The following is a 72,089-nucleotide window of genomic DNA, read 5'->3' as shown; positions in this document are numbered from 1 at the left end:
ATCTAATGTGTTTCCGAGTGATATTATTTCAGGCAAAGATGATTTGCTCAAATTTCACATACCCTGACATGAAAGCTTACAAGGATCAAAAAACAAGGAAAGTCACACATGAATACCAGAGATCCATAATGAAAGCTCATAGAAGTCTGAAAGATTAAAGAGCAGCATTAAAAGGACTCAAAGCAAAGAAGTGTCAAATGTGTTTATAGAACAAGCTTTGTAAGTACTTCAAAGTTGATTCAAATATGAATTTTCATTTTGAAGCTCATTAGGCAAAGACATACTTAGAAATCTGAAGTTTTAAAATCTTGGAACATGTTTTTCAAAGCTAAACAAGTTTATGCTCCAAGAATATCTAAGCAAAAATGAGAAAGATAAAAATGCTTTTCAAAAGAAAGAAAGTCTGTTGGACCGACAACTGTCTGTGTAGTGACAGACGACTGGCATATTTAAAGTATTTTAACATAAGTTAAAATCCTGATAGACGACTGTCAAGGTTCTGACAAACGACTATCAATGTCAAGTGAGATGCTTGTATGTGTTCTGCCAGTCGACTGTCATCATTCTGTGTTTTGAAAAAATGATTTGTTTAGTAATAGACGACTGCCACCATGAGGACAGTCGACTGCCACCTTTCTGTTTGAAAAAAATATGTATGATATACATAGACAAACGACTGCCAATGACTACATAGTCGTCTAGCTCGCAGTTGATTTTAAAATTTCCAACGGGCATATTTTTGAAATTTATATTATTTTAAGCCCAAACTAATTTACAACTTGGACCCTACTCCAAGTAAACTTGGGGAACAAGCAAGAAGTCTTTCTACATCTATAAATACCCACAAGGTTCATTAATTTAGACACCAAGAAATCAATTCAGCTATCATACTCTCTCAAGGCTTACTGAAATTCTGAAAGCTTTCTATTGCTCTCATCACTCACAAAAATCTCTAAAGCCTTGCTAAGTTTCTCATTGTGATTGTGCATCAATTGTTGATTCCTTCATCTATTGAAAGATACTTACGGTGATAAATATTTAGAGCTTCATATTGAATTTTCATTTTTTGAATTTACTGAAGTACATAGTTTTTCAGTTTGTACTAATCAGCTCTTTGAGGAGCAAGTTCTTGTACGCCTTGTTTTATATCTTTGTAACAAATTGATTGACGGTTCGAGTGCTGAATCATTGGACTAAATAAGGGGATATTGTTTAGAGAAGGCGGGTTCTAGCCTTACCTAAGGAGTGTTGTAACTGGTATTGTTCCGTTTGGTAAAGGAACGGTAATAGTGAATCCTTTGGTGATTTTACCAAGGGTGAGGACGTAGGTTGTGTTGAAGCCAAATCTCGTAAAACCCTATGTTCTTCTTTCTCTTCCCTACTCTTTATTTTTCAGAAAAAGTTACAATCTGTGTGGTTGCTTTAAAATTAATAAATTTTAAGTGTTCGGTTGTTAAATAGACCGGAAGGTAATTCGTTTTTGTTTAATCAGCATTGATTATGGAAACGAAAGGGACTACGTTGGTTGATCTTCCTTAACTTATTATACTGAAAGTTTATTTAAAAGTTGAACATTGGGAAGAAGTGTAATTGTGATACAGGGCTTATACAAGTTTAGCAAATTTTCATATTGATACAGGGCTATTATTAGAAGAATTGAGTGATTGATAATTTTACTTTGGTTATGATTACTCTAAATTAATTTTGATTGTATTTGAGCATTGGTTATTGTTATAACACAAAAGGAATTAAAAAGGAGAAATAAAATTTTTAAATTTCAATTCACCCCGCCCTTGGGAAAGCTATTCCAATGTCAGGAGTTACAATTTAAACTCAAAGGAAACACTCCCCTAGTGGTGGCCTCTAATTTGGTTATAGTTGTCAGAAGCACTCAATATATATTAGTCATTTATGGTCAATAGTGCTTTAAGCCTAGAGTGATGACTTGATTTTGATTTAGGCTTTTCATATTCAAAAGTGAGTATAGGGTATAGTGATATATGATATAAGATGGAACCCTAACACTCAAATTTGTGCAATGGACAACAGTGGCTTAACTTAAAGTATTATATTTAAGCATGAGTTAAGCATTTGGAAATATTTACCTAACAAAGATGCCTAGTCCATTTGGAAGTGGAATTTATCCAATTTTTGAATTAGCTTGCTAATCTTATGATTCTTAGTATGGCAAAAATACATAGTGAATACATATACTAAGAATTTTCATTTTAAGCACAAACCACTTCCTAAGCCTATAGTGATCACAACCCCTAAACCTAGAAACTAAGGAAAAATTTACCTAGAAGACAATTTCAATTTGAATCCGTTTTTCCTTAAGTCCTATGGGGTTTGCTTTGCTGATTATCCATTTCATTTCCTTTTCTAAGCCTTTGGCACTTCTAAGTAAGCAATTAAACCATACGTTCCACATAGTTTTATAAAATAAGCAGGTACTGAATATACATAAAAGATTGTGCTTATTTATTTTGATTTTACTCATTGAGATATGGCAATAAGATTTGTAAGATAAACCCTTCTTGAAAATGTTTTTCTTTTTTACTCTTAAGGATCTGTTATACTTCCCATCTTTGGATTTGAAAATCATTTCAGAATTATCTTCAATCTTCTTTTTTAAACAGATGATTTTCAATACCTTCATAATCTTTTTCTTTTCTAAGGTGGCATGATATTATTTTATAGTTTCCAATTGCATAGCCAACCTTTTATTTTCCTTTTTCAATATCATTTTCTGTTTAGACACTCTAACTAGAAATTTATGTATGTTAAATAAAGCACTATCTTGTTCTTTGTTCAAGGGCATGCTTTCATCATAAACTGCAACATATGATTCATCATGAGATTTTTCACAATAAACATCACATGAATCATTTACAGTATTATCACAAGGTTTGACAGATGATTCAACATATAATATTTTGCAATATTTTCCATGAGAATCATCTCATGCATTATTAATAGTATTATCAACAAATGATTCAGTATATGACACATCACAACATTCATCACAAGAAACATCAAATGAGCTAGAGTGAGAATCATATACCTCCTCGTTGATTTCTAGCTCATGATTTACCTCCTCCTGATCATTTAAGCATGGAGCATTCAAAGGAGTTACGATCTCCTTCTCCTGAGATTCTCCATATTTCTTTTCTAGTTCAACCCAAATTTCCTGTGCACTATGACATACCACAAACTCAAGTAGAATATTAGAATCTAAAACACGGTATAATAATTCCATGGCATACGAATTTGCATGCATCAAAGTAATATCATTTTCATTCACAAGCATACAAATTCATTTGACAATCATCTGCCAGGCCCTCCAACTTATAGATTTTATAAATACACTCATTCTAATTTTCTAGGTGGTGTAATCGACACCACAAAATAACCGAGGGCTAGTAGGTGACTGTCCCTCTCCAAATGGGGATACACCAAATTGAGCCATTGCGATCTTTTTGCAAAAACTGTTAAGCCTAGTGCAACGAGACTCTGATACCAATTGTTAGCTTTGGTGTATTCCCAAGAGAGGGGACAAATTGGAATTTAAAAATTTTTCCTAGGTTTAACCTAAATAGCAGCAATATATTCACAACCTAGGGTATGTCTATGCAGTTCCAAATGCGCAGATAAATGTAATGTGCGGAAATTAAAATCAAGCGCAACATTCACCAACTATAACATACATGTGCAGGATTGTAAATTGTAGAAAGATAAACAACGCACACAAGATATGTTATCGGGGTTCGGCCAACTATGCCTATGTCCCCGCCTCTATCTCGCAAACCCGAGGATTCCACTAATGCTCACTTAACGGGTGAAGCGGCACCTAATACAACCAGGTCAATTAGCACAAGGCTAACCTCAACCTTTACAAAATCTCCTTGTGGGGCGAAGAAGGCCCTAGGTCAAATTCATAATGCTGACCCGAACCTGATCCTTCCGGGCTAGATCAAGCCTCCTCAGACCATGCCTAGAATACAAAAGTATCACAATCAATTGGTACAGTGATTATGCTTTCATGTAAAGCAGATATGTACCCTATATGTGCAATTACATACACATCAACAATGTAGGTAAATGTAAGCTCAGTGATGTGTATTTTTGTGCAAGCCACACTCAACAAAATATGATCGCTAATATGCTCAAGAGTGTTCTAAACAAGTTGTATCTTCGAAACAAGCTGAATGAAATCTCGATAGCAGATCAGGGTTTCAAAGATGTTACTCAAATATTCAAACTTAACTCAAAAGATTTTCCTTCAATGTAATAAGCACAAGAGTAGTTTCAAAATATTTTAGCTTGTAGAAAAATATTTTGCACACTAAAATCAAGCTATAGGAATCTTTGCAATGACAATGCAAAGATCCTTAAGCTACTAGGTTTTTCCCAACATAAGATTTATTAAATAAAATTGGTGGGAAAAACTTGCTTGACTCCCCAAAATCAATACCAATCAATCAAGCAAAGTAATGGGAGTATGAGCAATAATACTAAGCAATTACCCAAGCAAGAACTCTCACAAAGCTAAGACTAATTGATGGAATGAAGATATGAGAGTGTTTGGAAGTATTATAAGCAAAATGGGATTTTGGGTTTTAGAGAATTTTGGCTAATGATTTTTCTTAATCTATATATAATCCTCACAAATGAACACATATTTATAGTCCAAGGCAAAAATATAACTGTTTAGGACCTATTGGGTATTCTTAGAAAAGCCTAAAATGCTTAGAAAATATTAACCCAAATTAAACTATGTTTACCTCAGTTAAAATAGTTTTAACCCGACAAGGTTCGGGTGGCTGAACCGAGGTTCGGTCGCCCAAATAGACACAATAAATAAAGGTCTTTAAATGGGTTCGACAGCCCGAGTTTAAGTTTGGTGGCCTGAAATAAAGTCAGAAACATTTCTTCGTAAATTTGGGTGCCCGATCATAGGTTCAGTAGCCCGAACTCGTGTGTTCGGTCGCCCGAGACTCTTTTTGAACTAAACCACCCAGTAGCCCGAGTTGGTGAAATGTCCCTTTCGAGGGGTTCGGGCGCCCGTCGACAGTACGCACAAAATGGTTCGATCACCCGAAAGCCCAAGTCAATTGTTAACTCTTCAACAGTTCAAGCGCCTGAGGAGTTTTGAACTCCTAGGGTTCGGTTGCCCGAGCTCTCTCAAATTCTTTAGAAATATTCAATTTAAGCACATTTTTAACACTCTTGTATTTTGTATGATATATGTGTGAGTGTTGGAACCTAGAGTCATACTAGGGTTTTACTAAGGCCGTTTTGAGATAGTCTCAAATATCCAACATCGGTCGACCGAACCTAAGGTCATTCGGTCCCTATAGTCAAACTATGGTCTTGTTGAGCTTACACTTACCTATATGCATGACATGCAGAGATTATTACAAACCGATATCCTAATTACTATTACAGATCCGTATAATATAACTTACAACAAAAGAAGTCTTCGGGGTCTTTCGACTTTGAGTCTTCATGTGCCATTAGTTGATCTGCTAATTATATACCTGCACACAAAATCGAAAGTCATCAAATACCAAGAGTATTTGTCATTATCAAAACCAAGTATGACCTATCAGGTTAACATTGTTATTTTCCATTGAAGTTGTTAAGGTACTAAGTTTATTTGTTTTGATTGGGTTATATTTATTTGTTTTTTTTTTTTTATTCAAAGTCATTGCTGGAATTTGGTTGAGTTATTTTGAATTATTGAGTTTGGATTGTTTTTTTTTTTTTTTAATTCTCCTTTTGAATCTTAAATATTCGTTTGGGTTGTTATTTATTATAAAAAAAAAGATCATTTTGTTTCTCTTATTTGGAGTCTTTCTTAGAATTTAACTCATTCTTAGGTGTTTTTATTATTAAAGTTAGTGGTTCTACGTTGTTAGGATTTAATTTTGTTTGGGCTTGTGTTTAAAGTTACAATTTTTATTGAGTTGAATAATTGCAAGGTTTTTTTTTTTTTTTTCGTTATTTTGGTATTGAATCTGGCATTTATTTAGTTATTTTATGCGTGTTTAATTTTTAGTTACAGTTTAAGTTTCATTGCAAAATCTTAAAAATCCCAGGAATCCGAATTTGAACTGTGTTTAATAAACTTTTTATTTTTTATTTTTTTAATTTTTTTCGGAATTACACAAAATTTGGAACTAAACTACATTCCCTAAGGAAACAATCTGGCCCTTGGGCTAAGTATTACACGACTGGACTCCTATACTTAGGATAGCTTTCGAATTGCTCATTTTTCGAGTGAGTCAAGCTTTTGCGTCGTTGCTAGGGAATGTCGGTCTTAGTCTCAAATTAGTGTTTTTCCCATCCTTTTAATTATTCTCATGAAAAAAAAAAAAGAAAAAAAATTGAGTTTTTAAAATAATTAAATAAATAAATAAATATGGCTACACCTACACCACGGACGCTTATGAATTTTTTGCAGCTTACATACACCACCGCACCATCTTACACTGTTTTACCTAATGACGAACTTGACTTTATGATGTAGTGCGAGAGGACATCATTGATACCTTAGTTCTACGGGACAGAATCTGAGTGTTCTTATCAGCACCTGATGAAGTTCGAGTTGACTTGCAATATTTTTTTTCTCTCGTGTTAGAACTGATGAATTTACTAGATTTCATTTATTTCTTGCCTCTTTGAAGGATAGGGCAAAGATGTGGTTTAAATCTTTGAGACCTCACTCTATCTCTAATTAGGCTGATATGGAGCGTAAATTTCTGCATAGGTTTTGTCCCTCACATAGAACTCTATATTTACAGGAACAGATCATTTAGTTTATGTAGAAGGGTGACGAGACTTTTCGGGCTTGTTGGGAGAGGTTCAAGGATCTACTAAGTACTTGTCCACATCACGAGTTTGAATCATGGAGGTTAGTTAATTGTTTCTATACAGCTCTTACTTCTGATTACAAGTACTTTGTCCATACCATGTGCAATGGAGAACTCTTCAGCAAGGAACTAGATCAGGCACTATCATTCTTTAATTACCTAACTAAAAGTATCCAACAATGGAATATACGATACAATTAGTCACCCATGACATTACAACCTATCAGCGCAATCAGTTTTGGAGATAAATATGCGCCAACATATTACCCAAACACTCTTCCGCCTCAATATCAGCCACAACAGACCCTTTAGAGCTGTGCGCCGTCAAGATTTCAATCTAATGCAGCACCTGCTCCACCAGGGATGTCTCTTGAGGATGCCTTCCAGTAATTTATGCAAATTCAAATCAATCAGTATACTCAGCCCATAAATGAATTGCGGGACACCGCTAATGCGATGAGCACGCAGTTGGATATCTTAAAAAAAAAGAAATTTTCGGTGGAATCTCAGCCTAGTCCTCAAGAATACCAGTAACAACAACAATAATTACATAATATTTTTCTTAAGACAGTGGAGGTCGTCATTACTTCGAGAAGTGGGAAAGATGTTTCCCAACCTGAGATGCTCATTGACAGACAACCAGTTGTCTTGGCACCTGAAGTTACGGTTGAGACAGATGAAGTCAAAGAAAAACCAAAGAAAGTGGGCCTAGAAGTGAAGCAGTCAGTTAATGAGGAGTCTGATACTAATAAGGAGTACCACCTTGTGGTACCTTATCCTCAGAGCTTGGCAACCATGGAACCGTCACTCTCGACTGGAATAAATGTCAAGGAGTCCAATGCTGAAGTAAATCCCCGCAGTGGTAAGATGATTGGTACACCCGATAAAGAGGGTGAGAAGAATGGTGAATGTTTAACTTTCAAGGAACCAGGTAAAAATTTTAATTCTAATGCTTCTGAAAACTAAAGGTAACTATTCCAACAACTTCTCCTCAAAAACCAGTTCATAAAGAAGTAAATTTCCTAGAAAATAGACTGAATAAAAATCATTTCTTGTTAAAACAAGAAAGTCAATCTGCACATGTATTGTCTGGTATTTTGAAAGGCATTAATTCATTTGAGGCTGACTTTTGTGCAGGTGTGCAAACTGATTCATTGTGGTAGCTAAACTTTAGAGATCCGCTAGTTCAATTTATAAACCTACACCCACTAGACGAAATTCCTCCAGAGCCTCCTCCAGACAACTGTGATGTTTTTCTTTCCCTTCTTTTCATTTTGTTTTACCTTATTTTATTTTTAGTTAATTTTTAGGTACATTTTTCTGTAATTTCAGTTTTTCTTTTCCATTACTTCTCCACTCAGGTACGCTCTACTTCTCCCATGCACATCTTTTCTATCTCCCATATGCTTTCACATTGAGGACAATGTTCCCCTTTAGTTAGGGAGTGATAATTTGCATATGACACTGTGCACGTCTACTTGCTGGGTTTTATATTAATTAAAACAAAAAAAGAGTATTGAGGATAAACGATTATGTTAGGATTAACACTAACATATACCTTTCACATACTTGCATATAACCTAAGAGTTATACACTCAAGTCATTTATGCGTAATTTCTCTTTATATGATTTTATAACTCCATGAAGAATTGATTGGTAGTATACTCGTGTTAATATGGTTATATAAACTCTTGTATTTACAAGGTATCTCATGAGGCTGAAAATACACATTCACATGACTTGTAATACTTAGGGTTCCTTATGAGCACTAAGAGAGCGCCCGTGGCGACTATGACACCTTATGAGGTATTGTTGAGTCATTTATCGTTCTTTTGAGTTTTCGACGTCAACTCAGAGTTCATGAAACTCAACTTTCCTTTTTGTGTGGATATTCTTTGTACACTAGTCTCGATTTTTAACTTGCTAGCCTAGAAGTGACATCTAGTGGGGAGACAGAAATCTAGGTTTTGTAGTCTACTCAAGATGTGAAGGCTAACCAACCCCTATAGATAGACTTAGTTCATGGACTACTGTTCGAGTTTAATTCTCATTGGTGGTATGAAAATAATAAAAGATGTGTAATGATTGTCCTAATTGACAACGAAAAGATAGAAATTGAAGAATGAGCAGAAGAAAGAATAAGAAAATTATAAATTCACATGAAATGAAAGATTAATACCTGCTCCATAGAAACACATGTTCTCCACATATGAAGACTCTTTAACCACTTAATGCCTCAAATGTATTCACGCCTGGTTTGTGAATAAGTTGATCTAGGGTGGACTTAGTTGGACATGGCGAGTAAGTGAGAAGATACTAGGGTGAAGGACCCCGACACCTCACAGATAGGCTAGATCCTTTTCAGACTAGTCCACTCCATACATTTAACGTTTGTTCCTTGTAATATGTGGGATGTTTGATCGCGACACTCCTCTGCACGTATGATGAGTAAACCCATCCTTTTTGAGTTTTTTTAGGGTATACCGGTTAAACTGAGTCAAAACGACCGTTCTATAGGTGTTCACTGGCATCCTAGGTGTAACGAGTCATACACATTACATATACCTCAAGATTTCATCTGTTTATACTCGAATTTATATGACTACATTAACTTTGAATTATAATTGCTGGTTAACTCTATGTGAGTATATTGTTCTTAATGGTTATCTAATGATGAAACTTTCATGAATGACTTGTTTTAGAATTGCGTGAACTGTATATGAGCTTGTGTGTAATCTGGTAATATTCATGTATGTGAAATGGTATATTTGGGTTGCATGTGCATTCATTTAATACTCACTGGAATTGGTGTTTGTGGGTGTCGCCCTGGAAACCCTCACAAGACTATAACTCGTCCACTAGGATCGACATAGGGGTTTAAAGCCTTGTTGCATTCAGTAAATGCAACCGTGTTTCCTGCGAAAGAGGAGGTAGATAGGATTTTGTAGTTTTCTTAACTTTTTTTTTATTTTACTAGGGACTAGCAAAACTTTAGTTGGAGAGTGTGATTACGCGCTTAAGTTACGTAATTAGGTGATTTAATTCATGCATTATGAATTATATTTTTAATTAAATACCTAATTAATCTCAATATATTAACATTGTGTCCCATTTATAATATTTAGGTTTTATTAAGTAATTTATGAATTTTTGGTATTTTTTATTATAGGGCAACTATTGGAAGCTAAAAACCGATGGTACTTTGTAATCTGTGTGTAACTCTCTCATTTGACCTCCGATTCCAATGATTCAAGATGATGTAGAAAGATAAGAAAAGCTCTACAATTTTCATGTTTTGCGTTTTGAGAAATACTAGCTGCATCAAGGTCGAAATCAGACGTGAAGTTACCATACGTTGTTTTTGTGGACTATTTCGGCATTACTCCATAATCTGAGTGTAACCTTCTCGTCCAAGCTCTAATCGAGACAATTCAAAATTCTAGGGAAAACTAGGAAAGAGCTCTACAACTTTTGTGTTTTGAGTTTTGAGAGATACAGACTTCAGTATGGTTGAAATCGGACTTGAAAGTGGAGTGCAGACCGGGTGCTTTTGAAAAAGGAAAAGAAAAAAATAAAAATAAATATATAAAAGGTGATGTGACCTGTCCATGTAGCCGGGTCTGGGTGTGGGTGATACGCTGGGGAGGCAAAGAAAGGAAAGAAAGAAGAGAAAATAAAGGAAAGAAAGAGAGGGGTGGAAAAGTCAAGGGAAAAAGAAGGGTATTAGCTAGGTTTTGGGAGGCTATTCTAGGTTTTGTTGAGTCTTTTTTTTTTAGTTCTTTTGGCAGCAGCTTTAGCCCATGAGGAGGCTTTTCACAGCTTAGTTTTTTCTTTCATCTCTCTCTCTCTCTCTCTCTCTCCCTTGTTATTTTTTAATACTTGTTCAAGTTATTTTTAATGATAATTTTAGTTTTGTTTATTTAAAGTATTTCTTTGGAATTTAAATATTTGTTTGGATTGTATTTAATTTTAATTCCATTTTATTCAAAATCTTAGTTATTATTTGTTTTAGTTTGTTATTTTCCATTGAAATTGTTAAGGTACTAAGTTTATTTGTTTTGATTGGGTTATATTTATTTGTTTTTTTTTTATTCAAAGTCATTGTTGAAATTTCAATTTGGTTGAGTTATTTTGAATTATTGAGTTTAAATTATTATTATTATTTTTTTTTTAAGTTTCCTTTTGAATCTTAAATATTCGTTTGGGTTGTTATTTATTATAAAAAAAAATCAGTTTGTTTCTCTTATTTGGTGTCTTTATTAGAATTTAAATCGTTCTTTGGTGTTTTTATTATTAAAGTTAGTCGTTCTATCTTGTTAGGATTTAATCTTGTTTGGACTTGTGTTTAAAGTTACAATTTTTATTTAGTTGAATAATTGCAAGGTTTTTTTTTTCGTTATTCGGGTATTGAATCTGGCGTTTATTTTAGCTATTTTATGCGTGTTTAATTTTTAGTTTAAGTTTAAGTATCATTGTAAAATCTCAAAAATCCCAAGAATTCGAATCTGAACTGTGTTCAGTAAAATTTTTATTTTTATTTTTATTTTTTTTGGAATTACACAAAATTTGGAACTAAACTGCATTCTTTGAGGAGACGATCTGGCCCTTCAATTAAGTATTACACGACTGAACTCCTATACTTGGAATAACTTCCGAGTTGCTTATTTTCTGAGTGAGTCAGTGCCGACCCAAGAAGTGTTGCGGAGTGTAAGATGGGCGGACTAGGTTGATAATAGCCAACAGTGCAACCACACTATTCAGAAAGTGTTGGGTTAAAGGTCGATTAGCCCGAAGTGTTGTAAAGAGTAGGATACTCACTGTGTGCCGACTCGAGAAGTGTTGTAGAGAGTAGGATGGGCAGACCAGGTTGGGTGAGCAATCATGCATAGTTATGTCATCTTTGACTTAACATGGTAGGTCAGGCAGAGTTTAGTCCAGCCTACAGGCTGCACAACCTGAATCATGCGGGGTTAATCCATGATATATAGTTATCCATCGAGGGGAAAATATCAGTAATATACAGATATAATAAATGATTTACATGTAACGGAAATTTATTATGATATAGTATGCTTATATTTAAAAGCACAGATTTCCATGAGATATCAGTTACAGCTTAATATATTATAATTATATTACTTGCAGTATATGTTTATAATACGATAATACTCATGTTGTCACACACTGATATTAGTCTATCTTCCTTACTGAGAAGTATCTCACCCCAGCATTACAAAAATTTTTGGAAACCCTGACAGACGAGTGGAGCGAGCTCCAAGATAAAGGAGTTCATTGGTACTACCCTAGTTGCAGGGTAAGTAGTTGAGTCTGGATCAGGATGGCTTTTTGGGTATGACTCTAGGATTTATGGTCTTTTTTGGGATGTATATGTATATATATATATATATATATATAGAAACAGTAAAATTCTGGTATTGTGTATAAGTTTAAGTATTTTATGGCATTTTCTACTTAGTTGGCATGTATGTATAAATAGGTGGATCCCAGGTACCTATGGGTCCGGGTTGACTTTGACTACGTTTTATGGTATTAGAGTATTATTAATATTATGTAAAATAAATAAATAAATAAATAAAATATAATAGAAATTTGGGGTCGTTACAGTATTTTTTCAATTTTTACATATAAATTAAAAAAAATTAAAAGTAAGGTGTCATTTTTTTGTAATTATTTAAAAAATTAAAAATTATTTTCATAAGCAAATTGTATCAAAACGATTTATTATTATTTTTCTATTTCCTATAAATATTATAAAAGTAAAAAAATTAATTAATATTTTGTAATTTCGTTTCAGCCCTTTTTACGTTATTTTTTAATTTTTTTAATTTCTTAATAAATTTTTAAAAAATAAAGATATAGGAAAAAAATAAAAACAAAAATTTGAAAGCAAATATTTCTAACAACTAAATTAGAATACGTGGCATGTATGCATGCAAAGCATAACCGACTTTGGGAAAGTTAGTTTCGTTGTAAAAATCGACCTTCCAAAAATTTGTTACGCCTACCATGATGAGACGTGGCACTGACTTCTTTGCAGTGAATAAAGTCAAACTGAAACTGACTTTACTATAGTTGATTTTATAGAAAAAGACTTTCCAAAAGTCAGTTATACCTACCATGACAAGACACGGAACTGGCTTATTTGCAACGAATAAATTCAAATTGAAACCAACTTTACAATAGTCGATTTTGTGGTGAAACCAACTATTGGAAAGTCAGTTGAGTACATTTGATATTTATTTTACCAACTATCCTACAATTGTGTTTATCTTATTTAATTTAATTATTTTCATTAAAAAAACTTTAATATTTGATACATCTTATTTCGGGTTTTGTTAGCTAGTCTTCTACTTGTGTTCTAGTTGCCCAATCATAATTATTGTTGCTAAATTTTTAGTGGGGAATCTACCACATCTCTATCACGCTGAATTGATGGAAATAAAGATAGAGAGATCTTTGGGTGTATTTAGTACACTAAGTCATTGTGAATTCAAGTCGTTACAATTGAAAGTTAAAGTTGAAAAAGTTATACTGACTTTTTGAGTCTGATCCCTATTTTGAAGCTGACAAAGTACAAGTATCTCATGTGTATATTTAGTGTTTTTGAACAGGTTAATGATTCAGCATACACACGAGGTAAAGGACATGGAAGCCTGAAAGAACATAAAGATCATATTATCCGGTGTATTCCATGTAAAGATCGAAGAGCAAAAGAAAAAGACACTTATTATTTCAATTTGTAAGTGCATTTTAGTTTTTCATATTTGGTCTGTAATAATGCATACATCTTGCATGATATGATTTGAATGCCTAGACAGCACCATAGACTAACCGTAAGGAATCAACGGCTGTAGACTGTCTAGGGACTAACACTTTTCACAAAAAAACTTTTTTTCTTAATAACTAATTGGTTAGGGCCAAAAATTAGGGCTAAAATGAATTTGACAAAGACTTCAGTCGACCAACGTTGGATTTTTAAGTTAATTAAATAGCCCCTTTCAACCAACCCATTGACGTTTAAATCACCACGGTCAACCAACCACTTTGTAGGCCAGAAGTCAAATAGTTGACTAAAACCTCGGCCAATCGACCTTAATTTGAACATAGCTTCCACGATCGACCAACCAATGAAGTTTGACCTTTCTACTTGCCCCGGTCGACCGTCATCTAAGCTCAAAAAAGTCTCGAGCGACCGACCCTAAAGAACCAGCAAACCGGCCTTACGACCGGACAACTGAACCTATGAAGGTTTGGAAAATCGCCTTGCTTAGCCGATTAGTCATTCCCACAACCAATCGAACCCATTTCAAAACTCAAAATGGTTGTGTGTTCGGTCAACCGACCCTAAAGGTCAGCCAACCAAACCTCTCGGGTTTCGAATTTGTTAAGGGCTTAAACATAATTAATTTTTAATTAAACAAATTCTAAAATTCTCTCTATGTCCCTCAATGGTCAAAATTTCAGAAATTCAATAAATACCACCTCCATAACTCAAATTAGCAACTTTGATTAATGTTAAAATCCTCTCAAAATATTTTGTTAATCAAAGTTCTCCCAAACTATTTTTATTGCAAAAATCAGTTCTTTGGGACAAAATATTTTAATCTCTCCAACTCTCTTTGTTACTTTCTTTGAAATATTTTTAAGAGAGTATTTTTTTTTGGGCATCTATTTTTTAAATGTGTTTATTGCAAAAACCTTTTCTGAGCACAAATCCTAACTTCTCCAAACATATATTATTACAAATCTTTGTTGGAGAAATTTTTCATGGCACTTAGATCTTTAAGGTTCTTATTGCATATTTCACCTCACATCAAAGATCATTTTCATAAAACCCACTTGAAAGCAAAAACCCTAGGCTCTCCTTACTATTGAAGATATTTTTGGAGAAATATTTTAGAGGGTTTCAATCTTTGAGTATTAATCATATATATTATTTTTAAAGATTGCGTATTTTATTTTAAGCAAAACACCCTTACTCTCTGAGCATATTATTACATATCATCATAAAGTGCATTGTAAAGCCTTAATGTGTACATCTCTGCTTGTATTTTCAGAAGCATATTTTATATATAAAAATGTTTTAATGTATCGATTGGTTTCAGCCCATTAATTGAATTGGGGAGTCTCTGCCCCATAAGGGAGATCCGTTGGGTTCATGTTGACCTTATAGGTCACACCCGGTTTTGATAATGACAAATACCTCTTGTATTTGACAACTGGCTAAGGATATATGCAGGTATATAATTGGCAAATCAAAATGATGGCACAAGAAGTAGAGGCTGAAGACCCTAAAGACCATATTTGTGTTGTACTTTAATTTCATCTTATGTATTGCGGGTCTGTAATAGTATATAGGAGAAAATTGGTTTGTAATAATCAAATGCATTACATGCATGATATGATAGGTAAGCTCAAAAAGACCTAGAATGACCTTACGATCCACATGCATGCATAAACATATATGCTTATATGAATAGGGTGAATGTATAAGGGAGTTTGAACCGAAATGCATTAAAAATGCAAGTTCGTCGACCGAACTTGAATGTATAAAAACATTCGGTCAACCGAACCCATCAATGCTCAACAGTTTGACCATATCTCGGTCGACCGAACACCCACCGAGTTAACATTTGACTAGGACTGTACACGGTTCAGTGCGGTTCGATTTTTTCCAGAACCGAAAATCGAATCGAAATTTTTGGTTTTGGGATTTTCGAACCAAAACAGAAACCGAATCGAAATTATGCTTTAATTGAATACCAAAAAAGTGATGGTTTGCTTGCGGTTTTTTCAGTTTTAAACCGATTTTTTTTACAAAAAAATTAACCTTTATTTTTCATAAAGTTGTTAAAAATTTATTGAGCATTTTAATTTTTTATAGACACATAATTTTAACAAAATAAAATATGTTGCACACTTTTAACAAAAATAACCTTTATTTTTCATAAAGTTCTTAAAAATTTATTGAAGATTTTTATTTTTTATAGTGGCTATATGGCTATATTGTATGATATATTTTTATTAGTCATATTATATATATATATATATATATATTTATCTTATATAAATCGATTTTTCAGTTTTTTCGGTTCTGTTTCAACATAAAACCGAAACCGAAACCGAACTTTTTTATTTTTGAAAATCGCAACCGAAATCGAAAATCGAAAAACCGAACCGTTTATGTTTTCGGTTCGGTTTCGGTCCGATTTTCAATTTTTCGGTAATTTTTGTACACCCCTACGTTTGACTCCCCGATCGACCGACCAGAAATATACAGGCAACGCCCTGGTCGACCGAACCCCCACGTGGGAGAATCCAATTGCCCGGTCGATCAAACTTCATAGTTCAAAATCACCTAGTCGACCAAACCACGCGGAAATGGAAAAATCGCCTTTGGGACCCTTAGTCTGGTCGACTAAACTCTCAGTTCAAATTTCTCCCGATCGACCGAACTTCGTCACCTAGTCAACCGAACCTCAAGTTCGATCGTTCGGTGCTCTTAGGTTAGAAAATTTTTTTACCATAGTTAAATTTTTTAAATAGGGTTAATTGTGCTAAAATGTTTTAAAACAATCCTAATAATACTCTATGTGTCCTGGACGGTTATAATTATGGTGGAGTCTATATATGTCCCCTCATTTGAAAAGATTAGTCTAAGATTAGCAATCTTAATTAGAAAAAATCCTCTGAAATTCAAAAAATCCTACTTCCATTTTTAAGCCCCCTACACTCATTCTTACTAGATTTTATTACTTAAATCTCTTTATAAGTGTGCTTGAGTGTTCATCTCAAAGGCTTAAGCTCTCTCTTGTTATTGATTGATTGAGGTTATTTTATTAGAGAGCAAAGCTTCAAGTTTCCTTAGGAGACTTTGTTAATAAGTCTTCCTTAGGAATACTTCATTGAGTCTTTAAGTTTTACATTGTCATTGCAATACTCAAGGAGTTCATAATAGATTTTGATTGCTAAAAATATTTTATACACCATTTTCAAAAATATCTCTTGTGCTTATCTTTGAAAATTTTATTTTGAAATATTTGCTTGAGTGCTAAAAGATCTTTGTTGTTATACCTTTTGATTGAGATTATCATTTTATTACAAAGATCTAATAAATATTTTACAAACCATTGTTTGAATATCTCTTGTGGTTTATATTGAGAAAAACTTTTGTTGACATATTTTACTTGTGATCTTTGCTAGTGCATTGTGATTGAGAATATTATTTTAACACAAAGATCCTATCACTCACACTCTCACATACTGATTAGATTATTGGCATTAATCTTGAGAGTAGACACTAAGAATACATTGAGCTTATCGTATCTTATCATTTGGTAGTGTGCATTGATTTGTGATATTGTGCGTAGTGGTACATATCTACTTGTGTAAAAAGCATTTCCTTGTACGCAAAATTTTCATATTCGTTGTATTCCAAGCGTGGGCCTGAAGTGGGAGACTAACCCTGGTAAATAGTCCTGGATTGGCTTAGACCCGGTTAGGAAAGTTAGGTGCACCATCCTATTAAGGTGTTTTTTGGTTGAGGTCAGCCCCGCTAATTGACCTGGTTGTAACTGGTGTCCACTCGTTAAGTGAGCATTAGTGAAATCCTCGAGCTTATGAGCTAGAGGTGGGGACGTAGGCACAGTTGGCCAAACCCTGATAACATATCGTATGTACACTTTATTTTACCGCAATTTATTTTCTACACTTGTATGTTATTCTTCAATTTTCGACAAATGTTGATTTAAATTTCCACATATTATTTTTATCTATGCATTTGGAATTGCATAGAAAGACCCTAGGTTGTGAAAAACTACTAACATCTTGTTTAATGTAGGAATAAGTTTTAAAATTCCAATTCACCCCCCCCCCCCCCTCTTGGGAATACACCAAACCTAACAATTGGTATCAGAGTCGCGTAGCATAGACTCAATAGTTATTTTGCAAAAGATCTAAGATGGCTCATAGCACCATGACCCCTTTCCCTAAGGGACCATCTTCCACACGACCTCCAGTTTTCAGTGGTGTTAATTACACCTTCTGGAAACAGAGGATGTGCATCTACCTTCAAAATATAGATTGGAATGTGTGGAGGATCATCTCTAAGTGAAATTATGTTCTTATGAAAATAGAGGGTGAGACTAGAGTCCCTAAAATTGAGGAAGAATAAAATGATGATGATATGAAAGTTGTTAATTTGAATGCCACTGCTATGAATAATTTGTATTGTGGTCTTGATGTGAGTGAGTTTAATAAAGTAATGGCATGTGCTACTACAAAAGAAATCTGGGTTAAATTAGAAGTCACATATGAAGGTACTAGGGATGTGAAAGATGGTAGGATAGATATGCTGACTAGTGAATATGAGGCCTTTAAGATGAATGTAGGTGAGTCCATTCAAAGCATGTACACTAGATTCAAACACATTATAAACTAACCGCATGCATTAGGTAAGACCTACTTACATATGAGATGATTAGGAAGATCCTTAGAAGCTTGCCTCCTATTTAGGAAGTTGAGGCTACGGCCATTTTTGAAGGTAGAGACCTTAAGGTCATGACTCTAGATGAATTGATAGATTCCTTGATTACCTATGAATTAGATATAAATGAGAGACTCAATGAACATAATAGGGCGAAAAATGTGACTGTATTGAAAACCTCCACTAATACATCTAGTAAATGCAACGAACCTGACTATGAGAATGATATGGTCATGCTAACTAGAAAATTCAGCAAATTCTTCAAGAAGAATAGAAAGTCATACAAAAGATATAGAGAGTCTGCATCTGAGAAGGGAGAGTCTAGTAAACGCAAAGAAAAATCAAATGCTCCCACGTGTTACAATTGCAACAAAGTTGGCACATCAAGCCGGATTGCCCACTACTGAAAAAAGGATGCTAGGAAAAAGAAGAAAACCATGAAAGTAGGCACTTCATGGGATAAATTAAGTAGTAGTGACTCAGACTCAAATCACAGTGACTCAGAGGTTGCTAATATGTGCTTGATGGCACATGATAATGAGGTATCGTCTTCTTACTCTTTATCTTCATATTATTCGTCTAATGATTGTGATTCTGATTGCATGCCTACGTTTAGAGAATTACAATTTGAATATATTTTTGTATCTAAACTATTGAATAAAATGACTAAAGAAAATGATGATTTGAAAAAGAAATGCAAAAATTGGTCAAAATTGTTTGGAATTGCAAAAACCTCTCATGCTACGATTTGGAAAGAAAAAGATGTGATTATAGCTGTGCTTGAGAAGAAATTGGAGGATAGCTCCAAAATTGTTTTTAAATTCACTAGAAAAACTACTGGGTGCCCAAAGAAATTCTCTAAGTAAAGAGGGTTTAGGTTTTAATAGCATTGAAATTGTTAGACGATCTAATCTTTACTTGAGACATTTCACACCCGAATCAAAATCTCAAGTCCCACCTAAAGATCCTAAGTGTAGAATGAAATGTTTTAAATGCAAACAAATTGGTCATATTCAATTTGATTGTCCACTTAGGAATAAGCATGCGAAAATTAGAAAAGTGTGGGTAGTTAAGGGTGATCCAGTTACTAACTCGCGTGGACCCAACAAAATTTGGGGACCATCGTCAGTCACTTAGTCTATCTTGCAGGTATGCTTGAGGTCTTCCTTCTCCAAGGACAGGTGGTACTTGGATAGCAGGTGCTTACGGCACATGACCGGCAACAAGGCAAAATTTGCGTCTATCATTCCCAAGGATGGAGGATATGTGAAATTTGGCGACAATGCAAAAGGACACATCATTGGCATAGGTAAGGTCGGTAAGGATCCTTCCCTGTTTATTGATAATGTTCTATTAGTTGATGGGTTGAAGCATAATTTATTAAGCATAAGCCAATTGTGTGATAAAGGATATAAGGTTTCATTTGAAAATGATAAATGTATAATTGAAAATAAATCAAATCATAAAATTCTTTTCACTGCAGACCGGCAAGAAAATGTATATACTACTAATTTTGACAATTTAGCTTCACAACAAGTAACTTATTTTTCTACAATAAATGAAGCTAGTTGGTTATGGCATAGGCGCTTAGGACACGCTAGCATGGACTTATTTTCAAAATTAGTAAGAAAAGATTTAGTAAAATACTTGTCTAAAACATCATTTGTGAAAGATAAAATATGTGATGCATGTCAAATAGGTAAGCAAACAAAATAAAGTTTTAAGAAAAAGAAATTCATATCTACCACTAGACCACTTGAAATGCTTCACTTAGATTTATTTGGTCCTAATTCAGTGCAAAGTATAGGTGGAAAATCATATGCCTTTGTGATTGTTGATGATTATTTTAGGTTCACATGGGTGCTATTTCTCTCACATAAAAATGAATCATGTGAACAGTTTACTGAACTTTATAAAAGAATTCAAAATGAAAAAGGCTATAAGATAACTCACATAAAAAGTAATAGAAGCACTAAATTTAAAAATGATGGGATACAAAATTATTGTGACTTAGAGGGCATATCACATAACTTTTCTACACCTATAGGTGAAAAGTATAGGTGAAAAATCATATGCTTTTGTGATTGTTGATGATTATTCTAGGCTCACATAAGTGCTATTTCTCTCACATAAAAATGAATCATGTGAACAGTTTATTGAACTTTATAAAAGAATTCAAAATGAAATTTGGTGACAATACTGCATGTTATGTCATGAACAAGGTATTAATTAGATGTTCACTTAATAAAACCCTTTATGAATTGTGGAACAATCATAGACCTAATATTTCTTATTTTCATATTTTTGGTTTAAATGCTTTGTGCTTAGAGATAATGAATATCTAGGGAAATTTGATTCAAAATCTGATGAAGGCATTTTCCTAGACTATGCTATTAATAGTAAAGCACATAGAGTTTTCAATCAAAGAACATTGACAATCATTGAATATATTTATGTCGTATTTGATGAATATAATCCATTTTCTGAGAAAGATTGTTAGAATTGGTGTATTCCCAAGAAGGAAGAATTTTAAACTTTTCTCCTAGGTTAAATCAAAAATCAATATGATTTAACTACCTAGGGTCTTTCTATACAATCCCAAATGCGCAGGTAAATATAATGTATGGAAATTTAAATTATGCACATCATTCACACCATAACATACACGTGTGGTAATTATAGAGTGCGGAAATGTAAACAAACACACGATATGTTATCAGGGTTCGGCCAACTGTGCCTACGTCCCCGCCTCTAGCTCGTAAGCCCAAAGATTCCATAAAAGGCTCACTTAAGGGTGTAGCGGCACCGATTACAAATTAGGTCAATTAGCACAGGGCTAACCTCAACCTTAATCAGGTCAATTAGCGGGGTTGACCTCAACCTACACGCCTTAACAGGATGGCGCACCTAACTCTCCTAACCGAGTCTAAGCAAATCCGGGACTATTCTAGGGTTGGTCTCCCTCTTCAGGCCCGTGCCTGGAATACAACAATTTTACTCAATAAATGAAATGGTACAGTGATTATGCTTTCAAGCAAAGCAGAAGTGTACCCAGATACGCTTAGTCACAAACGTCACAAGATGATTTAATATGTAAGCTCAGTGTAGTCTAGTATTTCAACTCTCATATATATATATATATATATATATATATTTACTATCAGTGTAATGAGTGCATGAAAGTATCAACCAGTATGATCTTTGTATCACAATATGTGCTCAATCTAACAGCTCACACAAAGATACTAGTCAGACAATATATATGTATATTTCAATCAGTAGATTTTCTCAGTTGTATGATGCTCAAGTAATATATATGTTTTGTTTGCAAAAAGAGTTTAATCTTTGTATTCAACGAATAATGTAAATCAATGAATATTGCAACAAAGATTTTTGTCACACAAACAAAAATCTCTTCAAAGATTTATCAAGATGAAGCACACTAGATATTTAAGAGTGATTTGAAAAGAATTTTTGCAATCAAAATCAAATATAAACTTCTCAAGATATTGCAATGACGATGCAATACTCAGAAGCTCCAATGAAGTCTTCTTAGGAAAGACTTATTAATAAAGTCACCTAAAAACACTTGAGGATGTGCTCTCAAATAAAATAATTTCACACAAGCACAATCTTGAGAGAGCAATCCTTAAGGAACAACAACACTTAAATCACACTTACAAAAGTATTTGAGAAGTAAGATATAGTAAGAATAAGTGTTGGAGGCTCAAAGATGAATATTATAGGTTTTTGGATTTTCAAAAAATTCTCCCTAATCAAATCTGCTAATCTCTTTCTAATCTTAGCAAATGATGAGCTATATATAGACATTGGAAGAATTATAGTTGTTAGGACATATAGGGTATTATTAATATTGTTTAAGATCATTTTAACCCTAATTAACCATGTTTAAAAATATTTAACCGCGATAAAAATCAGGGCAATCCGAGAGGTCCAGTCGACCAGAACCATTTCGGTTGGCCGAAGTTCATATGATTCGGTCGATCAGGACACTTATGAACTGGAGACTCGGTCGACCAAAAGTGCATGTCTGAATGGCGATTTTCCATTTTATCGAGGTTTGGTCGACCAGGCCATTTTGAACTAAATGGTTCGGTCGACCAGACAGTTGGGATGTCTCCCGAGGACCCTCGGTCAACCAAGTAGTTGCAATACAAATTTGGCTCAGTCGACTAGATGGTCAATTTGTTGACCTCTGAAGGTTTCAATAGACCTGAGGGTTCGAACTACACTGGTTCGGTCGACCGGGACCTTGGTCAACTGTTGACACAGACCAGTTTCGGTCGACCGAGGCAGAATGAACTGCCAAGGTCGGTCGACCGAAAGTGCACAATGTGTGCATTTTGGTCCTGTTTTGAATCACACAAACCCTATTCAAGTGTCTAACATTCATAGGTGCAATGGTGTGTGTCCTAGGATCATTTATGTCCAATTAAAGACACCGAAAAAGTCCGGTGTCGATCGACCGAAGGGTAAACCCTAAGGTCTTTCTAAGATCACTTTTAGTTTACGATTTGTTTAAGTTTACGTAATAAATCATGCATGTGAAGTGTGTTCTTATTACAAACAAAGACCCTAATTACTATTACAGACCTTTGAATAAATATGAAATACAATACAAATAGAAATTAAGTCTTCAACTTCACTTTCTCTTTGTGCTCATCTCGATCTTGGCAATTTTAAGGTTCCTGCACGAAGACTCAAACACTCATTAGATATAATGAGTATTTGTTATAATCAAAATTAGACGTGACCTATAAGGTCAACAAAGATGATAAAGATGATATTGACACTAGAAAATGTTTAGACAAGTTATCTATTGAAAACAATGCAAGTGAAAATTCAGAAATAAATGATAAATCATCTGAAGATAATGACAATGAAAATAAAGTTCAAAAGTTGCCTAGAGATCGGAAATTCATTAGGAATCATCCTATAGATCAAATCATAGGTGAACCATCTCATGGTGTAGCCACAAGATCTTCCTTGAAGAACCTAGTGAGTCATTATGTTTTCTTGTCCCAAGAAGAACCTAAAAATATTAAAGAAGTAATAGAGGATGAGTCTTGGGTAATGTCCATGCAAGAAGAACTTAATCAATTTGAAAGAAGCAAAGTATGGACCCTAGTTCCTAGGCCAAGTGATCATATAATTATTAGGACCAAATGGGTATATAGAAATAAGAAAGATGCGAATGGGGTAGTAACTAGGAATAAGGCTAGACTAGTTGCCCAGGGTTATAATCAAGAAGAGGGAATTGATTTTGATGAAACCTGTGCTCCCATTGCTAGGATGGAAGTCATTCGTATGCTACTTGCTTATGCCGCTTTTAAAAATTTTAATTTTTTTCAAATAGATGTTAAAAGAGCTTTTCTAAATTGCTATATTAATGAAGAAGTACATGTAGAACAACCGCCCAGTTTTGAAAATCATAAATATCCAGATCATGTATACAGGTTGTTTAAGGCATTGTAAGAATTGAAACAAGCTCCTAGAGCTTGGTATAAGAGGCTTAGTGGGTTTCTACTAGAAAATGAGTTCACTCGTGGCAAGATTGACACTACACTTTTCATCAAATCCAAAAATGACAATATGCTTATTGTTCAAATTTATGTTGATGATATCATTTTTGAAGCAACCAATGATAAGTTGTGCAATGAGTTTGCAAAATGCATGCAAAGTGAATTTGAAATGAGCATGACGGGTGAGCTTAGTTTCTTTTTAGGGTTGCAAATTAAACAAGCTAAATATGGAACTTTTATATGTCAATCTAAATATGTTAGGACTTGCTAAAAAAATTTAATATGGAAGATAATAAAATTCTTGGTACTCCTATGAGTTCTTCCATCAAACTTGACAAAGATGAGCAAGGAATCCCACTTGATGTGAAATTGTATTGTGACATGATTGGAAGTCTTCTATATCTCATTGTTAGTCGACCCTACATTATGTTTAGTGTGTGCATGTGTGCTAGGTTTCAAGCCGCTCCTAAGGAATCTTATCTATTAGCAGTTAAACAAATACTTAAGGTATCTAGTTGGAACCATAGAGTTAGGCTTATGGTACCCCTAAGCATACTACCTTTGAGATTGTGAGTCATACTGATGCTGACTTTGCTGGTAGTAAGGTTGATAGGAAAAGTACTAGCGGCACTTGTCACTATTTAGGACAATCTCTCATTTATTGGTTCTCCAAGAAAAGAAACTCAGTTGTTTTATCTTCAACAGAAGCAGAATATATCGTGACTGGAATTTGTTGTGCTCAAACTCTTTATATGAAACAACAGCTTATGGATTTTAGGTTGCATTACGATACAATACCGATTAAATGTGATAATACTAGTGCAATCAACATTTCAAAGAATCCTATCTCACATTCACGAACTAAACACACTGAGATTAGACATCATTTCCTTCGTGATTATGTGCAGAAAGGAGATGTGGCTCTTGAGTTTGTATGCACTAGCGAGCAGTGGGCAGATATTTTCACTAAACCACTTCCGGAAGATAGGTTCATACAAATTAGACGTGAACTAGGTTTCATGCATAGTAGAGATGCTTCCTAGATATTTCATAGTTTACATAAACTTAGGGGGAGCTGTCTAATAATTTTAAAGTCTAACAATTAATATAACAATTAGAATCTTTCATTGGCTTGGACTTTATGAAGTTGGTTATGTCTTGCAATGCACAATTCTCATATCTACTGCATGATGATGATTATATTTATGTTTTATGTATTGAGCATACTAGAACTGTTTGAGTTGAGTAGTTGTAGATAAACTGTTAGATCTTAAAAACTCAAAACAGGTCATTTTTATACAGGATTTTTTTTATTTTTTTTTTTGGAAATGTCCTATTTTCAAATGGCATGTTGCCGAAATATTTTAAATTTTCCAAACTTATCGTGTATACTAATGATTTATACTCATTGCCTACGTCTATTACTTTCATTACCTTTTTAACTATTGCCAAAAGGGGAAGATGGATAAGAGAGGCAAAAATTGGGTTGCACTTACGAAAAATTATTTGCATTGACAAACTTTTACATAATGCATACTGCTAGGAGGAGCCTTCTAAGGCTATACCCATTTTTTGCATGGTGTATTTGTCATCATCAAAAAGGGAGAGAATGTTGACCTTATAGATTACACCCAATTTTGATAATGACAAATACCTGTTGTATTTGACGACTATTTAAGGATATGTACAGGTATATAATTGGCAAATCAAAATGATGGCACAAGAAGTAGAGGTTGAAGGCCCCAAAGACCATATTTATGTTGTACTTTAATTTCATCTTATGTATTGCGGGTCTGTAATAGTAAATATAAGAAAATTGGTTTATAATAATCAAATGCATTACATGCATGATATGAGAGATAAGCTCAAAAAGTCCTAGAATGACCCTAGGATCCACATGCATGCATAAACATATATGCTTATATGAATAGGGTGATTGTATAAGGAAGTTGGAACCAAAATGCATTAAAAATGCATGTTCGGTCGACCAAACCCATCAGCAGTCAACAGTTTGACCATAACTCGGTCGACCATACCTTGCCAACTTCATATAACTTGGTCGATGGAACTCCCACTGAGTCAACGTTTGACTCCCTGGTCGACCAACCAGAAATATACGAGCAACACATTGGTCTACCGAACCCCCACTTGGGAGAATCCAACTGCCCAGTTCAAAATCACCTAGTCGACCAAGCCACGCGGAAATGGAAAAATCACCCTTAGGACCCTTACTCTGGTCGACCGAAATCTCAGTTCAAATTTCTCCCGGTCGACCAAACTTTGTCACTTGGTCAACCGAACCTCAAGTTTGGTCGACCGGTGCTCTCGGGTTGGAAAATTTTTTTATTGCAATTAAATTTTTTAAATAGGGTTAATTGTGTTAAAATGTTTTAAAAAAAATCCTAATAATATCCTATGTGTCCTGGACGGTTAGTCCAAGATTAGCAATCTTGATTAGCAAAAATCCTCTGAAATTCAAAAAATTTTATTTCCATTTTTAAGCCTCCTACACTCATTCTTATTGGATTTTATTGCTTAAATCTTTTTGTAAGTGTGTTTGAGTGTTCATTTCAAAGGCTTAAGCTGTCTCTTGTTATTGATTGATTAAGGTTATTTTATTAGAGGGCAAAGCTTCAAGTTTCTTTAGGAGACTTTGTTAATAAGTCTTCCTTAGAAATATTTCATTGAGTTTTTGAGTTTTGCATTGTCATTGCAATACTCAAGGAGTTCATATTAGATTTTGATTGCTAAAAATATTTTATACATCATTTTCAAAAATATCTCCTGTGCTTGTCTTTGAAAATTTTATTTTGAGATATTTGCTTGAGTGGTAAAAGATCTTTGTTGCTATACCTTTTGATTGAGATTATCATTTTATTACAAAGATCTAATAAATATTTTACAAACCATTGTTTGAATATCTCTAGTGGTTTATATTGAGAAAAACTTTTGTTGAAATATTTTACTTATGATCTTTGCTAGTGCATTGTGATTGAGGATATTATTTTGACACAAAGATCCTATCACTTACACTCTCATGTACTGATTGGATTATTGGCATTAATCTTAAAAGTAGACACTAAGACTATATTAAGCTTATCATATCTTATCATTTGGTAGTGTGCATTGATTTGTGATATTGTGCGTAGTGGTACATATCTACTTGTGTAAGAAGCATTTCCTTGTACGCAAAATTTTCATATTCATTGTATTCCAAGCATGGGCCTAAAGTGGGAGACTAGCCCTGATAAATAGTTCTATATTGGCTTAGACCCAGTTAGGAAAGTTAGGTGCACCACCCTATTAAGGTGTGTTTAGATTGAGGTCAGCCCCACTAATTGACCTAATTGTAACCGATATCGCTCCACCCGTTAAGTGAGCATTAATGGAACCCTCGGGCTTACAAACTAGAGGTGGGGACGTAGGTACAGTTGGTCGAACCCCGATAACATATCGTGTGTGCACTTTATTTTACCGCAATTTATTTACTACATGTGTATATTATTCTTCAATTGTCAGTGAATGCTGCGCATGATTTAAATTTTCACATATTATTTTTATCTGCACATTTGGAATTTTATAGAAAGACCCTAGGTTGTGAAAAACTGCTAACCTCTGATTTAACCTAAGAATAAGTTTTAAAATTCCAATTCACCCCCCCCCCCCTCTCTTGGGAATACACCAAAGCTAACAATTCAGCTTATAATTGAATTGGGAAGTCTCCACCCCGTAAGGGAGACCAGTTCGGCTCAGCCTGGTAATTGAGCTGGAGTATTCCTCGCCCCGTAAGAAGAGGTCTGTAGGTTGGAGTCAACCCTGTAATGTGACCCGGGGTATTCCTCGCCTAATAAGGGGAGAAAGTTGTAAACGGTTTCTGCTCCACCCGTTAAATAAGCAGGAATAGTTGTATTCTTGGAGGTATGCCCAAAGCGAGAATGTAGGCTAGTTTGGCCGAACCTTGATAACAAATTTCTCTCTCTCTCTCTCTCTCTCTCTCTCTCTCTCTCTCTCTCTCTCTCTCTATCTTATTTAAATTCCTGCACTTTATGCACGTGTATGCATATTTATATTCATTGTTATAATCATCTGTATACACATTTAATTTAAATAAGATTTACTGCATACGTGTATATTTGTGTTCACTACTAAAGTTATTCTACAAATACGCATGTACTTTGAATGGGATATAATCTGTGGTGAATCGGCGAAATGGTTAAATTAGTCAAAAAGCTTTTAAAACCCAATTCACCTCCCTCTTGAGACTACATTAATTCCAAAAAAGTTACCATGGGGAGCTATTATTAATACCTAATTTTTGAGATTTTATTAGCTCTTGGCAACCACCAACTACAAAAAATTATACCACTAAAAAAAGTAATAATAAAAGTACAATTTAGTGTTTATCAACCACAAACAAATACCAAATGCTTAAACTACTAAAAATACTAATTAAAAACCATTTGAAGCATTTCGACTCACTAAATCAAGCATACGAGTAATTTAATATGTGTATATGTATCTTCATCAAGCCCAACATCTGCTAAATCTCTATTAGAACACAATTATTTTTAGGCCTTATTTTAAGTCATACGTCTAATTAAAACAAACACATAATTAGAGAGAGAGAGAGAGACAGAGGAACTCACAACTTCATGAGATAGAAAATTGTGACGACAGAGAATAATAAGAATGCAAAAATTACAACGGCGGATCCATATTAAACATGACTGATAATTAGAAATGGATTAAGGCGAACATGAAAAATCTTGTGAAGACTACCGCAGACTTATCCAATTATGAAGTAAGCTTGATTGATAAAATTAGAATACATGCATGAAGAAAGAGAAAGGAAGAGTGAAGGGAGGAAAAAAATAAAAAAGGGACTTGGAGAGGATTAACGAGGCTCAAAAATTGAGCCAGGCACCATATATGCTTTTTTTTTATGTTTATTAGTTGTTCATCAAAGAAAGGGGTACCAATACAATATTTATTGACTCCATTTCAAAAATTGAAATTTAATGACCAGCTTGAAAGTAGATGACAAAGTCAGTAGCTAACAGTGTAATTAATATCACAGAATCATTCAAAATTTGTGTTCAGCAGAGGAGGTTCCTCCTATTAGACAAAGTGAAAGGTTTATGCATAAAAAATTATTTCTCAAACACGCACTTGGAAAATTCGAGGGATTGAAATTCAGCATCTAAGCAAAACTCAAGGGACTGAAACTTGAGTTTTGTCAAAAAAATTTGAATATATATATATATATTCAGACAAAATTGGAAGGACCATCACTCAAGTTTAGGTAAAATTTTTAAGAAAAAAAAAATTAAGATCAAAACTTGATGGACTGTCCCAAGCTTAAATATGCATCTAATGCTCTCAAAAAATCAAAAAGCGAGATGGTAAATTGCATTCTATTATTTTGATCAAGTTACAATACAGGCAAAGAAAGAAAATGCATATAGGAGGTAAAACTCAAGGGTAAACCCCTTCTACAAATTTCCTCTTTTGGGCTTGAACTCACTCAATCTACACATATGGCAATTAAACCTCACCTTTTATATAGAAACCATACATGCATGCAATGTCCGACTGTCCAATGAAAAACCATGCTAACTAAATTCAAGACAAGATTTAGGAAAATATACTCTAGCTCACTTGGCAAATAAAATCACACACATCATACAAGGTATCTTTAAGGAAGAAAGCATCAAAACCTAAAGTCAACCTCCAATACCAAAGACTAATTTATTAGCCTTCAAATTAGACATGATAACTAAGCATTTAAACCCCATACTAGGATCAACTTCCAAATACCTTCAATTGCGACTTCCAACCATGTCATTAATCCTCCCCCATTGCAGCTACTTTTATCAGTGGAAAATCGCGTATATCCATGGGGACAAGTGTCCCTATTGAAATTTTGAAAGTATTCGGACGATGACATTACTGAAAATATTTGTCCAATTCTTAAAAGCAGCAAATATAAAAAGAATAAAGTTTTGTGGTAAATATTATTATTTGAAACAACTATTACAAGTGTTAAATAAGAATGTATGTATTTTTTTTATTATAAATTTTGAAAAATATGAACAAATATTTTACATTTTATTATTTGTGTATTTTTCTGCCTCCACTAAAAAGAATTTCTGGATATGCCACTGACTCTCGCCACCATCACACCCTTCTCCAATGGGCAAAAACTGGGTCTTCAGCTCCCTGTCCCATGATCACCTGTGAAGAGCATTGTACCCCACAACAAGGGCTCGACTATCCCTTCGATTTTTAAAAAAAATCGAACTTCAGGGGCGGTCCCTCAATCTTTTTAAAATTTTGAAATCAGCTTAAGTGTCAGTCCCCTTAAGTTTTGTTTAAAAGTCAAGTGTCAGTCCTTTAATCTCTCGAAGTGCATTAGTTTGGAAATATTTTCCAAACGCGTCATTTTAAAAAGTATTTAAATAAAAAAATATTATTTTCAAAATTTCCAGAAATAAATCCATTGGGTTTGTTTTTTTAAGGTATTTTAATGAAATTTGGGAGATGGATGAACAAAGGAGCAGGAGTGTTCCTCAGCGAAGACTTGGAAATTACAAGCCACTACAAATGACTTGGACTTGTTAGACATAGGATTCAATGGGACTCGTTTCATATAGCCTAACAAGAGACGAGGCCATGCACCTATCGAGGAAATTAGACACAGTATTCTTTAATGGTGAATGGAAGTCAAAATATGAAGGGGGAAAAAAAAGTGAATGCTGTGATCTATACATGCAAGGCCCAATATCTAATGACAATGTATATCAACCGTGCTGATAAGTATGTTCAGAGCTAATGGAGCCAATGTCAATACTTACTTGAGGCCCAATAGGTACCCTTGGAAACAGACTGCATGTAACTGATGGCAACACTCGAGCATCCATTAAATTGGCATAGAAATATAATTGGTCTGACATCTTATAGTTGTTTGGCTTGTTTCATACTGTTGAGTCTCACAGCATTTCAGGAAAAACCTCTTGGTTGATAGTCTAAACAGTTCTGCAAAAAATTGTTCGCATTTTATTTGAAATAAAACATTGCAGCAGTATTTTGCAACTAAAGAGAGAAAAATAAAAAACCCACCTCCAGTTGCTGTCTACATAGTTAGCAGCAAGCATTTTTGTCTTTCCGTCACTTGGCTTCTTGTGAAAACCAAGTCAAATTTTCTCTGAATATCGTGGCTTAGAACAACTAAAAAAATGAAATCTACAAGTCTCCTGCAGCAAGCAATATTTCTCTACATCAAATTAATGCAGTTGGTGCGCCAGCGCCTGATAGATAAAAATGCAATAATGAATTAGCTCCATAGGCAGACTATAGAATTCCGTAGTAGGAAAGTCCAGAAGGCTTTAGTAAACTGGATAACTGAGCAAGAGTTAATGAACACAATTATATAAAGAATAAGAACTAACCTTGAGGCTCTTTTAGCTAAGATTGGAATTGGAATTGATAATCTTTATCATAATCCATACAAGAATAGAAAATATATAGATCTTAACATAGGCTCCAAAGAAATTACAATTTCAACCTCACCATTACCATATAAATTGCAAGAAATCAAAAAAAAAAATGTAAAAAGCAAAAGATGAAGCAGCCTATTGGTCGTTTACCTTTTATTGGAATTGAACACCTTTGTGACACACACATATAGTGTTATAATTTTATAAACCTAATATGCAGTTACTAATTTTATAAACCTTATTTTAAATATGAAAAATTATGCTTTATCGAAAGCAGAAAATCAAGAACTTAGAACGAATAAAGGAAACTTAACACAGTTGACTTGTAAGTGAAAAAATTACAAAGTTCAGAACTGTAGAAGCTGATTTGATTTCAAGTGTTCAACCTTGAAAACTGATCTCTATGAGGAAAAATTGAAGTTTAGGATTAAAAGAAGAAGAAGAACGAAAAAAAAAACACGCACACACAACACAGAGCACAAACATGCTATATGAAACCTTTTCCACCAATTTATGCGATTATGGACCATTTCTTTTAACAAATTCAGGGCTATTAAATCCTTACTATCTCATTTTAAATTATTTTAGGTCTACCCCTACCCTTTCAATTGTCCCCTATAGTAACTAACTCTTCCTCACTAGCACACTATATGGTCTATGTTGCAAATACCCAAACCATCTGAGTCGTCTCTCCCTTATCTTATCTTTTATAGGAGTTACACCTAACTTACCGCAAATATGTTCATTCCTTAATTTATCTTTCAATGTTATACCGCTCATCCATCTAAACATTCTCATCTCAACAACTTTTACTTTTTGGATATTTTGTTTCTTCGCCACCCAACATTCCAATCCATATAGCATAGTTGGTCTTATAGCATTGTCTTATAAAACCTCCCTCTTAATTTTAAGGGTATTCTACAATCACAAAGCACAGTCAAAGCACTTTTCTATTTTACCCAACTTGCTTTAACTCTATGTTTTACATCATCTTCAATTTCACCTTCAACTTGCATAATAGATCCAAGGTATCAAAATCTACAAGTGCTATTTATTTCATCATCAAGTTTAACTTTGTCTCCAACATTTCTCCTACCATTACTGAAATTACATTTCATATATTCTGTCTTATTTCTACCTAAAACCTCTAGATTCGAAAGTTTCTCTCCATAATTCTAACTTAGTCTCTAGTCCACCCTTAAATTCATCAATCAATAAAATATCATCTACAAACAACATACACTATGAAACCTCATTTTGAATGCTCTTAGTTAGTTGGTCCATCAATAAACTAAAAAGATAAGAGCTTGGAGCGGATCCTTGATGTGCACCTATGGTGATTGAAAATTCTCCAGTTTCTCCATTTATAGTCCTTACACTAATCATTACTTCGTCGTACGTATCCTAACATCAATATACCCACTACAGACACTTTTTTTTTTCTCTAAAACCCACCATAGAACTTCCCTAGGTACCTCCTATCATATACTTTCTCTAAGTCAATAAATTCCATATGCAAGTTCATCTTCTTTTCCCTAAACTTTTCCATCAATCTTCTTAAAAAAATATATAGCTTCTGTGGCCAATCTCCCAAGCATAAAACCAAATTGATTTTCTAAGACCTTCGTTTCTAGTCTTAATCTTTGTTCAACTACCTTTTGATGTGAATGGTGTATTCCCAATAAGATAAGTGAATTGGATATTTAAACAATTTTATGTCACTTTTTTCCTAATTTCAAAATTCACAATCAGTATAACGCAACCTAGCGTCTATCTAAGCAATTACCAATTCCCTAGATATTGAGATATATGAATATTTAAAACATACACAACAGTTTAAATATAGACATGCAAGTGCTGGAAAGTAAAGAGTATAGGGAAGAGAATAACACAGTTATTTTTATCGAGATTCGGCCAATCCAGCTTACGTCCACATCTCAAGCTAACAAGCAAGAGGATTCCACTATTTGCTCACTTAATAGAGCAGAGCGACGCCATTTACAATACTCCTTACGAGGTGAAGTCTCCTCGGCTCACTTACGAGTAAAGCCAAAATAGTTCTCCTTATGAGGCGGAGTCTCCTCAGCTCAAATCACCAGGCTGAGTCAAACTAATTTCTCCTTACGAGGCAAAGTTTCGTCAACTCAATTACGGGACCGAGCCACAACCAGTTCTCCTTACGAGGCGGAATCTCCTCAGCTCACCTAACCAAGTTAGAGCCAAACTGGTACACCTTACAGGATGGTGTATTCCTCTTCAGGCCACGCTTGGAATACAAAGATTATAAATTTTTTGTACAAAGATATGCTTTTGCAAAAGCAAATATGTACAATATGAAGCTCTAAAATGCACTTTCAAATTATATGAGTTTAAGTTCAATGGAGTATGGGTATTTTTCTCAATATGATTTTTGCAATCTTTGAATAAAAATGTATATGATAAAAACTTCAAAGATTTAAACCCAAATAAATATTTTTCCAAATTATTTTTCAATGAAAAGTGTAAGAGAACCTAAAGTTTTACTTTCCAATAATTTTTACCCAAAGAGATGTATGCGATCTTTTGATAAAAAGATAAATGTAGAATAAAAGTGCTTTCAAAGATCTTAAAATTCCAAATGCTTTCTTCAAAAATAATATTCAAAAATGTTGTTCAAGAAAGTTAGGGTTTTTGGCTCAAAAATATTTTTGCAAACAAACACAAATGAGCCTTTGGATCTTACAATAGATGTGCACAAATATCCACAAGCTATATGAAGTTTCCCCCAAAATATTTATCAAAAAAACATATGTGAGAGAAACTATATACTTACTCTCAAAGAATGATTTTCAAAATAAAGCTTAAAAGAAAGTAAGTGCTTTCAAATGCTATGAAATATGCCCACCAGAATGATTCTTCAACAATCTTCTAGAGCAATGAATTTACTAAAGAAGAAAGTAATAAATAATATATGCTCCCTTTCAAAAAGATTCTTCAAAGAGAAAAAGAGAAAGAAAGTAAAAAATTTAAGCACAAAACTTTGGGAGGATTTACAATAACAGTTATCGGTGCAAAACTACAAGTGTACAGTATCGTAGTTTTATAATATAGTGATGTGAGGAGTATCATACTCAGAGATTGATGTCTTAATTTTACCAAGTATCACAATTATACTAATCTTGATTTTATTTAGAAAGATTAATAATTGTAGAATGCAAAATTAAAATAAGGCTACTTTAAATAAACTATTCAAGGAAAAATAAAAATGGTTGCCACGTATCAAATTAATGAGGGTGAAAACTTCTAAGAAACCGATTTCACCTAGTTTCTCACTATACTTCACTCATCTAGCTAATTCAATTTTGTTTTCTCTGTTTGTTAGCAAATCTCTAATTTTTCCAAAAGCCTCTTTCGATGGTCAATCAGAACCTATTCTTGTTTATTATTTAACATAAGAATATGCAAATTAATAACACAAGAACACAATAAGACCCTCGATTTTTTTATGCTACATAAGTTCATATAAGTCTTTCGATCTCTATATTCACCTACATTGAATTATCCAAGATCTATCCTATTATTCCCCCTTTCGATAGCAAATCACAAAACCAACATCATCTAATTAATGGTCAGTTAATTAAAAGCATTAAGCGCAGAATAACTCAGACAAACATTAAAGAAAACTACTTCAGATTAGTATCGAAAGGCAAGCATAGTTTAAAACTAGGTTACATCGTTTTCCTAGAATACAAAAATTAGTTCATGTTGAAAATTAAATCAAACATAAACGATTTCACCATGTTTTCTTTTATTTAGAAAGTAGAAGACAAAACAACACCCACAACACCGCCGTCGCGCACCATGAACACCCCAAGCACCGCCATTGTTTGTCTTTCCGGTTCCCGAAAAGATATTAATTTTTCAGTGTATCACCAACCACACTTACTGTTCGTGTGTTGTATCTGCACAGCACCCCTAAAGAAAACCAAAAGACAGCTTTCCTCTATTCATCCTCCTTTGTATGTCTCCCACTAAAAATCCCAAAAAGATAGCTCCTTTCTCTTCCTATGTGTGTGCCTCCCCAAGTTCGGCCTCCGCTATATCTCACAAAAAATTATTATTCATAACCCCCCCTGTGTGTGGTGCGGCCTCCCCTATCTACAAAGTGAAACCCTATTCCTTTCCTTTAAAAGCCCCAGTGCACCTATCCGTCTCCAATTGAACCCAACGTATGCCCCCTTGGAACCCTACCTCCAGCGCATCCCTTGTGCACTTAGAGCCTCCCATTTAATTCTTGCATTGTCGGGTCACATCAAGACCCAGCTTTTTTTCTTCTTTTTTTTTTCTCCAACCCGTCTCCTTCAAAGATCCACACGCATGGCAAGCCCAGTTCTCCATTTAAATTGCCTGCAGCCCACTAATTTTCCATCTAAATGCAGCCCACAGATTCTGACTTTTCAAAATTAGTTTAACTTGCATGCACCAGCCCACTTATTTAATAACTCAAGTACATAGCACGCACGCATGCACGCGCGCGCACACACACACACACACATTTGACTTTTTAAAATTGGTTTAATTTGCATGCACTAGCCCACTTATTTAACAACTTATGTAAACGTGTGCGCACGCGCGCACACATATATTTTTCTTTTTTTGATTTCTCTTTAAATGTCCAAAATTGCTCTTCTCATTTTGGCCCACGCACAAGCCCACGATTATTTAATAACTCATGTACACGACACCTCTTCATGTTCACGACCTGCGTAGTGCATGTGACGTCTCCTTGTGTAGTGCACGACTTCTCCCACATTTTTAATTCTGGATTTAATTTCCAAAAATTTTCTTTCTTTTTCTTCAAATCTGCAATAAAATCAAAACACAGTGAGACCTAAAATCGGTAAAAATTAAATAAAATTATGCCAAAATTTAAAGTTAAGAAGTGCTAAATTATTTTAATTTATTCCACCCATCAAATAGCCTTAGTTAAAAAATGAGTAATGAAGGGGTATTTATAGACATCTAAAAAATATGACCGTTTGGGGACACAAAGGGTATTTTAAATTTGTTTAATTAAAAATTAAACACATTTTAGTACTAAAAAATTGGGCAACCCGAGAGGGTCGATCGACTGAGGACTTCATCGGTCGGATGACCTAAGCTTATTTTCAAAAAGGTCAATGGGGTTCAGTCGACTAAGGGAATGACTGGTCGGCTGACCTCGGGCGATTTTTCACCCTTCATAGGTTTGGTCGGCTGTCCACAAGAGCCGGTTAGCTAAGTGAACAGTGTCGGTCGACTAGGGTCATTTTGTTCTAAAAATGCCGGTCGGCTGAGGAATACAAATTTGCCAAGTTTTAAGGTTGGTCGATTGTGGAAACTTAATTAAAAAGATGGTCGGTCAACTAAGTTTTGTCAAACTTTGACTTCTGACCTAGGGCATGGTCGGTTGACTAAGCTAGTTTGAACCAGTAAGGGTCGGTCGACCGAGGTCTTTGAACACTTATGTTTTTGCCCTGATTTTGATCCTAAAGCTAGTACAAAACCCTTGTATGATTTTAACTTTTATGAAAATGATTTTTTTATTAAAGTTTAGGTCCCCCTAAGGTCTGTCTATGGTCATTCTGAGCATTTAACCACATCATGCAGAGCATGCAATATTACAGGAATTCCTAAACTACATGCAATTACAACTGAAATAAATATGTATTCTTTCTTCTTTGCTCTTCAATCCTCAATGGAATATGCCAAGAGTATAAGCTTTAAGTTCTTCATGGCTTCCATTTTCTTTCCTTTATGTGTGTGCTAAAATGTAAATCTGCTCAAGCACTTAAAAATACACATAAGATACTTATGTTTTGTCAACATTAAAATAAGGATCGGACTCAAAAAGTCAACAATCTCCCCATTTTTTATGATGACAAACACATAAGAGCATAATGAGTTAAGCCTGAAAAGGCTCCCCCTAACAATATACATAACTTAAAAGATAAGCAATGTAGTTCACGCATATCAAAAGACAGAAAACATGTCAAATAACCATGCATTTAGTTTTAGCATTAAAACATATTAAAGCTCAGATATTTACCCCATTTAAAAAATTTTCCTTTAAAAAATTTTCCCCTTTCAAAAAAATTCTTCCCTCTTTTGCATTAAGGCATTTATTATATTGCTCATAAAATTATATCATTTTACTCACAAAATTCTCCCCCTTTTAGCATCAACAAAAAAACTAACCTAAGTAGAAAACAATTTTAGCATTTAAACAAACTTAGGTTAAGAGAACTCCCCCTTTTAAACTCAACAACTAAGCAAAAAAATTTATAGCTTGTTTAAAAAAAATGCAATTTTACACATAAAAACATAGTAACTGACCATATGTAATTATAATGACATGTTAAATATGGTTAGACTAGAAATATTCACAAACCATTTCAATTCAATCACTACATAAGACTCGTGTAGGATTTGAGTTCAAAGCACACAGCATATGATAGCAAATATAGGTTTGAGTATAAATTTAGTCTAACGGTTCGCACGAATTTTCATATATAATCAATGAGTCAATTAAGAATATATATAAACAATAAGGCAAGATACAAAGAATTTTAGTTTTGAAAGTATTTCTTGTCATAAAGCATTAAAAAAATATTTCCCCTTTTTGATGTTATCAAAGAATACTAGAAAAGATGCTTGCTGGAAAAGAAATTTTAATAAAAAACTTAAGCAAGCGAACATTTTCTTGGTAAGCATTTAAGAATAACTCACAGTATGACCAGAAAAATACAACCATATAGATTCAAAGATATCAGAAAATTTAAAAAAAGGATCATATGGCAAATTTAAAAATATTGGCAAACAATATTGTTTTAACTTAAGATATTCAACAAAATCATCATACTTTAATGCACATGCCACATTATGTTCAATAGACATCTAAGCACAAGAATGGGTGAGCACAACAAGATAGAAATGTAAGTTCAAAAGCTCCTCCTATAAATTTGAATACTAGCTTAGATGCAATAACTGCTTGTACTTAATAAAGACTGATTTCATTGAGAATGCCAAGCAGTAAGCAATCATTTTTTAAACTTCTTGAAACAACTATACTGGATATTTATTAACCAATTTTATTACATAACCAGTATAGTCTTCCTATAAATTACAGATGCATCAGAGAAGAAATATTAAGGCATCACTATAAAGCTCAAAACCGAGAACAATCCATATCTATTTATAGACTTTTAAGAACTGGATATAATGTTTAGGGCTTTTAGAAGATCCTCAATATTCAAAAAATGAAAGTGATTCATATGAGTCCTTTGTGCTCTAAGAATGAAGCTCAGCTTCCCTATACACACATGCATTTTCAGATAAGGATGAAACTCAGATATCCATTTAATATACAATCATCCTTTAGAATAAAGTTCAACATGCAATATATTATGAGCGTTCATCACATGTTTACTGCATATTACATTCAATTTAGCACACGATAGCCAACAAGGCTATACTCATATATTTATGCAATAATCATGCAGTTTACACAAGCATGCACCAAAACATAATCATTTAAGCACATGATCTGTGGATTTTGATTATTTTTGGAAAAATTTTAATGAAATTTCAGCAGCATGCTACTTGTAAATAGAACATTTTACCATCAAAAACTAGTTGTTTTCAGCAAGTAATCCACATAAAGCACGCAACAACCTAAATCCACTAACAGCATGCAACTCACGTCACTACATCAGCTATGCAGATGGCATTCAGTTCAATTAGCATGCACTCCAAGATTCACTACCAGCAAGCATTTCACAATACTGCATCAGTCATGCAGTTGGCGTTCCAGATTAAGCATGCAAAAATAGTAGTCAATAACAGTTCATACAACAAATAAACCATCCATCAAAGATATTTAATCATTTAGTGCATTATGGATAGTAAGCTGCAGTGTTATTCTCATCAAGGCATACGAGCATAAAAAGATAATCAAGAGAGTATTTAATTTAAAACCATGAACACAAAGAGAAATGTTCCCCCTCAGTTATGCACTCTACCATCATATGTCTTATTCTTCTTTTCAATTTTCAAGTTCTTTAGCCAAGTGTCCTAAGATTTTTAGTGATTTAAACTTGACTAAGAATGCTTTGGCTTAGAGGACCAAAAAGTCACTAGCAATACTTTTTCAAGATCATAAGCCTACATTTGCCTCTTTTCTTATGAATTTCAATGCGTGAGAGGCTCAAGTTTGAATGGCGTATAACTTTAATTCTTCGAGCATAGGTTTCTTTGAAATTTGTTTCTTCATTTAGATTGAAACCTAGCAATCATCTTAGTCATTCAACTTCATTATAAGGATACGAAACTCTAAAGGATTTGATTAAAATTTGAGAGCTTGTGAGAGAAGTATATGATAAATACACTTAAGGATCTAAATTACTATTAAGTTTAGAAGAGTATTCAGAAGTGAGCACAAGCAGACAATATTAAGAATATTTTCATGCTAGCGAATATGTCCTAACAGCTACAACTAGAAGGTACCCCTTTAGATATGATCACCGAGTAGAGCAAGGATACAATCTAAAGAAAAGATGAATCTGTACCAGATATGATCGTGATTCAGTAAAGAGATCCTATGAAGGAGATGGTGAACCAAAATAAGAGAGTTTTGCATTTTAAGCACAAAGGGAATATTTCAATATGGCATTAAAACTTGAAACCATTAGTAGATGCCTCTAATTTTGATTATGGAAGGATGTCCTATGATAAGCACTCAGAATATTAGGAATTCATTATCATTAGTGCTTATGACCTGAGTGATGACTAAATTTTGATTTAGGCTTTTATATTTAAAAATCAATTAAGGGTAAAATGATGTCTAGTATGAGATGGACCCCTGAAACTCAATTTTGTGCGATGGACAAAATATGCTTAACTTGAGGTAATCATGAATTAAGCATTAAGAGTTATTAATCAAGCAGAGATAGACTCGTTCTTGTCCAGTTCAAGGGTAGCATGCTACTACCAATATTTTCATATTTTACCCAATCATTATGATGTAGATACGTTAAGTGATTGGATTGGATATGTTACTTGAATTTTCGTATTGGCATGTTTTTCCAAGATTCTTAGTATACAAAATTTAGTATAGTGGATGCATATACTAAGATTAAACATTTTAGGCACAAACCACTTCCTAAGCCTTTAGTCATCACAACCTATTAAACTAATCCTAACATCTAAGGAAGAATTAAATAATTGTGTAATTTAAATTTGAATCCATTCTTCCTTTGGTCCTAAGAGGTTTGTCTTCATGACAACCCATGCCATCTTTTTATCTATGCCTCTGGCACTTTTAGATAGACAAGTAAACCTAGTGTGCCCTTTCTTTTTATAATATAAGCAAGTATTATGTATATGTGAAGAGTTTTGCTTATATCTCCTATTTCTATTTGATGAGGCATAAGAGTGACTATAGGATTTATAAGATGAACCCTTTTTGAAAGATTTAATTCTTTTAACTTCTAAGGGTTTCCTTGAATCATTCTTTTTACTTGTAGCTTTTGGTGTGCTTCCTGAGTCATCTCCAATTTCTCCCTTCAGGCATATAATTTTTAATATTTTCTTAATCTTTTTCTTTTCTAAGGTGGTATGATATTGTTTCATATCTTTTAATTGTTTTACCATCCTTTTATTCAAATTTTTCAAAACTGTTCTCTTTTAAGACATCCCAACTAGAATCTTATGTATTTTGAATAAAGCATTTTCTAGTTGTTTGCAGGAAGACATGCTTTTAACATTTAATTTTATCACATGATTTAACATAAGATTTACTACAAAGATTATCACATGAATCAGTGCATGAATCATTAACAGTATTATCACAAAAGATATCAAATGATTCATTACATGGTATATTACAGGATTCAACACAAGAATCATCACAATAAACATCATGTGAATCATTTAATCTAGAAGATTTAGATATGTATACCTCCTCCTCGTCTAAAGCACTTAGCCCATGATTCACCACTACTAGATCGTTTGAGCATGATTCTTCAGGAGTGGTGGTCTCTTCTTTCTTAGACACTCCATATCTCTTTTCTAACTCCTCCCATATATCTCTCGCACATTTACATGTCATAATTTCATATAAAATATTAGAATCTAAAGCACAATATAATAAGTCCATGGCATATGAATTTGCATGCATTAAACTAGGATGACTTTCATTCATTGGCATACAAATTTCTTTATCAATCACCTGCCAGACCCTCCAGTCCATTGATTTAAAAAATATGCTCATCCTTTGTTTCCAGATAATGTAATCGACACCACAAAATAATATAGGCCTGACACATTACTACCCCTCGTCGAATAGGGATACATCATATTAAGTCATTGCGATCTTTAGCACAAGCAGTTAATCTTTTTGGAACAAGACTCTGATACCAATTGACGTGAATGGTATATTTCCAAGAGGGGGATGAATTGAATATTTAAAAAAATTCTAGGTCTCTTTATTCCTAATTTCAAAATTCACAATTAGTATAACGCAACATAGGATATATCTAAGCAATTACCAATTCCCCTGATATTGAGATATACGAATATTTAAAACATACTCAACAGTTTAAATATAGACATGCAAGTGCTATAAAGTAAAGAGTATAGAGAAGAGAATAACACAGTTATTTTTATCGAGATTTGGCCAATCCAGCCTACGTCCCCGCCTCAAGCTAACCAGCAAGAGAATTCCACTATTTGCTCACTTAACCGAGCAGAGCGACGCCATTTACAATACTCCTTACGAGGTGGAGTCTCCTTGGCTCACTTACGGGCAAAGTCAAACCAGTTCTCCTTATGAGGCAGAGTCTCCTTAGCTCAATTCACCAAGTTGAGCCAAACTAATTTCCTCTTACGAGGCGAAGTTTCCGCAACTCAATTACGGGACTAAGCCACAACCAGTTCTTCTTACAAGGTAAAGTCTCCTCAGCTCACCAAACCAGGCTAGAGTCAAACCGGTACACTTTACAGGACAGTGTATTCCTCTTCAGACCACGCCTGGAATACAAATATAAGAAATTTTGTGTACAAAGATATGCTTCTACAAAAGTAGAGATGTACAATATGAAGCTCTAAAATGCACTCTCAAATGATATGAGTTTAAGTTCAGTGGAGTACGAGTATTTTCCTCAATTTGATTTTTACAATCTTTGAATAAAAATGTATATGATAAAAACTTCAAATATTTAAATTCAAATAAATATTTCTCCAAAATATTTTTCAATGAAAAGTGTAGGAGAACCTAGGGTTTTACTTTCAAATATTTTTTACCCAAAGAGATGTATGCGATCTTTGATAAAAAGATAAATGCACAATAAAAGCTTTCAAAGATCTTAAAATCCCAAATGCTTTCTTCAAAAATAATATTCAAAAATGTTGTTCAAGAAAGCTAGGGTTTTTTACTCAAAAAGATTTTTTCAAACAAATACAAATGAGTCTTTGGATCTTGCAATAGATGTACACAAATATCCACAAGCTATATGAAGTTTCCCCCAAAATATTTATCAAGAAAAATATGTGGGAGAAACTATATACTTACTCTCAAAGAATGTTTTTCAAAATAAAACTTAAGAGAAAGTAAGTGCTTTCAAATGCTATGAAATATGCCCACCAGAATGATTCTTCAATAATCTTCTAGAGCAATGAATTTGCCAAAGAAGAAAATGATAAATAATCTATGCTCTCTTTCAAAAAGATTTTTCAAAGAGAAAAAAAGAAAGAGAGTAAAAAATTTAAGCACAAAATCTTTGGGAGGATTTACAATAATAGCATTAGTTAACAAATGAGTAACGAAGGGGTATTTATAGACATCTAAAAAATATGACCGTTTGAGGACACAGAGGGTATTTTAAATTTGTTTAATTAAAAATTAAACACGTTTTAGTGCTGAAAAATTTAGCAACCCAAGAAGGTCGGTCAGCTGACCTAAGCATATTTTCAAAAAAGTCAATGGGGTTCGGTCGACTGAGAGAATGGCCGGTCGGCTAACCAAAGGCGATTTTTCACCCTTCGTAGGTTCAGTCGCCTATCCACAAGAGCCGGTCAGCCGAGGGAACAGTTTCAGTCAACAAGGGTCATTTTGTTCTAAAAATGTCGGTCGGCTGAGGAATACAAATTTGCCAAGTTCTATGATCGATCGACTGTGGAAACTTAATTGAAAAAATGGTCAATCAACTAAGCTTTGTCAAACTTTAATTTCCAGTCTAAAGCATGGTCGGTCGACTAAGCTAATTTGAGCTAGTAAGGGTCGGTCGACCAAGGTCTTTGAACACTTAAGTTTTTGCCCTGATTTTGACCCTAAAGTTATTTCAAAACCCTTGTATGATTTTACCTTTTATGAAAAGGATTTTTAATTAAAGTTTAGATTCTCCTAAGGTCTATCTATGGTCATTCTAAGCATTTAACCACATCATGCAGAGCATGCATTATTACAGACATTCATAAACTAAATGCAATTATAATCAAAATAAATATGTCTTCTTTCTTCTCTACTCTTTAATCTTTAATGGAATGCGTCAGGAGTATGAGCTTTAAGTTCTTCATGGCTTCCATTTTCTTTTCCTGATGTGTGTGTTGAAATGTAAACTTGCTCAAGTACTTAAAAATACACATAAAATACTTGTGTTTTGTCAACATCAAAACAAGGATCGGACTCAAAAAGTCAACACATTTCCCACAATTTCATCGTATGACTCATAAGTTTAATTCCACGACAGTTATTACAATTTTGAATATCTCCTTTATTTTTGTATATTACCATTAAAGTGATTTTCCTCCATTCATCTGACATTTTTTTAGTTTTTATAATTGCGTTAAATAAATTAGTTAACCATATAATTCTATTATCACCTAAGCATTTCCAAACTTCAATCGGGATGTTATCCAATCCTATAATTTTTCCATTTTTCATCTTTTTTAGAGCAAACATAACTTCGTTTACTCTAATTTTGCAAATCTCATATTTTTAGTATTTTTCTCATTTTTCAATTATAAGTTTAAGTCTTCTATTTGGTTTTCATTAAACAACATACTAAAGTATCTTCGCTATCTATTATTTATATCTTCATCCTTAACCAAGACAATATCATCCTTACTTTTTATACATTTTACATTTTCTAAGTTCTTACTCTTCCTTTCTGTAACTTTAGTAAGTTTAAACATATCTTTATCCTCTTATTTTGTATCTAATCTATCATACAAACTATTAAATGATCTATGTTTAGCTTCACTAATGACCTGTTTTGCATCTTTTCTCACTTCTTTATACTTTTCAAAGTTATCCATGTTTCTACACTTTTGCCACGTTTATATCAAATTCTTTTTGTCTTTAAGGCCTTTTGGACATCTTTATCCCACCACCAACTTTCTTTGCTATTCAGGAATCTTCCCCTTGATTCGCCTAAAATCATTTTTGCTCTATTTTTAATAGAACTAGCTAATCTACTCTAAAGAGTATTCGTATCTATCTCATCCTCTATAGTCCAATACCTATCTTTGATCACTTTATCTTTAAATTTTATTATATTTTCTCCCTTTAGGTGTTACCACCTAGTTCTCTTACACTCGTTTATTTTATCATTTTTCTTCCATTTTCTAATACATATATCTAACACTAAGATTTTATGTTTTGTGGTTAGGCTTTCACCTGAAATAACTTTACAATCCTTGCATAATAAACGACCTACCTTCCTAGTAAAAAGAAAAATTATTTGACTTCTATTTTGTCCATATCCTCTTATAACCTTCATTATCCCTCCAACGTGTCAATTCAGACCTCCTCATATGAATATTTTCACAATCCCTAGTATGTCTTGTATAATACCATTCATATCTTCCCAAAATTGTCTCTTAAGATTTTCTGTTAAGCCTACTTGAGGAGCATAAGTACTAATGATATTTATTATCAAGGCCTAATCCATCTTGATTTTTAAAATTCTATCCCCTATTCAGTTTACATCAACAATGCTATTTTTAAGTTTTTGTCTATAATAATTCCTACTCGACTCTTATGTTTTTCTTTTCAAGTGTACCAAAGTTTAAATCCTGATTTATCAATTTCTCTAACTTTCTCCCCCACCCACTTAGTTTCCTGAAGGCAAATTATATTATTTTTTCTTCTAAACATTATGTCCACAATTTCCATACTTTTACCCATAAGTGTACCTATATTCCAAGTTGCTAATCTAATCCCAGTTTTCAAAACTAACTTTTTTACCTACCCACATCCAGAATGATGCAGGAACTTTCGCCTATTTGACACCATACCCGAATGGTACAAGTGCAACCCGTCACTCGCAGGGGATGCCCCAGCAAATATTTAATAAGGATTCATATAATTGTGATCTGAAAAATTTTACGCTGGTTGTCAGCTACCGAACGCAACCCTCCGACTTTATTGGGCTTGGGACCGACTGTGTGTTAAAAAATTAGGACATTAAGTGCATCACAAGCGGAGTTGTTTGTTTCCCCTCATATTTAAAAAAAAAAAAAAAAAGCAAACAAACAAACAAATTTCAAAAACAAAAACTAAAAAGGTTATTGGATTACATTTGGCGAAAGCAATTGGAGTGCAAGACTTAATTCCCATTAAGATTTCTAGATAACTTTTTAAAGCCAATTCACTTTAGATATGTGCTTACTATTGACAAGCTATCAACGTGTTTTATAAAAAATTTATCAAAACAGTCTCATTTTGACCTCTCTTTTTCATCTTTCTGCACTGGTGTAAGGCTCTCAAATAATACTGACCAAGAAATGATATTTGTGTAAATTTTTTTATTTTTCTTCGGACATAAATAAAACTTGGATTCAAATGAAGCATTTGAAGCTTCTCTAAATTCTTGACTTTTTGAGTCTGATCCCAATTTTAATGCTGACAAAACACTAGTTTCTCATGTGTGTGCCTAATTCTTAGGTTCAAATTTCAGCTCACACATAAGTAAAAGGAGAATGGAAGTCATAAGGGACTTAAAGACCACCTCATTTTGGCGTATTCCATTGAAGATCAAAGAGCAAAGAAGAGAAGACATGTATTTTATTTGTATTTGCATTTAGATTTGGCCTATAATAATGCATGTCTTGCATGGTGTGGATGAATGCTCAAATAGGACCATAGACTGACCTTAGGGGACCAACATTTTCTTGAAAATCCTTTTACATGATTTGCTAAACATTTCCAAAGGTTTTTGAAATATTTTCAAAGTAAAATAAGGGCTTAAATTCTAGTTTCTAAGGTGCTCAGTCGACCGGCCTCTTGCAAGCTTAAAAATGCCCAGTCGACCGACCGTGTTTTGGTCTACTTTATAAAGCCTCAATCGACCGGCCATATTTAAAGCTTTAAAGCCCCAGTCGACCGACCATACCTTTTAGGCCCAAAATCCAAAGCCCAACTGACCGGCCATTTAGTCTTAAAAATGCTTAGTCGATCGGCCTTTAATCTCGGCCGACTAGACCATTAGGCCAACCGACCGAACTTACGAAGGTTTGGAAATCGCACATGACTAGCTGACCGACTCTCTCCTCAGTTGACCGACCCAATCAAAAATTTGAATTTTGGCTTAAGGTCAGCCAACCGGTGAAGCCCGTAGTCGACTAAACCTCTTGGGTTGGTCAAATTTTAAGTGTCAAAACATCATTAATTTTTTATTAAATAAGTTTAAAATGCCCATTCGTGTCCCTAATGATCATATTTTGGGAGAACTCTATAAATAGCCCCTTATAACTCATTTCTTAACTAATGCTTATATTATAAATTCTCCCAAAATATTTTGTGCTTTAATTTATACTCTCTTATACTCTTCTTTTGAAAAAAAAAAAATTTAAGAGAGCATTTGATTTTCTTTCACTTCCTTATTTGCATATCAATTGTTTTTTAAGGGATTGTTGAAAGGAGTATTTATTTGGGGCATTCATTATACAAAAGCAATTACTCTCTCCCAAGCTTTTATTTTGAAAATCATTCTTAAGAGTAAGTCTAAAGTTTCTCCTGGATATTTTCTTGATAAATATTTTTGGGGAAACTTGTTATAACTTGTGAATTTTTGCACATCTATTGCAAGATTTTAAGAGCTCATATTCTTTATTGCAAAAGTCTGTTAGAACAAAAACCCTAACTTTCTTGAACAATATTTCTAAATATTATTTTTGAAAAAAGCATTTGGGATTTTAAGATCTTTGAAGTATCTATTGCATACTCCATTTTATCAAAAATCATATATATTCATTTGTGCAAAAATCTTTTTGAGATCAAACACTCTAGGTTCTCCTGCATCTCTTTTAAAAACTATTTTTGGAGAAATATTTTTGGTGTTGAATCTTTGAAATATTCATCATATATATCTTACTCAAAGATTGCAAAAATTATATTGAGAAAAATACCCATACTCTATTGAGCATTATTACATATCATACGAGAGCGCATCTAGAGCTTCTTATTGTACATATCTGCTTCTCAAGAAGCATTTACTTGTATGAAATTTATACTTGAACCGGTTTGGCTCAGCTCGGTGATTGAGTTGGGGAGACTCCGCCCCATAAGGAGAATTGGTTCGGCTCAATCCTGTGAATTGAGCTAGGGAGACTCCGCCCTGTAAGGAGAAACTAGTTTGGTGAATTGAGCTAGGAAGACTTCACCCCTATGAGGAGAAATGGTTTGGTTTCACCCGGTAAATGAACTGGGGAGACTCCGCCCCATAAGGAGAAGTGTAAACGGCGTCGCTCCGCCCAATTAAGTGAGCACATAGTGGAATCCTTGAGTTGTTGGCCCAAGGGGGGGACGAAGTTAGTTTGGCCAAACCTCAATAAAAATATTGTGTCTGAGCTTTCTCTTTCCTTATCTCTTTAACTTCCGCACTTGAATGATATATTTAATTTGTTGTGCATAATTTAAATATTTGCATATCTTTATATCTGTAAAATTGATGATTGCTTAAAAAGATCCTAGGTTGTGGTATAGTAAATGTGGTTTAGAAATTAATGAAAAGGCGACCTAGATTTTTAAATACCCACTCTTGGGAATACACCATTCCTATCATAAACTTTTCTAATTTTTTTTAATAAACCAAACCTTTCTAACATGAATACTAGCAAGAAAAAAGAAGCCTAAAAAGAAATGAATAAATACATTTAATTAATTTTGCTTGCCTATAATAGAATGTGAAACAGTAACATAAATTAGATGTGTCTGAATTCCTCATCTCATAAACAAAATCCCATTCCCTGTACAGACCCTTGGCTTTGATTATCAATAATTATTCTCTATTTTTCACATCCTAAAAACAATTTTATTATGACAGGAGAAGCATATCAGTAAGAGTATGCTAACATCACGGGAAATAACTTAATTATAAAGGCACATAATTACAAGAGAAGGGCTAACAAAGGGCATTAGAACTTGGCACTAGAGATTAAATAATCAAAGCCAAGGGTCTGTACAGGGAATGGGATTTTGTTTATGAGGTGAGGAATTCAGACAACTAATTTATGCTACTGTTTAGGGCTAACAAAGGGCATTAGAACTTGGCACTAGAGATTAAATGATCGGTGTAATGCCTCTACCAACCCAGCAAAATAAGTTTGCTCGCAACCCTACAGAAGATTAGTCTTACAACTTTATATAATTACATCATTATAAATAGCACTCCTGATATCAGAATCCAAAATGAGCGAAAAGAACTTTGAAAAGCAGAAAAAGTGGCAAGAAGACAATCCTCTAACAGATCAATTTCCCATACAAACTGAACTACAGAAATGGTACTTGAATGTTTTGAGAGCCTCATTCATAGACAACACAATTCCAGCCATCAACAACATAAAATCAATCATTTAGAAAATATATAATACAGACATTATAACAAACATCTCATTAGCAATGAAATGAAAGATGATGAAATTATTGCAAAAAAAATTCTTGCAAACTTAAAACATGGTTGAGTATATAGTTAGCAAATCCAACAAAGATAACAAGCATTTAAAAAAAAGACTGCTATGTAATTTAATATAAATATCAGCGTTTTAAACAGCTCAATTGAGGCTCATCTTGAAGCTCGCCTTAAAGCAAGGCATGCCTAAAACACCTTGAGGCTAAATTCAAAATACCAAATTCCAAAAAGGCTAACACATTACATGCGAAGGCTTACGCATTTTTACAAAAAGGCACGCCTTTTGCACCTTTTTAGTCGAGGCTTGCGCATTCTAACTATGTGATTCTCAAGTTAGAATTGGTTAGAAATTTTTAAATACATGTTTGTAAAAAAAAGGAATGTCATAATACGAGTTGATTTTTGAAACTCTAAAATCTCAACTTTTCCAAAATAACTAAGAGTTGTATCTTAGATCATGAAAATAGTTTGAACTTTATAATGCTATAGCTATCTCTAGTCAAGATTTTATGCTACGTATTCAAGTTAGCAGTTTTTGAATGGCCAACAAGTAGTTTGCAAAGTATATCTTGTTTTTCATTTTTGCATTATTTTTTTTTCTTTTTCTTCTTTATTTCAAATATATACAATTTACTTAACATATTTTTATCTTAGAAACAAATTCTCAAAAGACTTATACCCCAATACCTTAAGGCTTACGCCTCGCCTCTAAAGGGTTAAAATGCCTTGCCTTATGCCTTTGCCTTTTAAAACATTGATAAATATTATCATAAATGAATAATTATTCTATAATATTATTAAATTTATTTATTTAATATTAAGATCTATTAATATTAATATCATTCTTAACATGTACTTTATTATACTTTGCATATTATGTTTTATTGTATTTCTTGCTACCTTTCAGCCTTGCTATAATTACATTATTAATATTAGTTTTATTTTATACTTAAAAATTATTATATTTATTTATTATGTACTTTATCAAATATAACTAATAATAAAAGACATTATTCTTATTATAATACAATTTTATTTTTTTAGTTTTAAATAATAGTATAATAAAATAAAAAATCATACCACAATAATAGCATTATATTTTATTATAAATAAAATTAAGAAATAAACAAGAATGTTAAACACAAGCCTTAGGAAGCATGTTGCACATGTTTTAGTGCAATATCGACTGAAAACAAAGTCAAAATAATGCATAGCACGCCAATTTCTTTTTAGATAATAATTTTATTGTTAGAAGAAGGGAGCAATTACAAGAATCAAGGACAAGCAGTCCTATAGAAACAGTAAACAGAAAATAAATAACAGATATATAAGTAACCACAATTAAAATAACATAGCCCTCCAATCTTGTTGCACATCTACGTCCCAACCAAATACGCCACACCACAGTAAAAGTAGTAAACCTCCAAAGCATTTTCCTGCAGTTTGATTAGTTAACATGCCTGTAATGTTCCATAAAGAATTTCTTCCCACTTTTCAAATCATTTTTGCAACGATTTTAATTGTAACAAAATAAATAACACCTAAATATGTACATGTTCAAAGAAATAACATTGCGAAAAAGGGTTCACATAGTCTAATAAATACTAATTCCATTTTTACTCGTGTCCTCAAATAGAGCGGTTAATTATATTTCCGATAGTCAGATTGCATTCATTGGTGATAGATTTTCGATGCAGCTCTGAAAGGAAACGAGGTTGTGGAAGATGCTGTCTGAAGCAATAAGAGGGGGTTGGTTTTGAAATTGGATTTTGGAAAAAGCTTATGAATTTGTCAGTTGAGTTTCTTGGATAGAGTGATGGACAGGAAAGGTCTTGGAGCAAGATGGATGAGATGGATTCTGGGGAGTCATTTTGCTAGAATAGCTGGTTGTGGTTTTGTGAGCTGGCGCATTACTAATTTCCCTTATGTGGTAAGGTACTGCTGAACTCCGCCTCTGACGTACTTAATGTACTAATTTTTTCACGCATGGTCGATCCCAAACTCGGATAAAAGAGGAGGGCTGCGATAAGTAACTGATAGCCAATATAAAATTTGTCAGATCATTATGATATGAATCCTTACCAAATATTTGGTAGGGCATCCCGGACAAGCGACGCGTTGCACTTGTACCACCCGGATGTAGCGAAAAGTGGACGACGGTGGGCTAGGTCGTCACCCTGAAGCGACGCGCCGTATCGGCGCCTGGGTACAGTGTCAAATATGCGAGAGTTCCTGCATCATTCTAGACGTGGGCAGGTAAAGACGTTAGTTTAGGAAACTATGATTAAACTAGTAACTTGGAATATAGGGACACTTACGAGTAAAAGCATGGAAATTGTGGACACAATGATCAAAAGAATAATTAATATAATTTGCCTTCCATAAACTAAATGAGTGAGAAAGAAAGTTAGAGAAATTAATAAATTAGGATTTAAACTTTGGTACACTGGATAAGAATGGAGTAGGATATATTATTGACAAAAACCTAAAAAATAACATTGTTGATGTAAATATAGTAGGGGATAGAATCATAAAAATCCATATGGTATTAGGACAAGAGATGATAAATATCATTAGTACTCATGCTCCTCAAGTTGGCTTAGCAGAAAATCTTAAGAGACAATTTTGGGAAGATATGGATAGTAATACACGGCATATCAGGGATTGAGAAAATATTTATCGGAGGAGATCTGAATAGAAAAGTTGGAAGGGATAATAAATAATTATGAGATGATGCTTAGAGGATATGGATATGGAGAAAAAAATGAGCATAAAGAGATGATCTTTTTTCTTTCTTTTTTTTTTCTTTTTTTTTTTAAAGAAATGAGGGCGGCACCTTCAATTATTTATTGATATACCCTCACTTATGGCGGAGGAATACCGTAGTTACAAGACAAGTATTGGGAGATTACAGATAAAAAACATTAAATGCCTCCCAAAAACAACACAAACAACAAACCAAAACCTTACTTTAAGAAAAGAGAAGAACACTTAATAACCTTTAAAAGTGAACAAAATAGAAGTCAAATAGATTTATTTTAACTAGGAGGGTAGATCGTTTATCATGCAAGGATTGTAAAGTTATTCCAGGTGAAAGCCTAACCACACAACATAGAGTGTTGGTGTTAGATATATGTATTAAAAAATGGAAGAAAAAGAATAAAATAAATCAATGTAAGAGAACTAGGTCGTGAAACCTAAAAGAGTAAATATAATAAAATTTAAAAATAAAATGATTAAAGATAAGGATTAGACTATAGAGGATAGGATAGATACAAATACTCTTTGGAGTAGATTAGCTAACTCTATTAAAAAAATAGCAAAAGAGATTTTAAGTGAATTAAGGGGAAGATTCTCGAATAGCAAAGAAAGTTGGTGGTGGGATAAAGATGTACAAAAAGCAGTAAAGAAAAAAAGAATTTAGTATAAAACGTGACAAAAATGTAGAAACATGGATAACTTTGAAAAGTATAAGAAGACGAGAAAAGATGCAAAAAAGACCGTTAATGAAGTTAAATACAGATCATTTAATAGTTTGTATGATAGATTAGATACAATAAAAAAGGGAAAGAGATATATTTAAACTTGCTAAAGCTAAAGAAAGGAAGAGTAAAGACTTAGGAAATGTAAAATGTATAAAAAGTGAAGATGAAATTGTCTTGATTAAGGACGAAGACATTAAAGAAAGATGGTAAAATTACATTAGTAAGTTGTTTAATGAAAACCAAATAGAAGGCTTAAACTTAGAATTGTCAAATGAAGAAAAGACTAAAAATATGAGATTTATTCGCAAAATTAGAGTTAATGAAGTTAAATTTGCACTAAAAAGATGAAAAATAGGAAAGCTATAGGACCAGATGACATCTCAATTGAAGTTTGGAAATGCTTAGGTGATAATGGAATTATATGTTTAACTAATTTATTTCATACAATTATAAAAACTAAGAAAATGCTAGATGAATGGCGAAAAAGCACTATAATACCTATATACAAAAATAAAGGAGATATTCAAAATTGTAATAATTATCGTGGAATTAAACTTACAAGTCATACGATGAAACTATCGGAAGAGGTAGTTGAACAAAAATTGAGGTTAGAAATGAAGGTCTCAAAAAATTAATTTGGTTTTATGCCTGGAAGATCTACCACAAAAGCTATATATCTTTTACGAAAATTAATGGAAAAGTTTAGGAAAAAGAAGAGGTACTTGCATATAATATTTATTGACCTAGAAAAAGCATATGATAGGATACCTAGGGAAGTTCTATGGTGGGTTTTAGAGAAAAATGATGTATGTAGTAGGTATACTGATGTCATTAAGGATATGTACGATGGAGTAATGACTAGTGTAGAGACTATAGATGGAGAAACTAGAGAATTTTCAATCACCATAGGTATACATTAAGGATTTGCTTTGAGCTCTTATTTTTTTGCTTTAGTGATGGACCAACTGACTAAGAGTATTCAAAAGAGATTCCATGGTGTATGTTGTTTGCAGATTATATTGTATTAATTGATGAAACTAGGGACGGAGTACAGGCTGAGTTAGAATTATAAAGAAAAGTTTTGGAATCTAGAGGTTTTAGGATAAGTAAAAATAAGATAAAATATAATGAAATGTAATTTTAGTAATGGTAGGATGACTATTGGAGAAAAAGTTATACTTGATGATGAAGAAATAAAAAGCACTTGTAGATTTCGATACCTTGGATCTATTATGCAAGTTGAAGGAGAAATTGAAGATGATGTAATACATAGAGTTAAAAGCAAGTTGGGTAAAATGGAGAAGTGCTTCAAGTGTGCTCTGTGATCATAGAATACCCTTAAAATTAAAAGGAAGGTTTTATAGGACAGCTACAAGACTAGTTATGTTATATGGATCAGAATGTTGGGCAACAAAGAAACGGAATATCCAAAAAGTAAAAGTTGCCGAGATGAAAATGTTTGGATGGATGAGAAGTATAACATTGAAAGATAAATTAAGGAATGAACATATTCGTAATAAGTTAGGTGTAACTCCTATAGAAGATAAGATAAGGGAGGAACGACTCAGATGATATGGACACTTGCAACGTAGGCCACATAGTACGCCAATGAGGAAGAGTGAGTTAGTTACTGTGAGGAGCAGTAGAAGGGGTAGGGGTAGACCTAAAATAACTTGAAAGGAGATCGTGAGTAAGAATTTAATATCCCCAAATTTTTCAAATGAAATGGTCCATGATTGCATAAATTGGCGGAAAAGGATTCATATATCCAACCCCACCTAGTGGGACTTAAGGTTTGGTTTTATTGTTGTTTTGTTGTTGGTAAGTTATTGCTGATTATTTTTGGGAATCGGTTAACCTACTGCTGATGTTTTTTTGTAATCAGTTTTTGAGAGAATGCATAGGAGGTTGGATGGGTAGAAAGGAGTTTTTCGCACTCATGGGAATCATATTAGTCATATTCCTTTTGTCTTTCTTTTACCCCTCAGTATTTTTTATAAGAAAAGAAAATGACTTCTTTTGAAAAGAAAGAATATACAACTAAAAGAATAAGAAGTCCTACTCAAAACATGAAATGAAAGAAAAGGAAAAAACAATAAAAATAATAACACTTGCCAAACCTGCTGATTTTTTTTTTTTTTTAAATCACTCCTTTAAAACAACCAGCAGCAGCTAAACACCAAAGCGAGGAAAAGTAATGAATCATATCCCATAACAAAGAAGAAGTTAACATTTTCCACACATTTCGTGCCAAACAAATACCCACGATACTGTGAAAACTGCACATCTCCACAATGCAGAGGCATCTTTACTCCTACGAAACCCTGAAAAAAGATGTGGACAACAAATCCTCCACTGACTCCACACAAGCCCAATGCCCTCCAAATAAATCAAAACTCTTATTCCGAATTTCGCAAGAAAAAACACAATGCAAAAATAGACGTGGTACTGTTTCTGAACTATCCAAACATCTGGGCGAGAAAGGGAGAGAGTGGCTTGAAGATTAGAGAAATTGATGACGGATTTCTTGTGGTTTGGGGTAGGTGAGCATGATAGAGATCTTGTAAGTTAGACAATGGTGCATAGGTCCAAAAGGGAGGGAGGTTTTAATCAGGGTAATTTGGTGTCCAAAAATATTTCTTTGGTGGAGAAGTGGTTGTGGCGCTTCGCTTTAGAACCTAACTCTCTTTGGCACAGGGTAGTCTGCAGTAAATTTGTACTTCTACAAAATGGATGGGATACCATATCTGGGATTAATATTATTCAAATCCATAGAAATTTGTGTCACAAATTTATCAACCCACCCCCACCCCCCTGGCCCATGTTTGGTGTACTGTTGGTAATGGGAGGGATCTTCTTCTGGAAGGACCATTGTATTGGAGAAACTCCTTTGGCTATGTATCCTTGTCTCTTTCACTTATACTCTTTTCGCGATACCATTATTATCATTTTGTGAGGAAAGGAACCTTAATGAGAGAGAGACCAACAAGCTTGCCCCTTTGATTAATGTGCTTCATTCTTCTTGATTCCTGGAGTGACAAAAAAGTTTGGGTTAGACCCTTCTGGAGTTTTTCCTTGTAAATGCCTTCTTTTCTCACTCAACTCATATTCCTAATCCTCTACTCTTTTTGTCCCTTTCTCTTTGATTTGGAAAGCTGAAGTTCCTTCTAAAATTAAGGCCTTTATGGGGACAGCAATCTTGAAAAAAATAATAGCTATGGTTTGTTTGTGTCCTTTGTTTTAAGAGTGGAGAGACTTACTCACACTTGTTAAGCATCTAGAGTATGTTGTTTGGTACTATTGTAGGGATTTGGGTGTGCCTTCCTCCTTGGAGGCATTTCGTGTTCTGATGTTTAAGAGGGGTTGGGATCGGGAAGGAGAGAATGGCTTCTTGTCAGTGTTTGATTGTGGCTGTCTTTGGTGTATATGGATGGAAAGAAATGCCAGAATTTTCAAGAGTATGGAATATGGATACTTCTCTAAACTTGCTTTGGAATAGAGTGGTTGGTCACAGATAAATGACCCACCCCAATATAGTATTATCACACACCACAATGATACTAGTGAGAAAGCATGTGCTCATGTTAGTTTTAGAGCAGCTAGTGACAAAGCTGTCACTTACATTATCAAAGAGAACTAAGTTTTTGCTTCTATGGATTTCGAAAGAGGAAGGATGATGTAACTTTGTAGAGGTGTGCACTCTTTGCAGTTATGAGAGGATCTAGTAGGAACAAAATGCACATATTTTCAATGGAAAGAAGCTGTCTACAAATTTGCTTCGAGATAGGGTTCAGTATTTGGCATCTCTTTGGCTTTCAGAGGATGCCTTCTAAGGGTATATGTTTTGAGGATGTCCAGTGGGGCTTAAAAATGCTTTATTGTTTTGAATATATTTTTTATTTAATCATTTGGAGGATTTCCTATCCGCCTCTTTGTATATTCATCTTCTCTAATTAGTGAAATTTTTTTCCTATACATACATACATAGATAGATAGATAGATATATATATATATATATATATATATATATATAGAGAGAGAGAGAGAGAGAGAGAGAGAGAGAGAGAAAACTAAACTTTTTATTCATTATACAGGTTAGCATATCTTGCCACAATATCGAGATGCACTATCTTTAAAAAATAAGAAGAGATTCATGTGTGTAATGGGATTTGTAAGATCTGTTGAAGGCACTTTCATAATTGATGAAGATTAACCTACAAAATTATTAATGAGATGTTGATCAAAAGAGTACTAAGATTTATATTAAATATGGGACACAAAAAATTCACACAAGTCAAAAAAGAAAGGGAATTAATGAAAGAACCCGTCTCTGTTTCCCACATTCCTGACTTTGTTTATATGTAGAACCACTCCTAGAGCTTCTATTCAGAACACAAACAATACTTGCAATACTCTACATGGAGCATTCTTTTTTGTCCTCTAGGTACACTACAGTTAAAACAAAGGATACAAACAACTTTAGCAAAAATGAAATAAATAAACCAGTTAAATTCAACCCAGGTTCCTATTTAAAACAAAAAATATATATACAGATGCATCATAATTGAGAAAATATTCTCATCTGCCAAGCAATAGAGAAAATCATAAGAAACAAAGCAGATATAATCTGTACATGTGTGTGTTTGGAAGAGTGTGTGTGTGTGTGTGTGTGTGTGTGTGTGTGAGAGAGAGAGAGAGAGAGAGAGAGAGAGAGAGAGCTAAACAATTATAGGTTGGAAATCTGTGTATTCAAGCAAACTGACGATAAGAGCCCTAATTATCAAACCACACTTTTCAAGAAAATTTAAAAAGAAAGTGAAAGTGAACAAAATGTAGAATTAAACCTTTACAAGAAAACAGAACTTTGCATGACATATGAACAAGAAATACAATAAAATAAAATTCAGAGAAAAAAATTAACAAAGACATCCTCATGTGTGGCTATCTGCATGTCAAATTAAGAGCCTTCAAACACCCATATTCATTTTGCAGTGGCTGGAAAATGAAAATAAATATTTTCTCTGAAGGGTGTAAACAGCAATCACAACAGAAAATGAACTTGGAAAGGGATAAAGAGAAGGAGAAGAGGAACAAGAGAGGCATGAGAAGTGAAAAGTAGTGACACAAAGCCATGGGCCATTGCAAAGGTTTCAATGCAATAAGGTTTTCCGTGATAGTGATTCCTTGTTTATTCCTTATTATGAATTAGTAAAAATTTTTAGTCATTTTTTTATGATAATAACATATTTAATATAAACTATCAAATTCTTCTATTATAGCTACCTCTATTCCCAAGAAAACGCATTTCATGAACCCAACATAACCTAAAGTATTTTATCTTTCAATTTCAATTTAGGCCAGCTACTAAAACCTCTTTTGAGGCCCATATTTTAAATGAGGAACAGGTTCTGCAGAACTTTTTGTGGTGCAGCACACCTATGATATTTCCATTTTTTATCAAGAAATAATGGCACATTCAAAAACTGAATGAATTTACAATGCTGAGACTTTGTATGCAGTGAGAATAGCTCTCAATAAGAATGATATTTGTACTCCAATATTCCCAAATCTCCACACTGCTAAAAAATGATAGGAAATTTTGAAATATTACACTGTATGCCTAGAAGGAGGGGCAAAAAAAAAAGGATTCCATCTTACTCAGTCAAGACAAAATAAGAGAGAAACTGTATACAATAGTCACATTTGTACCAGATCAATCTCATCGACATTATATGCAAGGTCTTAAATTTCGATTTCGACTCAAATTTCAAAGCTCCAAAAGTACAGAAATTTCTATGGAAATTTCAATTTCGATTTCGATTTGAAAAAGTCACGGAATTCAGTAATAAAGCATGGAATTCTTTGTGAAGCTTTAGAAATGGTTAACAAACATAATAATATAAGTTTTAGGACTAATATATTACAAATTAAATACATCTATGTTTTGTATGAGGTGGAAAAGTTGTAAAATAGTATGTGTATCAAATATGTTTAAGATAATGTACATTAAACATATTCAGTTAATACAAATGAAATTCATAACTCATTTAAATATTATTTATTATACAAATAATGATATTTTAGACATGAATGGTTAAATAAAATGTTACTATAAGTTTATTTTTTTCATATAATTTCAAAAGCACTTGTAATAATCTTTTGTTCCGACAAAATAAATAAAATAAATAAAGATAGAATTTCACTTCACTCCTAAGTTTCTCATTTAAATTCTAAGGAAATTTTATTGTATAGTTAAAATTTCGGCAAGTTTCGCTAAAATTTCGAGATTTCAATAAATTTCGGATGATTCATTGAGATTTCGACGGAAATTATGCAAGAGGGTGACGGAAATCGGAAATTTCGACGGATATTTCGACAATTTTGTGGAAATTTAAAACTATGATTATATGTGTAAACCTTATCTAGAGACTTTGACCCATGCATGGCATAGGCTTTAGGCACATGAGGTGCAGTTTAGACCTACTGCCAATAGAACTCAAATTACAAGATCATCTTGAGGGAAAATTGAAAGCAAACGAACCGGATCCTAGATCATTCAAAAGAGATGCATGTTATTACCTTCTGCAATGGTTTTCACTCCAGGCAAGACGTTTGCAAGACTCTGCTTGCAGCACCTCAGAAAATGAAACATACCATGAACATCCTGCAAGAACAAATTTTAAAAATAAGTCCAAGAAGGTGGCATTTTATTTCAAAAAAAAAAAAAATTTGAAACCCAAAGGAAAGGGATATGTTTGTGGGGAAGGGAGTGGAGAGGGGGGGAATTTTAATATAAATTCAAGAAGGAAGCATTTTCTTTCAAACAAATCTTGAAATAAAAAAGAAAAAGATATGTAAGACGGAAAAAAAAATTAAATGAGTTTCACGGTAGACACCCATACAGTTCTTGACTTTTTTGACACCCTGCTTTGTAGGTGACTTCTCTTTTGTCACAGTTATATACATAGGTGGTACCCCTTGGTGCACTTCAATAAATTCTTCTTTTGCCAACAAAAAATATAATAATAACTTCTCATGCAGTCATGCCAACAGAACTAAGAATATATGGAGTTCAAAATATAATAGATGAAATTTATGGAATAAATACCCAAACAATATCTGCCACCATAATCAGCATTATATGAGCCAAGAGAAGCATGCTAATGTATGAAGATTTTGCACATTGTCCTTATTGTCGAGAGAACATTCATGTCGCATTTGGGATGAAATTGAATTGAACTCTTGGATCTGAGCTGCAACTCAATACAATTTTGTAGTATAATTTGTCCAAATATACATAATTGCAAATCCAAAGTTCAAACTCATTGCTCCCAATACAGCATTAGTAAAAGTATTTTAAGAACACAGAGGAAACAAATTAAACAACAACAACAGACCAAGCCTTAAGTCCCACTAGGTGTGGTCAACTACATGAATCCTTTTTTTCCAATTAATGTGATCATGGGAAATTTCCTCCAAAATTCAGGGCCATTAAACCCCTATTCACCATCTTATTCCAAGTTATTTTAAGTCTACTCCTACCCCTTCCCCTTCTACTAATCTTCATAGTAACTGTCAAAGAATTGTGTGAATGACCGAATGGTTTGGCCTTGAGTTCTGTATATTATAATATATAGACTTTACAAGAATGCTATACATGGAAAGTAAATAAGTTCCAGCATGATTCTAACCCTATACATGTAAATTATAATCTGTCAAAAATATATGCTAACTACACAAAATAATGAATGGAGAAATTAGGAAATAATTGTGGGCTGAAATAAGATAAGAAGTCTTTTGCTGTTTGCTGTTCCGTTGACAGCCCTCCTCAAATTGATGCGGGTTGATCAACAAGCATCAATTTTCTACTTAGGAAGCAATGTCAATGATGAGTGAGAGCCTTGGTGAAGATATCAGCAATTTATAATTCAATGGAAATATGTGGAAGAGTGATAACACGAGCTTCAAATGCTTCACGAATAGAGTGACAATCGACTTCAATATGCTTCGTGCGCTCATAATAGACAGGATTGGCCGTGATCTGGATAGCACTCATATTATCGGTATGTAGAGGTGTAGGGTTGGTCTCAGAAAAATCTAGCTCAGCAAGCAAACCTCGAAGCCAAATAATTTCATAACAAGCAAGAGACATCGCCTGGTATTCAAATTCTTTCGATGACTTAGAAACTCTGTCTTGCTTCTTACTCTTCCAAGAGATCAATGCATCACCTAAGAACACACCAACCAGTGATGGAGCGACGTGTATCAGCACAACCAGCCCAATCAGCATTGCTATAAGCAGCAAGGCGAGTAGAATTGCCTACAGGGAAGAATAAACCACGGGCATAAGTGTCATGAACATAGCGTATGATCCTATGTATAACAGCCAAATGAAGATGACGAGGAGTCTGAAGTAACTGGCTGACTTTTGTACGGAAAAAGAAATGTCCGGTCTAGTAATGGTGAGATAGACAAGACTACCCACCAACTTTCGGTATAAACCGGGATCAGCAAGTAAGTCACCCTCCTCTTTGCGAAGCTTGACATTTAATTCCATGGGAGTATCAATAGAAGTACCCTCCTAAAGGCCAGTTGTAGCCACCAAGTCACTAGCATACTTATGTTGATTAAGTGAAATACCAAAGGGACTACGATGCACCTCAAGACCAAGAAAATATGTGAGAGACCCAAATATCTTTTATATGAAACGACTCTGAGAGATGAGTCTTGAGCTAAGCAAGTAAAGCAGAATCGAAACTAGTGATCACAATATCATCAACATAAACCAAAGGAACAACAATACTCATGTCTGATTTCCGAAAAAACAATGAAGTGTCATACTTGCTCTTCTTGAATGAAAATTGTAATTAAGTGGTGCGGAATTTATCAAACCAGGCCTTCGGGGCTTGTTGGAGACCATAAAGAGAGCAACAAAGCTTACACACGTGAAGTCGAAGAAGGAAACAAGCCCGGGGGTGGCTTCATATAAATACACTCTTTAAGATCCCCGTGAAGAAAAGCATTCTTGACATCCATTTGATGCAGTGGCCAATCATTGGAAGCAGCAATAGCCAGAATCGTATGAATAGTAGTCATCTTAGCCACAAGAGCAAAGGTCTTTTCATAATTGACACCATATTCCTGATTATTCCCAAGTGCAACAAGGCGAGCTTTGTAACGATCCAGACTTCCTTTAGATCTGGCCTTGACTGAGTAAACCCACTTGCAACCCGAAGGAACAATTGATGAGAATCGACAAGCACCATTAAAGGATCCATTGCAAGTTCCAGATGGGCCAATCACAAGGTCAAGAGCTAAGAAGATCAAGGAAGCAATATAAGGATTGGTGCAATCCATTACAACGGGGGACGACATAGCCTAGTGTTTAGTGTAGACTTTTTATTTCAATAAATATAGGCATGTGGGCCTATTTTATGTTTATTAGTTATAGGTGTTTAGGGTTATGTTATTTGAATTTGAATTTGAATTAAATTTGAATTTGAATTTAAATTTGATTTTGATTTTGATTTTGAATTTGAATTTAAATTTGAATTTGATTTTGATTTTGAATTTGAATTTAAATTTAATTGGAGGGGTTTAAAAATAGACTTTTAGGTAAAGTGGTAAATCTAACATGGTATCAGAGCCGGTTTCTAGGAGGTCCTAGGTTCTAGTTTTGTTCCCCGCGTTTATTCTGTGGTGTTTAAAAAAAATTGGGTTCCCCATCATGGGAGTTATTTATCGTGTGTTTATCTCTCCACGAGCTATCAGGCTGCACGTGCGAGGGAGTGTTAGAGCTTGATATACATTGTTGACCCACAACCTAATAGCTTAAGCTTTTAGGTAAAGTGGTAAATCTAACAGTAACTAGCTCACTCCTCCTCACTGGTGCACTATTTGGCTTACCTTGCATATGCCCAAACTGTCTAAGTCGACCCTCTCTTATCTTCTACTGGAGCTCTTACCATTAATATGTTTATTCCTTAATTTATCTTTTAACATTATATCACTCGTCCACTTTTACTTAAGAGTATGCTACGAGCACACAACAATCCGAAACACTTCTTTATTTACCCAACTGTTTCAACTCTATGTATTACATCTTCTTCAATTGTCCTTCAACTTGCATAATAGATCCAAGGTATTGAAATCTACTAGTACTATTGATTTCTTGACCATCAAATTTAATCTTTTCTCCATTATTCCTCCTATTATGACTGAAATTACATTTCATATATAGTCTTATTTCTACCTATCTTAAAACCTCTAGATTCTAAAGCTTCTCTCCATAATTCTAACTTAAATTCTACTCCACGCCTAGTTTCATCAATCAACACAATATCATCCGCAAACAACATTCACCACAGAACCTCATTTTGTATACTCCCATAGTTGTTAGAATCTTACGAATTACAATTTGATACATACGATTCAATCAACTCCACACCAAATCAATTCAAATCTTAATAAGGAATATAAAAACAACTTAATCGTTGCCAAATCTATCGATTCACATCATTCTCGACCTATCATATCTTGACGAACTCGATTAATTTAAAACCCCAAGGACAACATTATTTTCTTTTTTATTTCTTTATATAAAAAGAATTGAATCATAAAAAAGAAAAAAAATAAACATAATAGATTTACTAATTTGAAGAAAATTACCATGCAAAAGAACAACAAGAATGAAAGCAAAATAGTAACATACGACAAGTAAGAAAATAAGAGTAAAGTTTAAAAGAAATAGTTAAAAAAAAATTCACCATGAAATAGGTAATTAAGTATTTAATATCTTTAAATCCTATCCATAGTCACCGCAAAGGATGGTAGTAAGAACAAATGCAATACTAATGAAGAAGAGTAGAGTTTAAAGGAAATAGATATAAAAAAAAAATATCACCAAGAAATAGGTAATTAAGAATTTAATATCTTTAAATCCTTCCATAGTCACTGCAAAGGATGGGGGTAAATAACAAATGCAGAACTGATGATGATATAAAAATTTTCAATTCAAAAAATGCATCATGCAGAATGATATCTTTTTATTTAACAAAAATAATTCCATTAAATAAAATACATTACAATGAATAGAGGACAAGAAATCCTCCAAGAAACAACTAAACACATTCTTCACCCCAAGCCCTTCGAAGATCGAAGGGCGAAATCCCCCAAAAATCCCAAACTAATGTGCCCAAAAAGAAGCAAGAAAGTTAACTCTATTCCACAAAAAAAAGGGTAGAGTTGTCGAAGCCTTAAAAATTCTTCCTTTCCTCTCAATCCATACAGTCCAAAGGATGGCCTGCACCCCACACATCCATAAAGCCCTCCCTTTTCTACTTTCTCCAAAACCCCACAATCTCACCAGCAAGAAATAATTCACATTTTTCAGAGCCATCTGTGCTTAACCAAAATAAGAGAAAAGAGCGTTTCAAAATTGGCTCACCACTTGACAATGAAGACATGCATCATGCACAATAATAGAAAATTGAAAAGCAATAATGTGCCCAATGGTGGAAATATTGGAAAACAACAATAGATTTGTAAACCATATTGTAAAATATTGAATTATAAAATATGTATCAATACAGAAATTATTCAATGTTGTGGCAATCCAAAGAATTTACCTGTAAAAATAATCTAATTTAAAGCCAAATCCAAGTAGGTAGTATAAAATACTAACAAAGTGGACTTGGACTAGACTTAGTTTCTGGGGCAACAAGTTGGTAGTTGAGCTGGGAATAAAAAGTTTGTGGAGGCAGAGGAGGGCAACGAGGGAGAAAAACTAAGATGAAAGAGTTTAAGAGTCATTTTAAAGTTTGATTGTTTTCTCAAGAACTGTTCTTAAAGAAGAAGAGGAAAAATAACAAATAGCTAGAGTCTGACACAACATAGCATTTCATCAAACATAACAAAGTCGTTTCATTATAATGAAACATATAGATGTTTACCTATACTATAATTATCAAAATACAAGAAGGCTAGAGCGGAGAGAAGAGAGATCAAATGAACAAAACTAAGTAGGTGAAGATAAAAATAAATTACAAATTGAAATTAGAATTTCTAACGATTGTTGCATAGTATGTACTAATGAATCCACTAAAAATGGTCTGAGAAATGCATGTGAAAAAATCCTGGAAAGAAGGCACATAAACAAAATGATGTCACAATTATCTACTTCAAAAACCAATAGAAGGCCAACAAATCAAATGGGCAAAGTGAAAGGGAAATTGCTTATTTACCTGTTGCAAATATTGACTTGGATTTAGAAATTCATGCAGAACATAAACTCAAAAAGAAAATTTTCACTTTTGAGAGGAGAATGCAGAAAACCACCCAGGGGGGCACACATAGAGAGATGAGAAAATATTTCAATTTTGAGATGAGTGCAGAAAACCTACAGGTGGGATAGAAAGAAGAAGCGAGCGAACACACATGCGCATGCACGAGAGAGAGAGAGGAAATCAACAATAACCAATTTACATTTGGTACACCATTGAGTTCAATAAACCATTAAGTTTATGTTCTTTCAGTGGGTGTAGTACTCCATTATACTCCACTGTTGGGAGTAATGCAGGCTTTTCATGCTTTAAGGTTGCTATAACTTGTTAATTTCAGGTGCAAAGTAAATCATCAACAATTGTCTCCATTACTTCAATTTATATAATTTCCTATCTTCAGAATTTGTTGCCTAATAAGTAATATCTCAATGTCTATAATCATGAATAAGCACACCCATATCAAAAGTGACTAATTCATGTATTTGCATCAGTTGCTATTTTTTCTTTGATATAGATTGATAGATAACATGGCCACTGTCTCAAAACTTCATCTATACATTCCGCTATCACATATTCTGTATTAAAGCATCATATTTGAATATAGAAATGTTTTGACAAAGACATAATGGGAGGCCTTTTAACCCTAATGAGGCGAGATGTGAACCTCAAGGTTTTTTAAGGCATAAGCCCTTTTGGAATTTTATTTTCTCATATAAACAAAATATAAATGATATTATAATTTGGTTGGGGTGTGGTTAGGAGACCTTCAGTCTGAGGGGCTTTTAGGGCTTGGAAATGTGGTATCTAAAAACATCTCTTTAGTAGCAAAATAGCTTTGGAGGTTCCCCTATGAGGCTGATTCCCTATGGCATCAAGTTGTTAGAAGTACATAAGTCATTGGAATGAATGGGATACTGAGAAAGTGGAAATGTTTATAGTGCGAGTCCTTGGAAGTTCATTCCCCACATTGCTTGTTTACTCATTTCAAAGTGCACAATGGCAATAGAACTCAGTTTTGGGAAGGACATTTGGTTGGGGGAGACTTTATTTGAGCTGTTGGTGCCTCTTTTGTTTAGATTTTCCACTGTAACAGCTTTTTACTCTTTAAAAGGAGGCTCTCATTGTTGGGAGTTCCACCTTTTTAGGAATCCCAATAAAAGGGAGGCTGACAAGCTTACTTCTTTCCTATGTATTGGATTATTTCATTCCTCAAAATAGGGAAGATGCTTAGGTCTAATCAGGGGATTTCTCTCAAGTTCCTTTTCTAAATCTTTCTTTTCTCATCTTTCTTTTCTTTTCATGGCATTATACTTGCCTGTGACCGCTTGTCTCGTGCGTTTGGGATGGGTTTCCATCATGTAAATACTAGTATGGGGTTATTTTTCAGAGATAGTTTTGAAATGAAGAATAGCTTTCCAAGAGGGGGGGTGAATTGGAATCTTTTTAATTTTAGTGATTTTTAGACTTTCTGATTTTAATAACCCAGAAAACACAAAATATAATAACAATAACCACACTTAAGAAAGCTGAAATTTAAAATTATAATTCAATCAATGGAATCAATCAATCAAAAATATTTAGGCTTTCGTTGCTTTCCCTGTAGCATTTTATTATACACTTTACTTGATTAAGATTTCCGCAGATTAATCAACGTACTTCCCTTTTGGGTTTTCCGCAAACAATTAATCAAAACGTACTTTCTATTTATCAAGTACCTCTGTATCCTTCTCAATTTAGATCCTGCAACCTACACTTATAAATCTTATAACAATAGCAAGTAAAGTATGTAAAATAAAGCAGAGAGAAAGAGACAAGAATTTTTATGAGGTTCGGCTTCAACACAGCCTACGTCCTCGCCTTTGGCAAAAACACCAAAGGATTCCACTATATCAATTCCGTTACCTGGTGGAACAATACCAATTTACAACACACTCCTTCGATTAGGCTAGAGCCCGCCTCTCCAAATAATAACCCCTTATTCGGCTCAAAGATTCAACAACTCTGAATCGTTTAAGAAAGATAATAAAGAAATTTGTGTACAAAAGAGAACTCTCACAATAGAGTAAATTAGTACAACGATCAGCTCACTTTATACCTCAAAGTAATTCAAATATAAGAAATTTCAAGCTCAATACTTAGTATGAATTACCAAATAATTTTTCAAAGAAAATGAAAGATTCTGATTGTTGGAAAATTTGCTTCAAAATGTAAATCAATTTCAGATCAAAGATTTTACCTTGAAAGAATTTTAGATCCTTTGAAAAACAAAATTTTGAATACTTGAAGATCGGTCGATCTAAAACCTTTGAAAAACTTACTTTGATCTAAAAGCCTTTGAATATTTCTGGATTAGAAAATTTGTTGAAAATCACTAGATTTGGAAACTTTAGAGGATTGCTCAATTTCAAAACTCTTTTGGATATTTCATCAATGTTCTCTCTACTCTTTCTTCTTTTTTAAAATTTTGAGATTAAGACTTATTTATAGAGGCTTTAGAAATCATCCATTACTCCCAAAGATTTCTAAAATTCATTTCCAAATATTTTGAAATAAATATATTCAAAAAAGTGGTTCAAAAAATCTTCTCATTGAGAAATTTATTGCCAACGTTCAAGTGGTAGCCGCCTGCCACGATTTGGCAGCCGCCTGTCACAAAACAACTCTCAACACAGAATGCAGGCAGTCGCCTGCCAGAACCAAGGCAGTCGCCTACCATGTTCATGTAGGCGCCTGGCTAGTTAGGTAGTCGCCTGTCTAGCTACTGACTTTGTGAGAAATCATTTTCTTAATGTGGCAGTCGCCTGCCTTATTTTAGCAGTCGCCTGGCTCTTCATTATTTTAGAAAATCTTTTCTTCTTAAGTCCTTTTTATTTATAAAAAAATTTTTCTTTTAATTTTCTATGAGCTTCAAACCTCTTTATATTTAAGTTTAACTTTGAAGCACTTACATTTTTAGAATATCCTTAATATAACTCTTTTAGTCTTCAAATGTGTTCTTCCATCAGCTTTGTGGTTACAATCTTTCCTTTGAGCTTTTCACAATATAACTTTTGTTCTTCATGCTCTTTATAACCCATAAGCCTTTCTTTGTATTCTGCAAGGATTCTGTGTAATTCATAAACTTCCTTTTACACTTGAGCTTTACTGTTTTCCTGAAAAAAACTTTTACTTGAAACATGTTAAACATATCATTTTATTTGTTATCATCAAAATAAGAATTGTAAGCCTCATTAGGCCAACAAGTTTTTCCAAGGGGAGTATAACTCCTCAGTCATATTGATGTTTCCTAGTGCCAGAGTGAGCATAGCATAGAAATCTTTTTAGGAGAGGGTGAGTGCTCAACAACTTGTAAAACTCACTAGCTATTGTCAACATGTTTAGCCATCTTGCCCCCCTCACTAGACACGCACTATTAACGGAGGTGCTAATAATAAATTACATTGCTTCAATGTTTACAGCTTAAGTGTCATTGCTTTCATAAATTGCTTATTGCTTCCGCTTATATCTGCTTGAATGGTAAACGCTAGGCTGGCTAGTTAAAAAAGAGGGCTTTAGCTAGCGCCGTAGCTAAAGCACCGCATGGTCTTTTCATAAAGGTGTGAAATATTCGGCCCGTGACGCTTGGTCAAGGATGAGGACGATAAGATAACTTTTCAATGGTGTACGAAAACACATGTTTCTTCATTTTTTTTTTTTTTTATCCCTAGCATCAATTTATAAAAATTCCACTTGTAATGCACTTAATGTCCTAATCTTTCACACATAGCCGATCCCAAGCCTGGGACAAGGAGGAGGGTTGCGTTAGGTAGTTTACAGCCAGCGTAAAATTTTTCAAATTACTTTGATATGAATCTTTACCAAATATTTGTTGGAGCGTCCCCTACGAGTGACACGTTGCACTTGTACTCCCCAAGTGTAGCGAAAAGTGAGCAAGGGTGGGCTAGGTCATCGCCCTGAAGTGACACGCTGTGCTAGAGCCCGGGTACAATGTCAAATAGGTGAGGGTTCCTGCATCATTATGGACGTGGGCAGATAAAGAAGTTAGTTTAGGAAACTAGGATTAGATTAGCAACTTGGAAAATAGGGACACTTACAGGTAAAAGCATGGAAATTATGGACACAATGATTAGAATAAGAATTGATATAATTTTCCTTCAAGAAACTAAGTGGGTGGTGGAGAAAGCTAGAGAAATTGATAAATCAGGATTTAAACTTTGGAACACTGGATAAGAATGGAGTAGGAATTATTGTAGACAAAAACTTAAAAGACAGCGTTATTGATGTAAACAGAGTAGGGGATAGAATTATAAAAATCAAAATGGTATTAGGCCAAGAGATAATAAATATCATTAGTGCTTATGCTCCTCAAGTCGGCTTAGCAGAAAATCTTAAGAGATAATTTTGAGAAGATATGAATAGTATTATACAAGGTATACCAGGGACTGAAAAAATATTTATAAGAGGAGATCTGAATGGACATGTTGGAAGGGATAATAAAAGTTATGAGAGGATACATAGAGGATATGGATATGGAGACAAAAATGAGTCTAGGGAAATGATCTTAGACTTCGCTATGTCATGATTTTAGTATAATGAATACATGCTTTAAGAAGAGCGAAGAACACTTAATAACCTTTAAAATTGGACAAAATAGAAGTCAAGTAGATTTTTTTTTAACTAAGAGGATAGATTGTTTTTCATGCAGGGATTGTAAAGTTATTTCAGGTGAAAACCTAACCACACAACATAGAGTCTTAGTGTTAGATATATGTATTAAAAAATGGAAGAAAAAGGATAAAATAAACCAGTATAAGGGAACTAGGTGGTGAAACCTAAAGGGAAAAAATATAATAAAATTTAAAGATAAAATGATCAAAGATGGGGATTGGACTATAGAGGATGTGATAGATACAAATACTATTTGGAGTAGATTAGCTAGCTTTATTAAAAAGATAACAAAAGAGATTTTAAGTGAATCAAGGGGAAGATTCTCGAATAGCAAAGAAAGTTGGTGGTGGGATAAAGATGTCCAAAAGACCGTCAAGACAAAAATAATTTGGTATAAAACATAGCAAAAATATAGAAACATGGATAACTTCAAAAAGTATAAGGAGACGAGAAAAGATGCAAAAAAGACCGTTAGTGAAGCTAAATATAGATCATTTAAAAATTTGTATGATAGATTAGATTCAAAATAAGGGGTAAGAGATATATTTAAACTTGCTAAAGCTAGAGAAAGGAAGAGTAAGGATTCAAGAAATGTAAAATGTATAAAAAGTGAGGATGATATTGTCTTGGTTAAGGACGAAAATATTAAAGAAAGATGGCTAAGTTACTTTAGTAAGTTGCTTAAAGAAAACCAAATAGTAGGCTTAAACTTAGATTTGACAAATGAGGAAAAACCTAAAATATGATATTTATTCGCAAAATTAGAGACAACGAAGTTAACTTTGCACTAAAAAAGATGAAAAATGGGAAAGCTATAGGACTGGATAACATCCCAATTGAAGTTTGGAAATACTTAGTTGATAATGGAATTATATGGTTAACTAATTTATTTAATACAATTATTAAAACTAAGAAAATGCCAAATGAATAGAAGAAAAGCACTTTAATACCTATATACAAAAAATAAAGGAGATATTCAAAATTGTAATAACTATCGTGGAATTAAACTTATGAGTCATACGATAAAATTATGGGAAAAGGTAGTTGTAGAAATCCCTACAGTGTGAACAACGGCCATGGTTGGTGAATGACGGCCAGCAATGTGAACGACGGCCACAATTGGTGAATGACGACCACCTACCATGGTAGGTGAGCCACCGCCACCTACCATGATGGGTGAGCCACCACCACCTACCATGAGATCTTGCCACAAGCGAGAGGCTATAAATTAAGACCTCCCACCGAAGCTAAACTACACATCTCAACTGTAAGTTGTGTCCTCTTTTGTTTTTCAATATTTTATTCTCTATGTACATGTTAAATAGGGACCCGAGTATATAAAGAATACACAATTGAATATACAATTGATTCATTCTCATTCTCTACATGGTATCAAAGCTGGTTTTTTTCCTAAACCAAGCTAACTGTGGAGGACAACTCCATCAATAGTCGAGAGTTGACAACCTCAGAGACTCAAACGAGTCGAACCAATGCCATCATCAGTTCAAATGGACTAAATGTCTCTTTTGTCCAACTATCGGCAGAAAAACTCAACGGGAAGAATTTCCGAGAATGGGCCCAGTCAGTGAAACTCGTAGTCGACGGCAGAGGAAAGCTCGAGTATCTAACCGGCGACTCAAAGAAACCTAATTCAACAAATGTTGTGGCACTCTAGCAATGGAGATCGGAGAATTACTTGATTACCTCATGGCTTATCAACTCCATGAAGCCAACTATCGGGAAAACATATATGTTCCTGCCCACAGCAAAAGAGGTGTGGGATGAAGTCTGAGAAACCTACTCTAACGAGAAGAATGCTTCCCAAGTCTTTGAACTTAAGACACGCCTATAGTAGATGAAACAAGGCGAGAGGGAGGTGACAAACTATTACATGGAGATGCTGGCACTGTGGCAAGAACTAGATTTAAGCGGTGAAGAAGAATGGGGTTGTGTTGAGGACAGTGTGTTGTTGAAGAAGAGATTGGAAAAGGAGAGAGTTTTTGAGTTCCTTGCAGGCCTTAATCGAGATTTACATGATGTACAAGGAAGGATTCTCAGCCGCAGATCTCTACCATCCACTCAAGAAGTGTTTGTTGAAATGAGGCGTGGAGAGGCAAGGCGCAAAGTCACATTGAAGGAAGCTACAGCCACAATACCAGAGGGCTCAGCATTTGTATCCTGTGGGACCTACAGTGGACCAAATACCAAGCAACCAAATGGCCACCTCTAGTGTGAACATTGCTAAAATCTTGGCCATTCCAAGGATAATTGTTGGGAGATTCATAGCAAGCCAGCTGATTGGAAACCA

At 33.9% G+C, this 72,089-nt stretch overlaps 1 long non-coding RNA gene across 2 annotated transcripts; it reads right to left on the bottom strand.

Annotated features, from left to right (window-relative positions):
• Window positions 1-22,902: 22,902 nt before the first annotated feature.
• Window positions 22,903-41,812, bottom strand: LOC131164901 (uncharacterized). 2 transcript variants are annotated; one of them, XR_009139375.1, is made up of 4 exons: window positions 41,397-41,812; window positions 31,044-31,177; window positions 30,779-30,959; window positions 22,903-23,090 (listed from the first exon to the last, which is right to left on the bottom strand). It is a non-coding gene; the product is annotated as an uncharacterized LOC131164901 (long non-coding RNA). The 2 variants fall into 2 exon arrangements; XR_009139376.1 differs by lacking the exon at window positions 22,903-23,090 and having other exon boundaries at window positions 30,575-30,959; window positions 31,044-31,231.
• Between the last annotated feature and the right edge of the window lie 30,277 nt (window positions 41,813-72,089).

The sequence above is a fragment of the Malania oleifera genome, chromosome 9, assembly GCF_029873635.1.
Source record: "Malania oleifera isolate guangnan ecotype guangnan chromosome 9, ASM2987363v1, whole genome shotgun sequence".
Taxonomy (NCBI): Eukaryota; Viridiplantae; Streptophyta; class Magnoliopsida; order Santalales; family Ximeniaceae; genus Malania; species Malania oleifera.
Note: the sequence above shows the minus strand (reverse complement) of the source record. Positions and strands in the feature narration are given on the sequence as shown.